This window comes from Fringilla coelebs, assembly GCF_963513975.1.
Source record: "Fringilla coelebs genome assembly, chromosome: 11".
Taxonomy (NCBI): Eukaryota; Metazoa; Chordata; class Aves; order Passeriformes; family Fringillidae; genus Fringilla; species Fringilla coelebs.
Window position 1 is genome coordinate 15,508,067 of NC_140037.1, and position 71,513 is coordinate 15,579,579.

General features: G+C 40.6%; 3 protein-coding genes across 5 annotated transcripts in view; 1 reads left to right on the plus strand and 2 right to left on the minus strand.

The window, feature by feature from the left end:
- The window catches only part of LONRF3 (LON peptidase N-terminal domain and ring finger 3), a 16,720-nt gene extending 2,753 nt beyond the window's left edge, over window positions 1–13,967 (minus strand). The window contains exons 1-10 of one of the 2 annotated variants that reach the window (XM_084212770.1): window positions 13,259–13,967; window positions 11,916–12,034; window positions 11,217–11,339; window positions 8,887–9,042; window positions 7,279–7,522; window positions 6,519–6,609; window positions 3,259–3,373; window positions 2,729–2,850; window positions 1,912–2,070; window positions 719–881 (exon numbers count right to left, since the gene is read on the minus strand). In XM_084212770.1, coding sequence (XP_084068896.1) covers window positions 719–881; window positions 1,912–2,070; window positions 2,729–2,850; window positions 3,259–3,373; window positions 6,519–6,609; window positions 7,279–7,522; window positions 8,887–9,042; window positions 11,217–11,339; window positions 11,916–12,034; window positions 13,259–13,880 — 1,914 coding nt within the window. In that variant the 5' untranslated portion in view covers window positions 13,881–13,967. The remainder of the gene's footprint in view (window positions 1–718; window positions 882–1,911; window positions 2,071–2,728; window positions 2,851–3,258; window positions 3,374–6,518; window positions 6,610–7,278; window positions 7,523–8,886; window positions 9,043–11,216; window positions 11,340–11,915; window positions 12,035–13,258) is intronic. The other variant, XM_084212771.1, reaches the window with a different exon arrangement.
- A 6,291-nt stretch (window positions 13,968–20,258) lies between these two features.
- Window positions 20,259–34,746, minus strand: COMMD5 (COMM domain containing 5). Of its 2 annotated transcripts, XM_084213253.1 has the most exons (7): window positions 34,602–34,746; window positions 32,404–32,564; window positions 31,284–31,312; window positions 29,135–29,185; window positions 25,014–25,109; window positions 23,255–23,330; window positions 20,259–20,772 (listed from the first exon to the last, which is right to left on the minus strand). In XM_084213253.1, exons 1-7 carry the CDS (start codon window positions 34,741–34,743, stop codon window positions 20,671–20,673), a joined length of 657 nt encoding a protein of 218 aa, XP_084069379.1. In that variant the 5' UTR covers window positions 34,744–34,746; the 3' UTR covers window positions 20,259–20,670. The 2 variants fall into 2 exon arrangements, with proteins under 2 accessions (XP_084069379.1, XP_084069380.1); XM_084213254.1 differs by lacking the exon at window positions 25,014–25,109.
- Window positions 34,747–34,872: 126 nt separating this feature from the next.
- On the plus strand, window positions 34,873–47,370 carry FAM199X (family with sequence similarity 199, X-linked). Its single transcript, XM_084213252.1, has 6 exons — window positions 34,873–35,127; window positions 37,892–38,111; window positions 40,218–40,367; window positions 40,688–40,849; window positions 41,938–42,198; window positions 43,030–47,370. Exons 1-6 carry the CDS (start codon window positions 34,940–34,942, stop codon window positions 43,198–43,200), a joined length of 1,152 nt encoding a protein of 383 aa, XP_084069378.1. The 5' UTR covers window positions 34,873–34,939; the 3' UTR covers window positions 43,201–47,370.
- Window positions 47,371–71,513: the final 24,143 nt, after the last annotated feature.

The window sequence follows — 71,513 nt, forward strand, 5'->3', positions numbered from 1 at the left end:
AGGCTGCATGTTGGGTAAGGCATAGCATTTTCAGGGTTGGGTAGGGGAAGGGAAAAGAAAAAAAAAAAAGGCATGCCAAAAGAGTTCTGGAATAAATAGTGAGAGCTCATTTGGTGTTTCCCCTTTTGATGACCCTCCACTATCCAAATTCTTCACTTTGCCTGTATTCTAAACCAAAAATATCTATTTGTAGAATTTGCAGTTTCTAGATTTTTGTATGAAAAAACCTTTAGACAAATAGTGCACAAAAACAGAAAAAAATTGTGCAAAGCTTTAAAAAAAAAAAATCAGTAGAGCCTCAGAGTAGACCTTTTATCTTCCCATTACATACCAAAAGCTCTTAAGAATTAATGCAAGCAATTTTGAAGGTTATGGTGCACCCAAATCCTACTGTTTCTTACCTGAATAGGGATTTTTTAACTGGCTTCCATACAAATGGAAACTTATAAACTGCAGTTATTCTGTCTAGAAGAAGAGTAAGATCTCATTCTGGATTCACTTAGTCTGGTCCTCTGATAAATACCCCCAGGAAACACTCTTCAGTACTTGGGCAGCGTGTGTGCATGCTTGTGCTAACTAGTATGTGTCCCACCTTAACCATGAGCAGTTATTAAATACCACAAATTTGTTTTATTGGAAACTTCTACCAAAAAAAGAACTCACTAAAACCATACATGCTTAGAATTTCACATGTAATAGGAAATATTTCTAAATCTACCTTTTGATCCTCAATGTACTCAATATCTGCTGTATTGTATCCATCACGCTGGCTGTGCTGGATCACCTTAAATCTCCTCTTGCCAATGCTGTCTACAACAGAGCGACCATCAGCAAAGAATTCAACATTTCTTATCTCCAGAATGCAGCCATAATCTGCAAACCTATTGAAATCAGAACAAAAGCAAGTAAACAAATCTTATTCTCTCCACCCTGAGTTCCACAGAGCTGCCATACAGCCAGTCCCTGCCACAAAGGTATTTACCAATGTCAGCTCATTTCTATTGTTCAGAGCACTGACCTGCTGTAGTTCAAATTATTCCACAATTGTTTGCAAAACTATCAGGAAGATTCAGACTGTCTAATCTGATTAATGCTAACTGGATGTTTTGGAATACAGGAAACATCTTATGAAACAGAAAGATACACAGATCAGAAGCAAACTTTCTCCATAATCCTAACACGTTCAGTCAGTTTGTACAGAAGGAGTAGTGTAATTCAGAATATTAGCATTATGGAAGGACTAGGAAATCTATGAGGAAAAAAGTTTTTGCACAATTTCAGCAGATTTTACTTTGCAGGTGGGTATTTTCTGCAAATCATACTTTTCACAGAGTATACATACCCAGTAAGTTTATAGCATAAAAAGAAGGAAGAAAAGCTAAATAGAGAGTCAAACATTGAAGTCAAATTACTTAAGACTGATTGTAAATGATTCAATGTAAATGCTCAGACAGCCTTTAGGAAGGTCCTGTTATACCTCTGCAGCCTCCACTATAAATATATAAAGGATATAAACATATCCTATAACTTAAGGAAATTTAGTCCAAGAACACACCTTACTGCCATTTCGATTTCTTGTGCCAAAACAGTCAGCAGATTTAAAAGCAGGAGAAAAATACACTTTTTTTCATGTATTACAGGAGGTTTGCAGCTCAGTCACATGTGACACACACTCAGTTCTGAGTGCTTTGAGAGAACAGACCATCATATTAGTCAGAATCCAAGTGCTCAAGAGAAAAACTTCTGTCTCCTCAACCTGCATGATTAGGAGGAAACTTTAACCTGCACTATTAGCAAGAAACTTTCCCTACTGGAAAACTCCCACAGCTATCACAGCCATGGACCTTTCTGCACCTCTCCACTGGCTCCAGACTAAGAGGGTGCCTCAGATGGTCCAAGCTCTTCACTCACCCCTTGACAGGGTCGCTGATGCACATCCCAAACTGCCTGGTGCCCGTCTCCATGCACCTGCGGATCATCAGCCGGTAGCAGGGCTCGAAGATGTGCAAAGGACAGGGCACTGTAGGATAGGCCATGGTGCACACAAATATGGGAACATTCTTATTTAGGCTGTAAGAAAGAAAGGAAAAATCAGATATGACGTTTCACCAAACTACTGACACATAAGGCTCATATTCTTTAAGATTATGACATCTTTAAATAGAAATTATAGCATCTTTAGAATAAAATTCTTAATGGAATAAAGAAAGCTAAAGTATTGGTAAAAGCTTAATTCCATTCTTAATGGAATGGTAAAACCTAAAATTATTTTCCCTTTAACTGACTAAATATTCCAGAAAACCATATACCACTTAATAGCAGACAATTTTTTCATTAAGCTTTCTGGATTTGTTTGTGAAAGCATTATTGGACCTCTAGTATTGCTTTTATTTATTTCCCTTAATCCCATTTCTTCCCTATCCAGTACATTCCAAACCCCATCCTGTCAGACTCTGTGCCTTTTATAGAGGTCCATTCAAAGCAGACACATTGCTCTGTACTTTGTTTATAAAGCAACTTCTGGATTTCTTCTACTTCTCTTTATTCTTTAGCACGGGTTTTATGCTCACTCATGCACAGTTTCCCCCAGACCCTGTTCTCTGAAATCACATGGTACAGAGAAAGAAGCTCCATCAGCATCTCAGCTCATGTTCCACAGCAGCCAGAGCCACTCCCAGCCAACAGCAGCAGAATTAGAGATGGGATTTTACATAAATGGATTACGTACTTGGAAAGCTCTGCTATTTCCTCTTCATAAATCTTTCTCCTTTCAGTGAGTTCTTCTGGAAGATATCTGGCTATTAGCTCCTCCATTAGCACAGTTTTACAGTATTTCCTCATAGCCAAGCACTGCAGTAAGAACACACACAAAGCAGTTAGAACATCCAGCACTTCACAGAGCATGGTGCCTGTGCAAAAGGCATCACCCACTACCCCCATTTCCTGATGTTTGTGATTCTATCCTCTGTCAAACTTGCCACTGAAGAGTTGTTTATTTAACTATTCCTTGAGTTACAGACATTCACTTAGGAAATCTGGAAAGCAAAAATCACCTACAGATTTTCTAAGTACAGGCCTGGTCCTAAGGTTTGAACAGAGACTAGCCATGCTTGGCAACTCACAAGAGCATTTTAAAATTCACATTCTTCCTGAGTTATGTAATATTTCTTTTGTGTTGGGAAATATCAAGGCTGTCTGAAGGTGAAGTGGTTCCCATCACTTGCACTTGAACTTATGCTGAAAAAATCCAAATATTACCTCTGAGAGCCCTTCCTTGCACAGGGGACATTTTGGGTTGTGATCCAGGCATCTCTCCAGACATTTGAGACAGAAGGTGTGTCCACAAGGTGTAGTGACAGGTTCATAGAAGAGCCTGGATCGGAAAATCCAAGAGCAAAAAGACAACAATATCGTGTACTAAAGCAAAAGAAAAAAGTTGCCACCAAAAAAAGCTGAATTTATTCACTAACTTAACTACTGACTACTACAGGGATAAAGTCACATCTTGCTTTTAATTTCTTCAATCAACTTTTGTATTTTTTCAGCCTACAGACTTTTTTTACTGCCACCCAACGTGAAAGGCAGCCCATGAACTCCGACTCCAGTGAATGTGAGGGACAATATTGTCAAAACTTCCAACAAGCCAGCATTTAATTTTCCTCTGTGTGAGCAATAAACAGACCCAAAAGTTGGACCATCTGACTTCACTAATGAAATTGAGCAATACTTCCACAGTGATTACTGAATTTGTGATTATTTGCATGTGTAGAGCTAAGCACAAAACACCTATTTGCAGTAATAGCCCACATGAGTAATTACAATAAACTGGGACTCTGCATGATTCTATTATTGCCAGCTCTAATGGGTATTTTTTTTTCAATAGAGTTTTTAACCTTCAAGGGACTGCTTTTTTAGAAAATAACTGACAGGAGCTTCATGTTTTATCTGGAAGAATATTTAAATATATAAGGCCAGGTATTCAAAGTATCATGGTATCAATTCTTTACCCATTTCAAAGACTTCTATGACACTTATTTTCATGTAAAGATTTTTTCCTTATTATGACTATGTAATACTGCAAAGTCATGTTTCCTTGCCAATAAAGACCTTAAGGAGATGTAAATAACACAAGTTTTTTTTAAAAATAGAAACAATTCAAATCTAGAAACTAAATTGTCTGGAATATATTGTATTTTTAACCTACTGTCTGAATATTTTAAGGTCTTAACTACTAGTCTCATAATTTAAGTGAATTAATAATTTTTCTTAAAGGTTTTAGTTTATCAAAACAGTACAGCATGTTCTGTTAAACATGTGGAAATTAAAATATGTAAACCCACGTTTATTAGCATCTTTGACAAGATGAGTGTATTTAAGAATGCAATTGGCTTTTAACAAGACTGCTATACAGGGCTCATTAAATGTCATTAGTTACTAAAAACATTGACATTTAAGCAATGGAACATATGAAATAGTATCTAAAATGCCACACCTATCTTATTGCAACTTGATGGTGCAATTAAAAACACTTGTTAACTGTTTCATGAGCAGAAACCTCACCTAAACTATGTGAAACACCGAATTCTACCCTGTGTTCCAGTAAGCACTGCATTGCATATGGAATTATTTGGAAGGGACTGACTTCATCTGAAACACAGCATTAAGAGAAAACACTCCTCTTAAGATTCCTGAGCCTGCCCTAGCTCTCACAAAAGCCAGCAGCAGTTTTTCCTAACAACTCTAAGAGGACCTGGACAAGCTCCATGACTTGCAGAAAGAAATACTACACACCAAGACTTGCCCTGACATTATTTTGAGCTACTGTAACACAGAAACTAAGATGCTGTGGAATAACACTCCTTTTCTCACTAGTACCTTGCTTTGACTACTTTGTATTTCCTGCTTGCTGCTGGAGAAAAGGTAGATCAATAACATTTTTGCCACTCCATCAGACAAACAGGTTAATAACAGCTCCTGCAGTTAATTGTGAGCAGGTCAGTAGGTTACTGGGTAATTAGTCCAAAGCACTCAGGAACCAAAACCCCAAAAGGCTTCTGAAGAACATGGCAGGAAGTAATTACAATGGGTCTGCATAAATAACCAGAAAGATCTGAGGAGAGCTTTCCTGAGCACAAGCCCTCCTTGTGCAGTGATGTTACAAAGCCAACATCCTTCTGAAGGCAAAGCTTGCATTTGGGACTGCAATTCCAGGCACAGCACCTATACCATCCTCTATTCTATAAGGGAAACAGTAATCCTTGGGCTAATTCCTTTGCAAATGTATTGTAGTCTGGCTGTTTCTGATTTAACATAGAGGATGAGAAAGAAGGATTAAATAATTTTACTTAAAACATCTGAAAAATGGTTTGTGGACATGATGATAAACAAGCAGAATCACCAAACCATTTTTAAGACTAATTGTGTGGCTTTCTGTTAGAGGAAAGTTTTGCTCTTTGCACTATTGAGTGTTTTGACAGCTGCACAAACTTTTGGAACATATTTCAGCTGTAGTCAGGCAGAGGGAGAGGGGGCAGATCTGATTTATTCCAAGCAGAAGCAAATCAGACAATACAGCAGTTGGCCCTCAAAGCTTTCAGTTTGTCTGAAACAAATTGAAGCCTCCTCCTCTGCATGCAAACAACAAAATCCAGATTTCTCAAAACACAAGCCTTCAGAAGTAAATCCCTAAAGAGGCTATCTGCTATTTAAGAATTTTAAAGTATTGTGCAAAACCAACCCCAACATGAATTATAGATAAATCTGGGAATTTAAAAAAACCAAACAACCTAAGCAACGCCCACTGCAGCAAGTGAAACACCTTCCCAATATTTCTAAGTCACTAAACCCCCCCCACATAATGTATTTGCCAAAGTGAAAATGTTTTGTACAAAACAAGTAGTAAAAGAGGTGCAGTTGACAACTCCTACTTGATTTACTAAGCCATTGCTGTGCCTAAGAATAACTGCTATTTTATTAATAACAATTTTCTTTACTGGAAGAAGAAATCTTCAAGCAAATGGAGTGACTGCCTCAGTAAAGTGAGGAACACATCTCTTAAGCAAGAGTTAAAGCACACTCTTGCTTACTCACAAGATCCTCCTATTGCAATAGCAGCAACACAGTACTTCACATGCAAGCTCAGAATATTCACTGGATGTGGTCCTTTTAGGTATTCTATGCTTTTCTGGCAAACAGCTCCACAAATTCCCAGGTGACAGCTGTGGGTTTGTGCACTGTGGCAGTGGCTGGGTGGGTGTCAGTGGTGAGAGCAAATCTTTCAGACACCTTCTCTAACATGCTTAACCCCCACGTGATTTTGTCTGCCCTTTCCAAAGCAATCACTAGCCCAGAGAAGATCAAAGAGTCTCCATTCATCAACAGTGCTCAGAACCAAAAGTCTAGAAATGCATCACTGGAGTAAAAATCACAAAGCTAATTTCATGTTAAGTACCAAACAAGCTAGAAAGGGAGGAAGATACAGCTGGAAAGCTAGAGATATCTGTGAGAAAAGAACACACCTCATACACAGGGAGCAGTCCAAATCTGATGGATCCACAACTTCAAATGGAATATGTTGTCCAGTACTATTTTCCCTAATATCAACTATGTCTATCAATAAGGAAAAAAAAAAAAAGACAGTTGAACAGAACCATGCAAGCACAATGCCATCTCATGTATTTACACCAGCATCTGATATTTAAATGTGTGTTGTATATACTTGCAACTTACTGAACCATGAAGCATCATTACAGTAATTTCTAGGCAAAGCCTCAAATTCAAAAGCCTTGGTACAAATCAGCACATCTCCCCTTATTTTTGGTCACATTATACCCACTTACAGAGGGATCAATCTGGCCTTGCATTGGCAATCAAAGTCAAAACACTTTGTTAGTGCTGAAAGTCTAAAGCGAGACAAATTCTTCTCTCATACCATTGTAAATACATCCTACAGCATGAAAACAAGGCCAGATACCAAGAACAAATAGAGTTTGTACTTTTAAGCTTTTAGAATTATTATACAAAGTGCTAAGACCATGTGCAACACTGATGTTCTTCAAAAGCCTCTGCTGAGAAAAGCACATGACCCAACCTTTTTTGCCCTTATTTAGACTGTTTTTCTCTACACACACTAAAGCTTCCACAACATGCATCCCTTGATTAGACAAAAGAGAAAATATAAAAGGCAAAGTGGAATTTGGTCCCTCTTTTTCTGAATCTTACAGAAGAAAAGATTCCATGGATGGCCTGCCATGGAACCTGTCCTGTAATTAAACATACCTTTCTTCATCAGTTTGCAGGGCACCTCAGCATTTCGCATCTCCTCTGAGCAGCACTTCCTTTTCAGGAGGCTGCATTTCTCAGAGAGGAGAAAAGTAGACTCTGGCATGGAGGTGAATTTTTTCTCCTCCTCTGAGCAGTCCTTTTTGCTCTCTGTAATTTGTATAGGTTTCCTCAAACTACCAGAAGTAGTTACATTTGGTTCCTCTTGAATGGAAAAACCCTTTTTCTGTTCCACATTGACCTGTGTGAAGAGAGGACTGACATTAGACCAATCTTCCAACAACTTGGTAAGGAAAAAACTCAACCTGTCAAAAATCTTTAATATTATAGATCACCAGGAAGGACTTTGTAATTCAAGAAGCAAGAGTTTGAGAATTGCTAATCCTAATTTAAAAAAATTAAACCCCAAAAAGCAAGCAACCAACAAACTTGATTTTCCCTCCCCACCACTGAGGGTTTTTAGCCCTTTTGTCTGGCTTTAAAGCTCAAAGGTTGTGAAACTGGATTCAGGCAGAAATGTGGTTAGATCTCATATTGAAATATATTGTTATCACTGAACCTATGGGAAAATGCATATTATTTATATCATGGTGATGGTATCAACCAACAGAAAAACCAAAACAATTCAGTTCATTTTAGAGAAGCAGTAAAAACACACAAAATTTATAAGAGAGAAAATGCCCAGAGCTCCCTCTTGCAAGGCAGATTCCTTTCTCAGAGGATAAACCATTCAGGGTTTATCCTGTTATGGCCACAGGACATCCAGTGAGCAGCCACGGCACAGGACATCACTTGCCAGCTTTGTAACATCACCTCCCTGGGTGGACCCAAAACCAGACACTGTGGACTGTGATGTGTAACATGCAGGAAGATGAGTGAACTGTCCTTGAATGGCTTTGTGAAAGTCATGCAAAAGGGTTTCTTGTCAGAATAGCCTAACAGCCTGTCCATGGGCAATGTCACCGAGTGTTTCTTATCAGTCTCAGCAAGGCAGCTGAAACCTACCTCTTCTGTCTGCAAGGACTAGCCAAGTTTTCTCCTAAATACACAATATATGCAAACCCCATTCCAAAGTTCAGGTCTCAGTGAAGCAGAAGTGATCCTTACAAACCTATGAATGTAAACTTCTGCAGCCATTTACAAAACTGCAGCTGAAAAGCCAAAGTTATGAAGTAGCTAACATAATCTTACAATAACCTTTAAGTATTGTAGAGACTGAGTATAGAATGACTTGATTACTGGCATCACCAGCTATAGCTCAAGTTGAAGCTCTAGATTTTAGCATTTCAAGTGAAAGCTCTAGATTTTAGCATTTCACAGCATTTGAGGGTATCTAAATCCAATCTACAGAGGCCCCTTTCCACAGGAGGAGAACCCACTCAATTCTGACACAAAATTTATCACAACAGAGGACTTCTATTAAAGAAAAAAAGTCAAATAAGGAGACTTCAGTAAGTTAACACTGTTTTGTATGTTCTGAAGCTCAGTAAAAATTTGAGGAAATGTATCCTCCTATCTCCCAGAGGCAAAAAGGAGACAAGGCTTCCCAATGTGAACACAAAACACACAACAAATTAAGAACCACACATCACACTTGATCTTTACCTTGAGCAACCTTTGTAGGTTATGGCTGGTGCCTCCAGATCCCACTGAATTTAGGAGATTCCCCTTTAATCTAGAGTGATGTGACAACAGCTGCAGGATATCGGGTAAGTGTTCCTGAGCATTTCCCGGGATGAGTGAAAACAAACTAAGTAGAAGCTGTGATATAAAACAGAACACTTCACTGCTTAGTTCCTTCCTTGCACCTCTAAATGAAAAAGCAAGTAAGGGAACAGCTGAAAGAAGCATCCAGGATTTTGTTAAAACCATTTAAAGAGCCCTTTAAACTAGGGTAGGAACAAAAAGTGCAAGAGCTAATGCAACACAGGCCAAACAGACAGCAAGAAACATTTTCAGAGTTAAACAAGCCCGCAGAGTTATTAACCATTCTCTGTGATGTGACACACACATGCCTTTGTCCTCTTTGTCCTGCAGTACAGGGCTCACCAGAAGCTGTTAACATCTTTCTTAAGTGTTTTTTGGGTTGTTGTTTTGGTTTGGTTTTTTTTTTGCTGCACATCATCTTTCAGTGGAGTTTACTAGTACAGAAAGCACTCATCTCACAGGCTTAATCCAAGATCAGTTGGGTAAATGTGTCTAATACTGTAAACTGTAGCTATTTTTAATTCACTTATGTGAGAATACAAAAAAGGTAGGCAGTAGAAAAATGCCATTTTTTCATTTTCTATAAGAAAATAAGTGAATCTGTTTCGAGTAGCAGCTTGAAGCCTCTTGTATGGCATAGATTATGAGATGAATATTTAAGGAAAGAAACAGACCTGAATAGAAGATTCACACTTCAAAAACTAATTTCAACATACTTCTGAGGTGATCCTGCTGATGCCTGAGGAAGCCACATGACAGCTGAGATTTCTATTTAAAGCCAAAAAGGATTTCACAGGATCACACTATGTCCAAACTAACACAGGCAGACAGTAATACAGGCAGAAAATCACAACTGCACCCAAAGAATTTGGTAAAATGTAGCATGTCACTGTTATGTGACCAGCCTTGGAAATGACCCAGTAAAATATTGCATCATGGATGAACTCTGTGTCTGATGAGTGCACAAGTAATTCTTTCAGTCATCAGAAGCCTAGTTTTTCTCAGAGCCCCACTGCTCAGAAATTAAATGTCTTGGAAACGGCTATTTGGAGTCAGAATTCAGGAACATATCTGTTTGTTTCTGGTCTTTTTGCTCTAGTGCACAGAAAGTCTTCCAGCATGACTGTGAGCACAAATCATGACATAATGACAATGAAAGACTGCATGGAAACCACTGGGGAAAAAAGCAAACAAAACCCTCAAACATCAATGACAAAAAATCCTCAGATGCTGAAATCTCAACCATATATAAAATGAGATAGAAATCTGATTTCACTACAACCATTCAGGTTATACTCTGTTACCTTTGTGAATAGAGTTTTACTGTAAGAATCCTACTGAGCTTAGAAAGTCCTTATGTGCTACAAAACATAGAATCCCTAGTGTTCCCATCCCACCAGTAATTGAGAATGGCACAAATACACTGCCATAAAAGAAAATAAAACTATTATATTTTTATTGCCATAAGTAATCACTGCAACACTGAGCCTTTTACCTACGACAACAACAAAAAAAAATTATCAAATGTCAAAATACTGATTTACAGGATATCAGAGATTTAAAGGGGTGGGCAAAACAGCAGTATTCAAAAGAGCCATACAAGAATTCACACACGCTGTAAATTGCATCTGGAAAAAAGCCTCACTGCAGATCCATTTTTTTCTTATTTAGCATTAATTATTAGCAACCCTAAAAAACTATCTTAAAACTGCTCTTCCTTTGTTGACTGCTTCCTCTTCCACACCTCTTGCACGCTCTGACACTGGGGCAGCATGACTGGCAGTAGGAAGAAAGCTGCTGCTCCCAAGTGGAGTTGGATGAGTGCTGCGTGTTGTGTTCTGCCAGTCACTGGCCTGATACATCATTCAGTAGCAACTCCCCCTCTTCTGCACTCCAGCATTGGGAATAGATTGCCAGGCTAGGAATCAATTAGAAATTTGAGAATCACAATAGTCTGTGGGTGGCAATTATTAATAATTCAGTTTTCCTTCAAATTTTTTGATGCTAGCACTGTAACTGCTTCCATGAATGGCTGCTGATTATATTTTCTTGCTACCTTCCTATCTTCAGATCAGCAATACACGACTTAAATGTGAACAACAGTCTGGATTTGTATCTCCATCCAGCTCTCTGCAGTAATGAGAGGGGGAAAAAAAAAATATTGTATCCTCCCTCATGAGAGGCTTCTGAAAACAATTGTGCAGATCCAGATGATTTAGGGAACTCACCTTTTGTGCCTCAGACTTGGCTGTCTTGTTCCCAGTATCTAGAGCAAGGCAGAATAGAAACTCCCTTAAAGCTTCTTCTGTTTTCCCCAGATTAGCTAATGCTTGTCCTTTCCTTAGGTGACCCTGCAAGGAAACAGATCCACAGCTGCAGCTTTTGTCAAGAGAATATGCAAAAAAACCACAGTGAAAGTACAGAAGATCTATCTGAAGAAGGAAAAGTTAGACAGGAAAAATCTCTAGAACCATGTCTTACACCTAGACACCACCAGTGCCTGGGATTCTAAACACAACAGTCCTGAAAACTATAAGCAGAAACAGGATATTCTTCCATGCATGTAAGTATGATTCTCACAGCACCTGAGCCTAACTGATATTGGAAACATCTACCTCCCCTACATCCATCATCTCAAATAGTCATTTTGTCCTTAGCATTCATTTTTTAGAGTTCACAAAATTGATATGCATCCAAGTCAAGGATAAGAGCCATGGCTCATTCTCCAGGACTAGCACTGTCTTTCTTCACCCCAGGAAGCTCAATAATATATTGGTTAAATTGCAGGAGTCCAATATATTGTAAATTGCAGGAGTCCAAGAAGTTACAGTACTTAAAGCCTCCCTCAGATTCTATTGTCTGACCATTCTAACTATTTCAGGGCACTATCAAGGTTTTCAAAAAGTACAACTGGAGTCAGAACTTACTTTCAACCAGTATGGCTGGAGCCTGCACGCTGTTTCTGCATCATGCAATGCATCTTCACAAGCTTTCAAAGTGGAGTTAATCTGGGACCGGTTGCTATACAATAAGTGGTCATTTGGAGCTGTAGGAAATAGAAAAAGTGATTGATTAGGTAAAAAGAAAATAGTTACATAAGCTTTATTCCTTAATTGTTAATTTTTTTTAAACACATGTTGTTACTTCCAAGTTACACAAACCCGCAAAACATCCATGTACTAAATTAAATCTGGAAACCTCTTTGGGCAACTCCAGACAAAATGCCAGCTCTGTCTTATATAACTGCAGAGAACATTGCATAAATAAATGCTGAGACACTCACACAATAAATTACCAGCACTGACTGAGGATCAGATGGTTGGTAGAGACACACAGGAGACATTTAAGACAGCAGGAGGGATGCTGTCATACTGTAGGGAGGAGCTTCAAAATTGGTAGCATCAAAGTTTTTAAGTGAGAAATTAGGGTCTTTTCATGCCAGAGCTCAAAACACAGGAAAATAAGAATCAGGCAGGGTTACAATGATCACCGAGTTACACCCACTGCAGCATCGAGTCACACACAGCCTGTGCTGGGGGAAGGCTTGGCACTTTTCTTGGGAACATTCTCATTTAAGTGAAACGCTTCCCTATAATACGTTGCCTTTAACTTCTACTTAGTACCTGCAGCGTGAGTCACTTTTTCTCAGTAAAAACTGCATGAAAAGGACCGCATCAAAAGTTCTCCCTGCGCAGCCCCGCAGGCGCTTCCCGGCGCTGGGGAGGGAGCGCGGGGCCGGGCGGGCCGGGGTGCGGGACACGCCCGCCGCCCGGACACGCATCCCCGGCGCTGCCTCGGCGCTCGGCTGCGAGCGGCTGCTCCGCGCACGGAGGTGCTCGGTGGGATCCCCGCGCCCGGAGCCCTTCCCGGGGCGCGGCGGGATGCCCAGGACGCGGCGCTCCGCTCCCCCCGGCTCCGCCGGTTACACAACGGCGCCGGCCGGGGGGAGCCCAGCCGGACCGCAGGCTCGGGCTTACGCAACCGCTGCTCTCCTGACCCAGTTTCACCGCGGGCCGAAGAGCCGAGACCCCTCCCTGGGGCTCCCCTCCAGGGCCCTCCGGACACTCGCCCCAGGACCCGGCCCGGGGAGCCGGCGGCGAGCGGGAGTGCGTGCCCAGCACGCTCCCGGACACGGGGTATCCCCGGCCGAGCCCGGGGCTCGGCGGGACGAGAGGCGCCGGAGAGGCTGCCAGCGAGCCCCGGCCGGTGGAAAGTTATCACTCCCCCGGCGCGGAGCCGGGGACCGGCACCGGAGGGAGGGAGCCCTTACCTAGGCTGACCGCTTCGTTGTACTTCTGCAGGGCGGCTTGGAGCTTCTTCTCCTTGTAGAGGAGGTTCCCTTCGTGCCGGAGCTGGGAAGCCTTCACTTGGCAGGGGAACCACTTGGTCAGCAGGTTGCTGAGGATGACATTGACCCGCAGGAGCTGCCCGGCCGCCGCACCGCCCTCCTCCTTGCACAGGACGCAGCGGGGCTCGGGCGCCCGGTCCCTCTCCAGGCACTTTTTGCAGAACGTGTGTCCGCAAGGCAAGGAAACGGGCTCGAAGAGGAAGCCCTGGCATTTGCGGCACCTGAAGACGTCCCACTCGCGGGGTGCCGCGGGCTGCCCGGCGGCGGGCAGTCCCTCTTTCATCCGGACGCTCTGCGCCAGGCACTCCACCAGCTTCTCCAGCTGCTCGGCGCGCAGCTGCTGGTGGCGGGACGCCAGCTGGTACAGCGGCAGCGCCTCGTGCAGCCGCCCGCCGAAGGCCAGCGCGTCCGCCCGCCCGAGCAGCACCTGCCACTCGGGCCCCAGGCCGCCGCCGGGCGCCTCCAAGTTCTGCGCCTGCAGAGCCCCGGCCGCCAGCTGCAGCACCAGCTGGGGCTCGGGGCGCGGCGGCAGGTGCGAGCCCATGGCGGCGGCTCTAGCGCGGCGGGCGGCGCGGGACGCCGGGAGGCGCGGGCGCGGCGCGGCCCCGCCGGCCCATGGTGCTGCTGCTGCCGCCCCGCGCCGGGAGCGCCCCGCGCCGCCGCCGCCGCTTATATAAACCCGGGCACGTGACGGCGGCGGCGGCGCTCATTGGGCAGCGCCCGCAGGTTGTTACAAAACCAGGCGGTTTTGTAACGCGCCGGGCCCGGCCCGCACCGGGAGGGGCCGCTCCGGGCCGGCCCCGGCGCTCGCCGCCCCCTCCGGGAGGGCTCCTCCGCCCCCTCGGACACCCCGTCCCGGCGGCGCTTCCCCCGGCGCGGGGGCTCTGAGCCGTGCGGAGAGCTGGGGCGCCCGGTTGCGGAGCGCTGCCCGCCGGGCACACCGGGCGCGGAGTTCGGTTTGACCCGCTGGTCTGCACCGGTGCCTCGGTGAGACACAGAATTCGCTCCAGGGTCCGGTGTTTTGGTACCTCCGGTAATGTGAAAGAAACATCGGCTCGAAGTGGTTTTGAAAAGCGAGAGTGCCGTTTCCTGCTAGAAGCTTTGTAGCTACACAGTTAATAATTCCCTTGAAGGGAATCTACGGAGTAGTGAAGCTATTTTAATGTCAGGTACTCCTGGTTTTAGAACAACTAAGGAAAACATTGTTGTGTTTATTTAGTTTTGCAGTGTGGCGTGTTGCATAGCTTTACCTGCCCGTGCCAGATTCTCGATGAAAAGCACATGCCTTCAGATATATCTTTGTTTTATTTAAGAGCAGCTCTGTTGACCGTTTCAATCTGCATGTTCCCACCAATTCTTGTTAGATGAGACAGTTGCACTAGTTGTGTAACTGTCTGTGCTAAATGTAGTCTAGGCAGAAAATCACCTGTGCTATTACAGAAAAGAAGCTGTTCTAAAATAAGTTGTGTAATGCTTTTTGTTTGCAGCTTTATGCATATTTACAGTTACCAGAAATGTCCATGTTATGTATACATACACTTACGCTCTAAAAATATAGAGCACTTTTTACACTGTCTTAAAATCCACTGCAGAATTTGAAATTTCTGATGATATCCTATTACTGATATAATCAGCCTCCTCATGAAGCTCAAGAGAAGGGATGAAGAAATGAATTTCCATTTTCTTTCTTGCAGAAGTGTCTGGACTCCCCAGTTTAGACTGTGTGAGCTAAGTAGGTATTGAGGGACAAGCCCTGCCTGTGGAGCTTGAATGGACAGGAGAAAAGACAGAAGAAAGGATGGGCAACCTGAGTTTTGCAAGACCTTATTTAGGGAGGATACTTGAGAAAATTTAGATTACCTTAAATTTAAAGAGAAAAATAAGTTTAAAGCTGCTTAAAACCAGGATTTTAACTTTTAACGATACACACTAATTCTGTGATGTTTGTGTCCATGTGTAGGCAATATTATGCTTATACAGAAAATAAGGTCTGTACCTGGGAACAGAAGCCAGCCATCAGACCCTTCAATTGTCTTTTGACTCTTGGGATGTGAGGACATTTTGCATCTACCAAAAACTTGGCCCTTGTCTCTAGGGTTCTTGAATCTTTAAAAAAAAAGAAAGAAAAATTTTAACATCTAACTGCTGTTCTCAAGCAAGTCCTTTAATTAGAAAAAGAATTGAATAAGCACTGGATTCAGTAAATCTTTCTGCCATCATTTAAATCAGACAATAATCCAAAGTATGGCACAGGCTGCCAGCAAGCAAACCAAACATGTGAAGCACTTAAAATTTCAGTTAAGCAGTGCTTCAGAAGAGTTAGAAAGAATGAGCATTTGTGCTCAGGAGTGTGGGGTTTTCCCTCCAGGCTCCGGCTTGCTAACATAGACTTCTTGTTTTTCAACCTTCCATGCAAGAAAATCTCATGCTATTAAGGAACAAAACCCTTAAGGAAAAGAAGAAAAATGCTTTCTTGTAGCCTTGAGGTCGACAGTTGTCTCTATTGCAAAACTATAGTCTCGGCAACCCCTGAGTGTGTTATTTTATAACCATTGTCCTGAAAACCACTATGAGTCAAAGCCTATTCAAGCGAGGGAAAGTGACATAACCACTGGTTACCAGTAGCAATGCAGTGACAATCTCTATCAGAGATACGCCACCAGTATTTACATAGTTACATAGCAGACACTTAAAGAGATAAATCATGGTGTAAAGGGAGGGTTTCTAGCAGAACATGAATTCAAGCTAGGGAAGGGGAATAGATTTATCATAGGAAATGCAATCAGCATTTGTGCTCTGCAAGGAACTTCCACAGTTCCTATTCTCAATGTATGAAAGCATCTGCAGAGCTGGCTGGCAGTCTGAGCACTCTGGACTGAAAGGAGTCTCAAAAAGGCACTGGGAAATGCACTTCTGGGAATTCTCTTCTACCAGCAGGACATGGCTGAAACATTTCAAGGGAAAAGAGCAGCTGTGCTTATGAACTACTTCCCGTGGTGGGAGCTGTGTGCTAAGGAGGGTTCAGAACACAGAGCTTTATCCCAAGCCTGCAGACAGTTGAGACCTTATGACAGATGGCCTATGGGCAGCAACTCTGTGACCCTCTTTTTCAGGGGAGAAACCAGCTGGCTGTGCCTCTCCTAGTTCCTGGTATGTGTGGTGTTTGGTAAATGTTAGTACTTGGTGGGGTGTGACAGGTACAGAGTGAGCTGTACAGTCACTAACAGCAAAATACTTTAAAGCCAAGATACTAATTTACTGTTCACTACAAGTCAAACAACTACTAAATATTTGATTCTGATTATCAGGCCTGGCTCTGCAGAGACTTTTTTAGCAAAAACAGCTGTGTGAATTGATCATACATAATCTAGATATGCTGGGGTGTTTTTATATAACATCCTGAAAGCACAGAGTTTTCATACATTCATACATATATTCATGGACTTGGAGCAGCAGTAGGTCATGAGGTGTACTTGATTAGAAGGCAAAAGAAAAAAAAGAAAGAGGCAAAAAAGCACCCTCCTGCCTACCTGCATTGTTCATGAGATCAAGAACGGATTTATCCTTTACTTAAACAGAAAAAGTTAAAGTGAGGAGGTGACTCACTCTGCAAAAGCACATCTCCCTTGTATGATTTTTCTGCAAAGGGAGTTTTAATTTCTTCCTTTTAATGACAACGAGCACAATACTGATCTTCTTCCAGCAGTTAATGGCTGGCATAACAAGCAGCATGAGAGCATGACTGCATTCTTCAGCCTTCTTCTGAATCCATAAACTCCATCAGGCTTTGAGTCCACAAAAGCCACCAATAAACCTGCATTGCTCCTCTCTCAAGCACAACTAACCCAAGTGTGAAATTCCAAACACCAGTCACACTGACTGAGCTCCTTCTCTAGTGGAAGAAGGGATGTGAAAAGTCACATCACAAATACAGCCACAGATGGCTTTTTATTTCCATGTGCTCTGCACGTGCTGTAATAGTCCATAGCAAGAACAGATTTTGACTGATGGCCCATGCAGTTGAGTAAATTTCAAAAAAAGTACCAAGCAAGAAGCCTGAGCATTATGTCAGGAAGCTGCACTAACATATGCATAGGGAACAAGAGGAGAAGATATGTGTGTTCTTCTGTGTTATTTTGCCACTGAACCTCTGAATGACTTTTGGCAACTATCTTTACCTCTTATTTTGCATTCTGCCTATTTTGACTACTCCTTCATGTACTGGACATCCTTGCTATCATACACACATGATTTACATTGAGAAACTATCAAGTCCAAGTTTTACTTTAAAGCTGTTTAAAATTAATTAATCTTGAAAGAAAAGGCATAATGTTCTGTCCTCTATAAAGAAAATTAAAGAACAGGCTTAATAGAGAAGTTTATGTTCATATGCCATGGTTAGAAAATCACTACAATTAAGACACAAATACATGATCCAGTTTAAATAAATGCAAGGCACCCATAGAGAGAGCAATGCTATCACAGGGTGTTGTTTCTCAAGGAAAAATACCAACAGAGCCTGCAAAAGGTTCTTGCTACCTACTGGTCCATGAACTGTGGAATAAGAAAAAACCCCAGTGCCCTTCCCACATAAACCCCTGCCTGCCTAATTGATGACTGGCTGGTGATCAGCTTGACAAGACCTCAGGACTGACAAAGCAAGCATCCCACTTGGGCTGTGTCTCTCACTGCTTGATACTGAAAGGGGATTCACAATGTGCCCTTGAAGAATAACCAAACCTAGAGTGACTTGGATAAAATGATTTTTGTTCAGACATACCCAGATTCTTAGAAGGTTACTTTTGTTCTGCATTGGAATGAAAGGGCTACAGCCAGAAATTCAGTGAAATTTAAATTCCAGGGTATTTCAGTTGTGAAGAAAGAAGTTATTTCAGCATTGAACAAATATTTAACAAGTAATTCATTATGAATTCTGAAAAACCTAACAATATTTTGAAGACTCTCATTTTAGCAAAACTGAGGAACTATCTGCTATGCACTCCCACTAGTCATTTTGGTAACAACTTCTGCTTTACTAATCCCTCAGGAGGAAAGGCCAAATTAATTCTTAAATACAGAGGAGTGAACACCCCAAGTTTTCAAGAACCCATCAGCATACATGGTAACTCTCCAATGACAGTAAACTGCTGTTTAATGTGCAGCAAGGCAAATTCAAGACTAAGTGGTCCAGAGAACACGACAAATCCAGTCAAGAAGCCTTTCCAGTTCTGGAGAACATGAGCAATTGTTGTTACAGAACCACCAAAGGAATATATTCTGTCTTGAAGGTATTCATGGATTCCTCTGCTCTGAGCAGTAAGAAATAACTGTGCAAATGCCTTGAGCAACAGGTCATTTTACCTCCATGCAGCAGAATTCCCTTTGTCTGAACTGACTGCACTTAGCTCAGCTGAGATACATTTTCAGTTTGAAACAATGGAAGTCTAAGCAGCCAGAAGGGAAATGTTGTAACAAGGAACACAAAGATGTATGTTTTGTTTCACAGCCTGTGGTAAGATACAAGGAAGATGAACAAGCTTCATAGAGGAATTAATGCAGTCTGCAGTCCACCTGGAAGTTTAAAGACTAAGATGCAGTATGGATCAAAGCTGGAAGTTATTGATGAGTCCACTACAAAGCAAATGGAACAGGAAGCTTCTGAACAATTGGAAATCCTGCTGATGGTTTATTTGAAACTACAGGACACATTCTTGCACAGGTTTTAAAAGCTTCCTGGACCAAAGCTATTCAGCTATCTTTAGATTGGTATGGACTGCTGTCAAAGAAGTCTCCTCTTTAGAAGTATGACAAATAAGTCTTACTATGCTTGTTGTGATTTTTTAAATCCAAAAGGCAAGTCATCCTTTCCTACACAAACATCTGTGGGAGTGTAAAAGGCCTCCTTAACCCACAATTTTAATTTCAGTAATTTTCTGCAGGGAGCAAGGAAGATAAAGGCAAGTTCTACAACCATAAAACAAGAAAGAGACAAATATGGGTGGTATTTCTGTGATAGAAACCCTGCAATTAGCTGGAATAAGCCAATGCTTAATAGCAGCAGGGGCATGTGCTTTCCAAAGTACATCTGACTTCTGACAAACTGAGTTCCAGAGCCACAGCCTGCTGTCTTTGGGCAATTGCTCACAGCCTTCCTGTCTTTGCTGCTGGGGAAAATTCATTCAGGCAAGGAGTGAGGAATTCATACGTTTTTTTGGCAAAGCTCTTAGGGACATACATGTGGTCACACAGCATTTAAATGGGACTTGAAACGTGTTTCCCATTAAGGAAGTCCTTCCAAGGTAAATTCACCAAAGGAGTACCCCAGAACAGACTACTCCAGTACAAAGGGAGGGACCAACAATGACCATCCAGTCCAAGTGCCTGAGCAGCTCAGGAAACCTCAGCCAGTGCTTAACTGCTGCCTCAGCCTGGGGGCTTGGATATCCTCCTGCCTGTGACTTCCATCTCAGTTGTGGGCAGCCCCTTCATCCTGGGGTCTGGCCTCCATGACTGATGAACTGGAGTGTGTCACAAGATCACTGCCTCTTGCTGCTCACCACCACTGCAGGGCCAGAGGTTTCTGCCAGTCATGTCAGCTGATTTCATGGAATCAAACACACAGGCAACACACGAAAAAAGAGGCAGGCATTTCCAGTCACAAAACTAGGAGATTACAGCTATTTAGCCCATTCTGGTCAATGAGTTAAAGAAATAGATTTCACCTTCCTACTGCTCTAATTTCATGGAATTAGTCCTGGAAGCCCAGATGATACTTCTTTCTTGATCTGCAGTCTTCCACTTTTCTTCCAAATTAGCCTTTAACCATCCATAGCTAAACCACAGTCACTTAGTAAGAAATGAAGCACCAATTGTATGCAAAACTCAAGATCACATTTATCATACTAGAAGGCAGGAGTGGGTTTGTTATTTTATTTTTTATTTGAAATATTGCAGAGCTTTCTTATGATCCATACACATCGATAGGGCTTCCGGTAGCACACTTTCAAAAAAAATTAGAGTTATGAATCATAATCAGAAATAAATGACTCTAACATCTATTAAGATGGTTATTTAAAAAATGTTTTGATGAATCATGCAAAAATGTTCACAAAGAGCATTATACTTTTTCATAGATAAATGTTTCATTTTTCCTAAATCTTACAAAAACAGCTTGTGCTTTAAACACTTGAATTGAAAAAAAAATATTTACAGCAGACATCATAAATGCCACATTGAAGTTCATAGAGGCAAAGTGGTGATGGTCCCCTGTTTTGCATTCACCAAACATGCTGAGGGCTTCAGATCTCTTCCATAAACTCCCAATTTAAAAGTGTTCAGTCTTGGATCTTCAGTATGCTCCTCTTCTCCAAATCATTCATTTCCTTCAGTATAAGGGCAACATTGTATCTCAGTTCTTGAAACTTTGCAACTGGCACCTAAAACAGAATGCTCAGGTTAAAAAGCACAAGACATCTCAGGAACTTGACTAGGGCACGCCTATGGCTATGGAACATTCTGCAGTGCAAGGCCAATCTCTCTTAAAATACTTACTTTTTCCAGACTTAAGACAAAGGATTTAAGGTTAATAAAATTCAGATAATTCAACTAAATCTGCATGGAAAAGGAGAGTGGGGAAAAACCAGAAATAACACCTAGATTGCACATTTTCTGTACTGCCTGATGAGAGAAAGGAAATACTCAAGGATGTAAACTAAGAGCTGCTTGGGTGATATACAAGTCATGAACTGGAAAGAAAGACATCTGGAAGGTCGTGGAGACTACGGAATTCTCTAGCAACAAATTCAAGATATTCTACTTTTCCAAACTTGCAAGACAAAGGAATTGAGACTCGAGGCCAGACACTTGGCAGCAACCTCAAGAGCAAATGGCACTTCCATGTGTGGAAAGCAAAAGATTTAGGGTTAAACATAAAAGCATTTTCAACTGTGCAGGAGACTCATGGGCTCCTTTACCATTTCAAGCCTGAGAACCCCAATGGATGGAAATGTTATCTATGTAGACAGAGACCCCCAGCCGAGTGCAGGCACAGCCTGGTGGCACCAGTGCAGTGCACAAACACATGCTCACACGAGGGCCCAGTGCAGTCTGGCTGGTCCCACACAGTCTGCACAGCACTGCCTAATTTACTCCTTTGGCTGCACTGAAGACAGCAGTTCTTTTGGCAGAGCCCCTTGTCATCCTCCTGCCCACTCTGGCACAGATACCAATTTTATGAGAGGAATCCAACACCTGATTTGCATTTTCCACATATATCAGAAATGCATAAAAAGGCACCATGTCCTTTTCACTTTTGACATACATACAAGACACAAAATGCTGCAATTCCCACTGCTTAAAAAAAAAAAACAACTTCAGTCAGAAGCCACACTGTGATTAAAATACCAAATGGAGACCAAAGAGTGTAACTTCTCCCTGTGCTATACACATTTTAAAACTGTTCACAACAGAATTATTTTCTGGATTTACCATCTTACATAAGCCCTGTGAGCACGACATTCTGAATGTGTTCAAATAAAGGAAAACTGAACATCTGAGGACTATGTTTACTTGCATAAACTTACTTACTGGAATCAAAACAAAAGTTTATTTCACACAAGATCTAACTGGGGGAAGACCTCTCATCAGATCTAGAAATCCTTCTGAAGCCACACCCTTGGCATTCAGATCCAAGTAGCAGCAACAGCAGAGAGCTCATTCTAAGAGAAGCACACTGTTTGTTATCAGATATTTGCACTCCTGCATGTGCTGGACAAACACATCTTCACTGCAGAATAACTAAAAGTCTTCCACAGACTCACAGTGAGGAAAAAACCCACAAAAACCAAACCCTAAAATCAAACCAAAACAGTAAGAAACAGTGGCACCAAGACCAACACTGGACATGATATGCCAGTAAATAAAGTGGGAATAAACTAATTTTATCCTCACAAGTGAAACTTACCCTTTTGTAAAGGGTTAACATGAAATCCATGGCATCATTTAAGTTCCATGGAAGTCCTCAAATACAGTGTATGGGATGCTCTGAGCTGGACTGTTCAGAGGGTTAAATTTGATCTCCTGTGAAGTGACACCCTCAACAGTTTGCAATGTAGCACAGAATTTATGCCTTTCTCTACAGATGCTTTCTTGCAAAACAATTGAACAGTAAAATCAGTCCACCTCTTTCAACCCACAGGGCTTTGGTGCTTCTTCCAGACTACTACTAATGTGAGAACTGAAGCCAAAATCTGTACAGAGTTCAAATGTAACAATGCCTGCTGTGCATTGAATTCCTGTACGCACCACCATGCTATTTATAGAACAAATAGCATTCCTTTTCAAAGGTTAAAATTATGGAAGAGTTTATGCCATCTTCTGGCAAGCCTTTAGGTACAGTGACATAAATACTGCCACTGACTAATCCTGTAACAAGCAAAGAGGGTTTTTTTTGCTTTCTAGCAGCCAGAACAGTTCTGAAGAAAAAGAATAAAACTACCTCTGCCACAGAAAGAATGTTACCATTCTCTGCCAAATGCAGAAGGTTTAGAAGTGTATCATACATTATATAAACTACCCCAGTAATTTTTCTGCCCTCAAGAGACATCAGGTCTGAAGGTTGTTACAACCCCAGAACTTTTAATCAAAGCAGATATTATGTAATAGTGCTTTCCAGCAATTAATATTCTTCTAATAAATTGCAGTTCAGCACAATATGTGTAGGAACAAGGTATGAAATTATTTTGATTGGTATTTTATTAAATATTTTATATGGCTACACTGAACATGAAGGATTCCAAGGCAAAGCAACCAATGGTAACACACCATTTACAAAAGCTTTAGTATTTTAGGTAATAATTCAACTTTCTAAATAAAACTAGAAGTGTTTTCCTTACTATTTATTATGGCAATCAGACTTACTTCAAAGCGATGAGCTGTCCCATCTGAAAGCTTCATCATCATCAGAATGGATGGCTGGAGTGCACGGGCCAGTGAACTGAAATTATTTACATCATTAGGATTACAGCAGTACAGATCAGCACTGTGATGAGTACAGCATTGCACATTAACAATTTTAGATGTTCATGTAGGCTTTACACAGAACATGAGTAATTTCAGTCGCAGAATCTGGCTGGAAACTCATGAACACAGCAGCTCTGTCCAATTTACCTCAGTATTGAGACTTAACATTTCATTAATAGTTTAGTAACTGCAAGTTTAGGGGCATTTTCATTTTTACATAATTGGTTTAGTGGAACTATGATAGGGATAAGAGCTGACCAAGTACTGCTAATAATAATGCACAGTTATGCAGTTTACCATGCTGCATTCATCATTTCCATCCCTTCATACGTTCAACTGCCACCTCATTCGGGGAATCAACCTCTTCCAGGCTTCATCCTAAATTTGTGTGTTATTTTATTTGATGACCCAAAGAAGGGAAGTGAGTCATTCTTGTGCAGCTTCCATCAACTGACACTGCCAAAGCCTGCTCAGGTACAGACAGGCACTACAGCCCAAAGCTGCCATACCTCCCTGCAGAGGCTGTTGCTGGATGATAAACAAGAAATCCCAGGGGGAAGATTAACAGAAAACAAAATTAAAAGGAAGGAAAACAAAAACCGGTAATGTATTGCTCCCGTGTTGTTTGGAAAACAAATCATAGGATTTGCTTTCAGCTTGCAAGCACTGCACCTGAGGATGTTTACCTGGACATTTTGCTCTCCTATCAGTATAGATTCTTTTTCTATAGAGTGATATCTGTGTGGTGCTTACAGCACTGCTCATCAGAAAGTCACTTGAACTAGTAGCTTGTGGCCATGCCAATTTTCTCTTAGGAGCCTTTTTTCTTGATTTCAGGAAGACAATCCCTGATCAGCCATGGGCCTCCCTGGCAGCAAAGAGACAGCACTCTCTCCCAGATGTAGGTATTCAGACATCCAACATGAAGTCACTCATGCTAACAAACTACACTACTAACAAAGACTGGATCATCTAATTTCTTTCAGCTTGGTTTGTCCTGGTTAGGACTAGACAGAGACCAAACAACACAGACAACAGGTTTCTGTTTCCTTCTGGGTCTAGCCAAAGATCCATCCCCCACATGCCTCCGTTGTGGCAGATGGTAAGAAGCTGTTCGCTGCAGGCACAGGCAGGATGATCTCAAAGGTTTTTACTCCTGCTGTGAAAGAAACTAGGAGGTAGTTCAATGACCAGTTACATAACTATGGCAGTGTAAAGGTGCTGTCCTGAAGCTTCTCTTTGTAGAAGCAGAGTACAAGAGGTGGAAATTCATTTAACAAGTGCAAAAAATGATGGTCTGCTTCAGAAGATGAATAGATTAATACCCTCCCCTGTTCCAATAAAAGTAAGAGCTTGCCTAGCTGCTTGAAGCTCAATCTGACTAATTTATCAGGACCTTATCAGCTATCAGTGGATTTTATCAGCTTTGTTAAGTTTTAAAATAAGAGACTTAAACTTTGAAATGTTACCAGCAGTAAAGTCTATATACACTGATTTCTACACTGTTCAGAAAATTCCACCCCTATCTTACTATTTAAGGCTCCCTGCCAATCCCTAATAGCAAGGCACATTTTGACCCCATTAAAATGTTTAAACAGCACAAGAAATCAGTTTAATCTTAGGTAATTCCAGGGATGTGCATGATTCTCTTTTATACCTTGTGGATATAGCTACATCCACTCTCCACTTGAAGTCCTGGATACTTGGCAGCCGACTTCTTTGTATCAGAGCTGTGCCCTCGGAAGGGGGACGCCTGAAGAGTGAATCAGAAACAAGAGGCTGCAATGCAAATCCATAAAAGAACAAACAACCTAAAAAGAAAATAGAATTCCTCAGCACAAACCTGTCTGGAATTTATTTATCTCCTACATCTATCCTCACTTAAAGAGGTCTGAATAAGCAGAGATTTTGTGGATCTAAGACAGTTGTGCTCAGATTATCCCCTTTTTCTATCCTTAACTAATGGTCCATGTTGAAAAAAGAGACCAAGTGACTGTATAATTCTAGTAAACTGATGTCACTATAAAGTATAGTAAGAGTCATTGTGGTGGCTGGCATACCTATTATTTCTATTATATGCAACTGTGAGGCGTAAAAAGGGACCTGCAAACATTCATCATTCATTCATCCTTACCTTCATGCAAATCCAACAGGAACAAGCAAGCAGAGACAAGACAGATGACTTAGGCAAAACAGTTGCATAAGGTCACTGTTCTTCTTCAGCAAAAACCATCTAATATTGGCAAGCAGCAATGTTTTAAAATATCATATTAGTGTATTGAGAGTATTTTGAAGCATATTTAAAAAACCCTACAGTAGTTCTTGTTGATCCAACATAATTTACAAACTTTAAGTTCCTTACATAATGTTCACTGCCAACCCCAGCTCAGCCTTCAAGATTTTTGCCTAGTCTAATGTGTAAGAAGCCAAGCATTTCATTTTGTTTCTCATTTTGCAGGAAGAATCAGGCTGACCAAGCCATAGTTTATTTCTGTGTGGGAATACAGTTAACAGCAATTAAACTTTAGAAGGTCGGCAACTTTAAAAATTTTAGCAACATGTTAAGTTCTGGATAACTAAATGGCTAATCTGATACAAATACATAATAACCATTCACTCTTAGATATACATGCAGAAATAATTTCAGAATGGGGTCACTGTGCTGGTCCATTCAGGAGGTGGATTCTGGACTTTGTGTTACTCTTTTTTTTTTTTTTTTCTCTAAGCATCCTGTGTCCCTGGAATTTATTTACTGTACATTTCAAGGCTACTCCAGTACTTCTACTAAGGGCAGGATAAGAAACATTACATCCTTTATCCATGGTGCTAGACTTAATCTAATTACAGACTTTGCATCAGAAGGGAATCTTCTCTGAACAAATCAAGCACCGTAGGAATGGCAGTCTCACATCACTACTGAGATTCTTGTGTGCAAGTTAGCTGGGCCTTTAGAAACTGCCCAGAAAGATTCATGATCTGATAAGGACTCACAGGCTGAGATCCTCCAAGTGTTCTGCATTTTGCAAAGGTGATATAAGAAAGAATTTATCTCTTTGGTGAGGGGAGGTTGGGTGGTGTCAGAAGTGAGACACATTCCTAATAGCATGGTAAAGAAATGAGCAAAAAAAGTAGATCAGCTGGTTCTTACTCATTGTCAGCTCCTGGATAGGAAGTAGGTCACCACAGCTGGGTGCAGCCATGAGGAGCTGGAGTCCAGAACAGTCATTAGCAGGATTAAACAGTAAGAACAGGCCTTTCCCTCAGTGGAGAGCTGCTGCCAGAGTATTGCTTAAGTTGGGACTCCCTAAAAATAGCCACACTGCTACCGTTTCCTTAAGACATGTTAACTCCCATCAATGGAAGTCAGTGCAGTCCATTCAGTGCAGCACCAGCACCCTGGGGGAAGAAGGGAGTTTTAAAAACAGAAAGATAGTCTACTTAGGAGTGGTGGGAAAGATCAGAAATTGTGACCTCCAAAACAGAGGGGAAGCTTTGAATACTGTTGAGAGATGGCATTTCTGTGGTCAAACACAAAGCTTTATTTCTGGTCAGGACTGCACTTCTGTACCATTCTCCTAGGAAGAGTCACAGCTTCTATAGCTTAGTTTAAGCTTCTGTCAGGACCTTCCCAGCTTGGACAAGACCACAATGGGAACTGCAAGAATCCTGTAAAGATGACAGAATGTGCATAGTGGCCAACATGCATACAGAAATTGCACAAGCTGCTAATCAAGCCATTGATTTCTGAGAGGAATAGCAAAATGGAGCAGAAAAGACTCAATGAATCTTACATCCAAAACCTATAGCCTATAATTATATTTTGTAAACACTCTGTGCCAGCAGCTACAATATACTGTCAGCACATTGTGCAGAAGGCAGAAGTCAGAACAAGCAAAAGACCACAGATCAGGTAGAGACCATCCTAGAGATCATACAAGCTATGGTGAAAAGGATGATACACCTGGTGACAAGAACATCACCTGCTAAAGGATGCAACTCGAAAATGAAAGATTAGAGAACTTGGAGCAGCAGCTGATCTACCAGTACCAAAACTAGAGACAAGTTCTGGATGGTTCCCTATGCACATAACAAGACATGCCTAGCAGGCCACTGAGTTGGAAAGCTGAACAAACTTGTATGTGTGAAATGCTGACAAACAGCACACAGAATGCATCCTCCTGGTAGAAACTAAAGCTACACCATTAGAAAAAAAAACAACCCAGTGAGTTTATTATATATATTCTGAGCAGGTGAAGTTAGTGTTATCCTTTCCCTTAAAAGACAGTTTTAATTTCATGTAGTTATTTGATGTGGCAAGTTTTTCTTTCAGTCTACATAGCTTGGTGGAACTGTTGGGACACAAATACAAATGCCAAATACTTCAGAGCTGTTGTTTAGTGAAAAGAACTCCAAAAATAAGATAAGATGCTAGGAAAAGTATTAAAAATGGATTTTTCTGGGTTATCTAGCTCATACTGAATTACTGAATTTTTGATCACATGCTAATGCACCTCTTATCATCACAAACATATATATTTACACCTCAATAAGCATATGTATGATTCAGTGTTACATTTAAGATTGTAGAAGCAGATCTGTCTAAAAATCAAACCTGAGGTGTTCTTCTCTGGTCTCAAAACACAGAGCAAGATTACACTGGATAATCACAGCTTTCAAAATGAGAAAAAGCTAAATTTTCCAGCATCGTGATTTCACAGTAGAAAACAGACAATCATGCATGCTTCAAATTACATCTAAATTTATCTTCCTTCCCTACTGCAAGCAGTATTTCTACTTTGCAACCATGAATTTTGCATTCTTAACACCTATAATTCAAACAGAAGAGCAAAGAAAAGACGACATGACTGAATTTATTTTTACTCCAAGAACCTTCATCTGTAAGCCAAGATCTTAATCAAAGAAATGAAAAATATTTTTAGCATTGGTAGCAGCATTCAGAACCTTGAGGGTAACTGAAAAACCACACCTATGATTATTGGGATTCCATGCAGACAATCTGGAGCAGCATTGGGTTAGTGATGTCACGTGCTGAGTGGCCTCAAGTTTCAAGAAGGAAAGTTGGCCCACAATGATCATCAGAGTCCAACTCCTCGCCCTGTACAAGTTTGCATATTCAAAATGTTCAAGATTTTGAATTTCCAGATGTAGAATAGACTAAACATGGTTGAGCAAAGAACTTCTAGAAAGAGGGAATCCCAAGAAGGGACAAAAGAGACAGGCTGTTCAAAAAGCTCTCAATTTAGAACTTTAGAGTTACTGAAGAATGTTGCTTAAAAAGTGAATTACAGTAGGCAGAGCACTTGATGTCTCATATGTGTTGTCATCAAGTCACTCAGTGTGAATTCCCAACTGATCTGTACATTAAAAGACTTGAGAAATGCTATCTGAAAAAGCTGCCATGAACCAGAGCAGGTAGAGGGCTTATGTAGCCTGCCTCTTTTGCTATAACTTGTAATGATAATGATGGCAAAAAGGAATAATTCTGCACTGCATTTTTCTTTTGTAGGTATTGATTGACCTCACAGTCTATAGAACATTATAAAAACTGATGAACACAAAAAACCTGAAAATTGGCAAGAAAGCTACTTAATGCATGTATTGCCATGCATGATGGATATCACACTGTGCTGAATCAAACTAATGGGACAAGTCTTGTTCTCATTAATTTGGAAAATATTGCTATTCCTTCAATACACCAAGGATTTGTGTCAGCAGAGCTCTGTGCACCCCTGCTGTCTGCACAATGAAGACACTAACCTGTTACCAAAGACTACACTGGAAAAGTCCAAAATGAAATCTTCTGGTATTCTGAAAGAGAAGAGCAAGACAAAACAGTTAGGGATTTTTTGTAACCACAGCTATATGAACTTACCTGAAAAAACCCTAAATCTATTACAGAACACATGATGTGTCAACCTTTTCCATCTTCCATTGCTTAAAATTGCCAGCTTTTATGTAAGCACTTCAGTATTGATTCAGTCAGGACTCTCAAAAGGACAACCTATGTTTATATATCAAGAGCCCTAAATTCTGCTACATCTTCCCATCCTACCTTGTTTGGCAATGGTATATTTCAAAAGAACCCAGTATTGGCTTAACTTCTCTCAGTAAAGTCAAGAAAAATTTTACTGATGGCTCTGACAAGTGCAGAAGGCAGGCCACCAATGCATGCTTTCAAAAATCCCAAACTTACACCTTTCATTTCACTTTCACCTCCAGTGTAATGAACACAGAAGGAATTGCCCCCTCAAAATTCAGAGGCCCTTGTAGCCAAGGCTGCTTACAAAAGGAGCATATGTGGGGACTGCTTGAAGAGACTAACACACCCATCTGCCCCACACCTTTCCACTCCTTCACCATTCCTCTGACACTGCTGTTGCCTTACAAACTGTTGATTTTCCAGTTCAATAGATCAGGCTGTGAATTGCAAAGACCACAGAGCAAACACTATCCACTAGCTGCCTTTGCCAGAGGGACAGTAACCTCCTACAGAGAGGCAGGTTGGACAAGTGAGAGAAGTCACTACCGCTGCTGCCACAGTTAAATCCAGCACTCACCATGAATCAGTGCCCAGCGACATTGCTCACCAGTGGCTTGAGACACACAGCAGTATATCAGAGAAAAATCAAAGCAAACAAGGAAGTTATATGTCCTAAAGAGCTTACAGTGCCTAATGACCAGAGAAAAAACAACTCATCAACTCACACAGTGGGATGATGAAACAGCAGTTACTTCAGCTGGAATTCAGAAAGGGAGAAGGGGGTTTAAACTGCATTTTTAAATAGTGCTTGGATAAAAAGAAATTCATTTCAGCAAGCACTAGAACAGTGTTTTTTGGCTGCAAGAGTCTGACTTTCAGAAGAGACAAGACTATTTCTGCAAGCATGACTTATGCTTTCATGCAAGTGTATCATTAGCCCATGCTGACACTGACTGGATACCCTGACTATGTAGTGGAATAGCTGGAGACAGAGGGCTGTAATATGATGATGATGATACCTACCACAACACTTGCTTGACTCAAGAGCATTACTAAAACAGAAGCATTAACACTACCTTTGAGTTTGCATTATTTTTGCTGTGCAGTCAATGATGTCACTGAAAATTCTGTTCCTGGCTCAAGCAGCACACATGAGGTCAGCCACACATGACACAGATAAGATAGAACACGGCACAGTTCAGTCTGAACTACAGATAGCAATCACTTGTCATTGGAACATTCTGAGGAAGGGACTCAAAGGGCAAGAAATGTGTGAAGATGTCTCATCCCCATGTTATTCACCTGAGTCATAAAGTTATGAAATAATCTGTGAGGGGTAGGGAAAAAAAAGGGAAAACCTATCAATATTACTAGCATCTGACCTCTAGCTTTTAGGATATGATCCCTTCAGATATACTCATGGAAGACTGATATAGATTTTGTCAAAGGCTGTAACAAAGGTCATGATTTCTTGGGTAATGGCATGAGAAATCATAGCTGAACATGGTGGTAGGGTTTCATGAACGTTATATCATTGACCTTTCAAAGAAGGAAAGAAGTAGGCCAGTTCTTAGCTTCTGAAATGCTACCACTGTCTTACCAAACACTTAAAAAAATATTGCAGGGCAAGGTGGAGATGACAGAGAGAAGGTCACTCATATTTGCATAACCTACATTACAGAATAAATCAGACCATTCTCCCTAGCAGGTGAAATAAAACTGCTCATGCTCAGTGCTAAATGAAGTCTTACACAACAGTTGTTTTTTTCCTCTGGCTTTACATGATGTTTGGCAACAGATGAATTAAGAGGTATTTACAGGTAATTTTTATACCAACTTTTTTGTGTAAAAAGTTAATTTGGGGAAGCAGTTACATAAAAGCCATGAAAAAACAAACATTAAACGAACTGGCATATACAGGCATACCTGAGCTCCTTCAGGTCTTCTTTAAAAACCTAAAAAGACAAGGAAGATTAAATTTTACATGATATAGCCTTAAATGATAATTTCTTACCTACTGACACAATAGTTGGTATCTCTCCTCAAAAATTTTAGACTTGAATGCCAGTAGTTTTGAAACGATTGCTAATATTTTGAAAAGAATTTTCAGAAGTGTCCAAGTTGTGATTTAAAGACATAAATACCTGGGAAGCCTTTATTTTTCAAAACAACGTCTCTGACACTTCTTTTATGTAGTCATTCAGAAACATTTTTCTTTTAGACTGACTATATGCCCTTATTCTCAAATACATTTTGCAGTAACTTGTTTAAACCATGGCAAGAAAAAGGAAATGGCAGAAGATAAGGTCTGAATATTAAAAGCATACTTCCACTACATTTCCTGCAACATGGGAGCTTTCCCAGTATGCCTGGGTAAATATGAAGCTTATATTAAATAAGAGGTACTGGAAACTCTGAACTGGCTCACTCACATAAAAATGAGAAAAGAAAATTGTAAGGTAAAGGAACATGAAAAATTAAGAAAATAACCATGAAGAAGGGATAGGGATTGGGAACATGGCAGGTGTGAGCATATTCACACCAAACATTCACAGCGTAAGTGGAAATTGCACTTTCTTCCAAATTCCACTATATTGTTCTGGCCTTAATACCTTCCTTCCTCTATAGAAGAAATGTGAACAAAGGAGACAAACAAATATGAGAAATTATAAGCATGGACAAAAATGAGTGGTATGTGTGAGCACCCAGTAAGAATAAGAGAGAGTGTTGATGCCTGTGAAATAACATTTTGCTATGATTTCTTTGGTGGTTTTAATTTACGAATGAAAACAAACATGCACAATGAACAAGATGCTGAAGCAGAAATAGGAATCTTTTCCCTAAAGCTTAAATATTTTTCAAAAAGCACACTCTAAATCTACCCAACAAGTGAAATAATAAGTTCCAGATTTTTAACAATTTCTTCCAACAACCTAAACTTGGAGAACAATTTTTATGTGCAGTTTCCCACCCAGGCAAATGAGATTTAGATGGTATCTGATGCAGCTTTTACCTTATCAAGGTTCCAAGTACTCCCAGAACTTACTTCTTGTTTGAAAGTTGATAAGGGGAGTCTCAATGCTTCTCGGAGGAGGGTGTACATGCCAGAAATGAGGAAAGCAAGTTGCTCTTCTGAGAGGTTAGCACTTTCTGCAATTAGCCTGACAGATTCCTTGCAGTCCTTTCCTTCCAATGCATTAACAGTGACTGTGAATAAGAAAGCAAAGCAAGATCCTTAATTTACTCAACTGTGTAGCTCTTGGCTTTGATGGTCAAAGGTGCATTGAGAAAACTCTCACCACAGGGAGACGCCTCACAGACAAAAATTAAATCAATTATTGAGACAGTGTAGCAGAGCCTGCAACACCACTGGCTGGATAACCTTCAGATACTGTTACATGCAGTTTTTACATCATGAACAGACCAGGTATATGAAACTGCACCTAATTTTTTACATTAGTCTTTGTTTAGCAATAGAGTAACAGCAACAGCCTCAAAAAACAAACCTGGTGCAAGTGCAAGAGCGATATGGATAAACCGTGCTGAAATCCATCACATCTTCAAAGATTACAAAACCTTCAGAGGAAAAACTGCAGCCCTGCAAACTGTGAGTCACAGGCCAGCAAGAGCAGACAGTGATGGGAGATTTGTGCCAGCCCTGCATAACCAGAGGGAATCTGTGCCCACCCACTGCAGGGGAATCTGCACTGGGGTCACTGCCCCAGCTCCAGGCAGTTGGTTTTGAAGGACTGCCTCCCCCTGCTATGGTAGGAAGCATTTACTGCACAGCTGAAAGCAGGTGATAACTCACACCAAAATTAAACCCATACAGTCAGGCTTCCTGGCACTGAAAAGGCTTTTCAGTCTCTATGTCCCTGCACTAGACAGCAAATGTATGTGTACTTACTTCTGTCCCAAATGCCTCTGCCTATACACTGCTTTATTATTTCAAGTATTACAAGGAACCCCTGAATATATTGCTTGTTTCTACTACTGTGCAGAAACACTTTTAGAGACCAACCAGCTACCAGATGTTTTGAGTCCTTCATATTGAAAAGGAAATCCTGAAAAGATGTTAGCTGAGAGAACATGCCAGGGTCACACCATGCTGGGCAGCAGCTACCCTCCAGCAAGCTGTGCTTTCACTCCACTAATCAACTCTTCCATTATTCTATGATTGTTTTACATACCTTAATTTACTCAAAGTGTAACTCTTGATTTTGATGGTCAAAGGTGCCTTGAGAAAATTCTCACTAGAGGGAGAAGCCTCACAGACAAAAATGAAATCAGTCATTGCAAATCTTACAGCCTCAACCTCAACAGGACACCTGCACCTTGGGGTTGCTGTATTGTCTCCTGTACATTCTGTAGATGCCCACGGGGTCTCTGACTGCCACACACAACCTGGGCTGCTGGCTCTGGGACACAGGGATGAGAGAGGAATGACTTAAACAGCACTCAGCTGACTTTGGGGCCATCCACAGAGGCAGAACTCTGTTCCTCATTATCACAGATTTCACAGAGTTGTAGAATACAATGAATCAAGCCTCTCATTTTATTTAAAGCTAAGCTCTATCTTCCTGTTGGGAAAAGCAATGGGAAGTGCTCCAGGAAGCTGCAGCCTTGCATCTGCAGCCCTCCAGCTGTCACGTAATCGCAGAATGTTCTGAGTTGTAATGGACCCAGAAAGATCATTGAGTCCAACTCAGCACTGTACACGATACCCCAAGAATCCCACCATGTGCATGAGAGAATTGTCCCAACACCCCTTGAAGTCTGTCAGGCTGTGACCACTTTCTTGGGGAACCTGTTCCTGTACCCAGCACCTGCTAGGGAAAGAATCTTTTCCTCATAGCTAAGCTGAAGTGCCCTGACACAGCATTGTGCTGTTCCCTCGTGTCCTGTCACTGGTCACCAGAGAGGGCACCAGTGTCCGTCTGTCCGCAGCCTCTCGAGATGAAGTTGTAGCCGGCTTTGAGGTGTCCCTTCAGTCCCCTCCAGGCCGAACGGACCAGGCGACCTCAGTCCGCCCGGTTTCCCCGCTATGGCCTTTCACCATACCCTTGGCTCTCCATTGGAAGCTCTCTAATAGCTGTGCTTGCCTTCCCGAGAGGATCCACGGCTTCCTCGGGGAGCGCGGCTCCTGCCCACGGGCTCCGCCCGGGAACCCCGCACGTCCCTGCGCGGGGCAGCGCGGCCCTTCCGCGCCGGGGCAGCGCCCCGCGGGCCCCGCACGGGCCCTACCTTTCAGGAGCCGCCGGAAGGTCTCCTTGCCCACGTCCTGCACGCCCCTGGCCATGGCCTCCACCTCGGCCGGCACTCTTGGGCCCAGGAACCCGCGGCCGCCGCCGCCCTCGCCGAGCCCCTGCGCCGCCCCGGCCGCCATGGCCGCGCCTCCCGCCCGCCCGCCGCGCGCCCTCCCCGCGGCAGGGGGCGCTGTGGGGGCGCGGCGCCGGAAGGAGCCGCCGCGACAGCGCGGCGCGTCCCGGGACCGGCCGCTGATGGCGGCGCCGCCGACGCCGTGTGCCCGAGGCGCTCCCGCCGCCGCCTGAGGCGCTCCCGCCGCCCCCGCGCCCGCCGCCATGACCGAAGAGCCGTACGAGAAGTTCCTGACCCCCGAGGAGCCGTGCCCGCTGCTCTCGCACCAGCACCCGCCGCGGGGCGGCAGCTTGAGCCTGAGCGAGGAGGGCTGCCTGGACGTCAGCGATTTCGGCTGCCAGCTCTCCTCCTGCCACCGCACCGACCCTCTGCACCGCTTCCACTCCAACAGGTCCGCTCGGCGGCTCGGGGCGGCCGGGCCGGGTGATGCTGAGGGCCGGGGCGGGGTGCGGGGGTCGCGGCGGGGTTGGGGCCGCCCCTGACAGGGCCGCGCATCCTTCCCCTGCGCCTGCCCGGGGCGAGCCGGGCATGGCCGGGCTGCGGGTGCCCCCCGTGTCCGCCGCACGCCCTGCGGGGTTGCCCTTCCCTTTGGCTGAGCTGGGGTTCGGCTCATCACGTTCCGGTTGACAGTGTGAGCTGGGTCGGTTTTTTAAGATGTGCTTTTTCATAGAATCACAGAATGGTTTCGGTTGGAAGGGACCCTAAAGGTCATCTAGTTCCAACTCCCCTGCCCTGGCGGGGAGACCGTCCACTTGGATCAGGATGCTCCTACCCTCAGTCTGAGTTTCTTAATTTTCGAGATTTTGAACTTTTGAGGGCTGTAGGCAGCTACAGAATGGTGTGTTTCTAAGACTTAAAGGCAGGCCTTGCATGGTCACCAGCCAGACCTTTAGAGATTCAGAATGAGTTAGGCGGCTTGGTGACTCCACTGACTCCTGCAGAAACATTTCCACCCCATGCTGCTAATTAAGGGCCAATTATTCTGCCTGTAATTTGTAGAAGTGCGAATACAGCTCTGCAAAGAAATTCCAGTTGTGTTCATAAAATCAAAATCACAGTCCTGCTTTCCTAAGAACCTAATTCTGCTAATACGTAGTATTAAGCTTGAATATAGCAATAGCTTTCTTTGAGAATACTCGATGAGATTTTAGTCTCCAACATACACGTCTCCAACATTCCTGCTCCAGTCTTGCAAGATTCTTTTATGGGTTATTAGTATTTCTGTGGCAAAATTATGAAGAGTGAATTTGTATCAAGTCATGAAAATTGCACTTTAAAAGTGTCATTCACAAGGGCAAACTTTTAATTATACATTCTTAAATGATTCAGCATCAAGAGCCTTGATCAAACATGATACACTCTCATAGTATAGTTCTTGAGTCATAAGACATGAGCAGTAAGATATATTCTTAGAATATCTGTAAATAAATATGTGATAGGCACCAAATTTGCATTTAATTAATTTTGTACATTTCTCTCTGTTGCCTTCCCAAGTGTGTTGCTCAGGTTTGCTCTGTTTACAAGCCCAGTTTTGTAACCCAGGCATCTCGAAGGGTTGTTTGACTTCTCTGGAAAAGGACATGCTCTGTCTTGCACTGATTAAGCCATTGCAGATGTGCAGCTCAATCCATGGTGTTCACACAAGGCTTTCTGTTTTTTGAAGTTAGGAGTAATTTTAATGTAGTTCCCCTTTGTTGTTAATCCAGTTCACCCCAGGGAGCACAGCAGCCCCCCCAGCCATGAGAAGACGAGGCTGACTGCCTGTACCTGGAGTATCTGTGTAGTTTGTTGGTGCTAGAGCCCCTGTGCCTCATCCTTTGTTTTGATATGTCTGGGAACTTTGTCCACTCTATCTCTCATTTCATTTTTATTTCACGGATTCTGAAACTGTGTTCATGTTTAGTAATGTTCTGTGTCACCACAGTTTTGTTCTGCTCATTACCAATGGGTGGCCTTGCCCACAAGAGTCTGTACCAGCAAGGCTTTGCACATCTATTGGGGATGCAGAAAGGGAGGCAGGGCAAGAACTCCTGAATCTGCTGCAAGGAAGGTTTTGGAAACGTCTTTAACATTGGATAAATTCACATCTGGCCAAGTAGATGTGGGAGTGAATCCATCACAAACATATTTAGCCAGCCTGGTATGCAGTTTAATGAGATTGAGGACCAACCATTCTGGTGATAGGATTGCTCAGTTGGATAGGAGAGTGTTTTCTAGTTAGCCAGGCTGAAGTGGACAGGCTGATGGAACAGGAGTTGATTGTGTGGGTTTGTGTGGTGCATTTTAGAAGCCCTTTTCAAATTGTTTTGGCCATATTGCAGTGCTGTGCTGACTCATATTTGTCTCGACCTACTTTTCTCCAATATGTAAAATAAGTTCCAGATATGGAGACTGATTTCATGAGCTTGTTATATTCTGGCTTACTCTCATTAGAGTAAAAAATCTGTTCTGTGAAAATTGAGTTCTCAATAGCTTTCCTTTAGCAACAACTTCAGCTAGCTTTGTAATGAGGCAAAAAAAGTGTTTCGTTTTGGCATGGGATCATTTTCACACAGGTCACTTCCCTATCCTGCACTGTGCCATGTCCAATGTTTTTGACATTCAGAGTTGTGAATAATAGATCCATAATGTGTTTCCTTATTAAGCCTTAATTTTGTGGGGGACAATCAACCTGGAATTTCTTCTTGACTTCTATTTGTCTTGAAGTCAAATTGATTAATTACTTAGTTCTGTTTATTCCAGTTTATATGGAAGTTTAAATATCCCAATACATGGAAAAATATTTTTTTTTAGATCAGCGTGTTTTAAAAACCCAACCAGCAGCAAAACAGGGTCAATTTCCATACTACAGGAGCCATAATTCTGGGGTAGAAACTGATAATATATGAAAATAAAGGTGTAATTATACCAACTGCATATGGATTTTTGCCTTGATATTTGTAACACTGTGTTCCCTTTGGTGTTGTTGATGTACTTTTAAAAATATTTAAAAATAGGATACTTCAATTTACACAATTATGACTTATTTCAGTAAAATCAATGTATGGTATCACTGACTAGCAAAGTGGAGATAGTTTTGCAAGGCTTAAAGATATTTTTTAGGACACATGATGCCAAGGTTTGCTGCTCTCTAATTGTGTTGTCCTGTTTTGCAGGTGGAACTTGACATCTTGTGGGACGAGCGTGGCCAGCTCGGAGTGCAGTGAGGAGCTGTTCTCATCCGTGTCCGTGGGGGATCAGGATGATTGCTACTCTCTGCTGGATGACCAGGAGTTCACCTCTTTTGATCTGTTCCCCGAAGGCAGTGTCTGCAGTGATGTCTCCTCTTCTATCAGCACTTACTGGGATTGGTCAGACAGTGAGTTTGAGTGGCAGGTAAACTGGTTCCACTGGAAATGTAAAATTTTGTGTAGACTATTGCATGCTGGATTTAGCTGTAGTTGAAAAGTGATAGAATAGAATATCCTGAGTTGGAAGGGACCCACAAAGATCACTGAAGTCCAGCTCCTGGTCCTGCACAGGACAAGCCCAGGAGTTACACCCTGTGTCTGAGAGTGTTGCCCAAACACTCCTTGAACTCTGTCAGGCTTGGTGCTGTGACCACTGCCCTGGGGAGCCTGTTCCACTTCCCCACCAGCTCTGGGGGAAGAACCTTTTCCTAATACCTGACTTTAACTTCCCCTCACCTGGCATCCTGCTGTTCCCTTGTGTCCTGTCACTGATCACCAGAGAGGAAAGATTGCTGCCTCCCACTCCTCTTCCCCTCTTGAGGATGCTGTAGACACCTATGAAGTCTCCCCTCAGTCTCCTCTTCTGAAGAAACCAAGAGACCTCAGCACTTGTTTCTTTGTAACTACTGAACATAGGAGCACATATCTGAATCTTGAATGATAGAAAAAATGTTTTGTTTCATTTTATTCCAACCTCCTTAATCAGGAGGGGAGACTGAAGGTCAGCTCTCCAAAGAAGGTTGCTTACATACTATGGTCATTTGGTTTTAGAGACCAGTGTGTGTTTCTTATAGCCATGAGCTTAGACCCTTTGTACTGAGGATCTGCCCTGCTAATGAAATCTGGTTATAGATATCTGGTCCTACTGATACTTTCTAGGTAAAATGTACAAACTCTTGCCATAGTTTATTTCTATAGTATTTTTTCTATGCCAGTAAGAGTACAGAGCTCATTTTGTCTCACCAGAATGGGAAGGTGAATCACATCCTTTTCCCAAGTCTGTGCGGGATGCAGTCCTCGTTGGGTATTTCTAGTTTGTGATAATCTTCCCCATTCAGCAGTTTTTCAAATGTGATATGCATTTTTAATGTATTATAGACCTAAATTGACTTTTTGTATTGAAGACTTAAATAAGCTGTGAATGTATACATGACTTTGAAATAGGCATCATAGGGCTTCAGAATTTATTGGGGAATACTTGAAAATTTTGTCATAAAGCTTATTGAGAGCATGTAGAGAGTCTTGTAAGGACAGTACAGGAACTGAAAACTGATTTCAAGAAAGCTCAAATCCTGTTCCAGAAGACGCAAGTGAACTTGAGACCTGTACTGAGATCAGCTTTGAATTTCTGACTGGTTTAGTCCAGCTGCTGGTCTCAACAGTGTATGTTATATTACTGAAGTTACAAGTGTGTGTGTATAATGCAGTCTGTAGGAACAGCTCAGATTGGATCCCAAAGATTCAGAGCTTTTTTGAGTTGTGAGATTTCAATTGCCTGACAAACTTGGCAATTGTTTTGAAAAGAAGCCATTTCCTATGCCTTAGCTAGCTGACAGTATGTTTGATTGGTAATCAGCTTTTTTATTACTCTTTGTTTTTTAAAACAAGCTTTTCTTAAGACACTTACTTGACTGGATTTGTAGCATTTTGGAAAGACTTTTTAGTAACTCTTTATGTTGTTATCTGGCAGAATCCGAGCACAAATAATTCAGCTGTCCCACTTTACCTGGAAGTGCATTCAGAAATCACGTTTCAGTTGTATAAATGAAGCGAGATGAAGTTCTCAGTTGCTTCCAGGCAAATGGCAGTGATTTTAATTGAATTTTCTTGTGTAATTATGAAGTTTGGTAGGAATTACAGACCTACTTCAAAATTATCTTCCATAATCTAGACTTATGCTCCAAAATGGGAGGTTTAGATTTAGATTTGGATTGTAATGGACAGTTTCCACTGATGGAGAAGGGAAACAGTTGAAATGTAACTTCAGTCTGTGTTTTCTTAAACACAAATTTTTAGAGAGGATTGATTAGTACAGAACAGTGTGAATTGAGTTTGCTGCACTTGTTGTTTACGGGAAGATTCAAGGGAGTATTGCAGGTTTATGAGTAATGAGAAAGAGTTTGTTAAAATACAGAGATAATCAATGTTTTGCTAATTTGATGGTATGTTTCAAATTGTTAATACTGTTAGAATAATTTACAATCTGCCTACTCCATTCTAAAGCTTTGTTCTTCCTTTTGCATGTTACAAGTTGCCTGGCAGCGACATTGCAAGTGGGAGTGATGTGCTTTCTGATGTTATACCGAGTATTCCAAGCTCTCCCTGTCTGCTTCCCAAAAAGAAAAACAAGCACAGGAATCTTGATGAGCTTCCATGGAGTGCAATGACAAATGATGAACAGGTGACTTTTTTCCTATGTGAGAACTGCAATGTACAGAAGAACTTCCAATTAAAAGACACAACTTAAAGGCCATCCTGTTTGCTGTAGGTGTAAATGCAGACCTGTGCAGTACTATTTGATTCTTAAAACTAAACCTTGTCCTTTGGATCTGTAGGAGGCAGTTTAATGCCTACTCAAGTTTTCACCCTAAGTTTTTAAGGATACCCAAGGCTAGAACCATGATATTTGAGTATGTTTTATTCTGTCAGTTCTTTCTTTTTTCTGTTTCTCATTTAGAATCAGTAATACTTCAAAATAACCTGCCTTTCTTTGGGTCCTAGGTTGAATATATTGAATATTTGAGTCGCAAAGTCAGTACAGAGATGGGCCTTCGAGAGCAACTCGATATTATTAAAATTATTGATCCTACTGCTCAGATCTCACCTACAGATAGTGAATTCATTATTGAATTGAACTGTCTCACAGATGAAAAGCTGAAACAGGTGAGTTAAGGTTTGTACATTTGACTTCAGAGTTTCAGCATCTGATTATATCTTGCAAAATCTTATGAACTTGTGATCAATTTTTATGCATAATCATTAGATGTTGAGAGAGACACTAGAGCACAATACTGTCAGTGACAGAAAATAGAGTTAAAAAGCATATTTGTATGTATTAAACCTTGATATAAGACTGGTTGTATATTCTCACTGTGTGTTAAGCCAGAGCTGGTGAGTGTGTAATGGGTCATGTTGAGGACCTGGTGCTGCTTATGGCACTGTACTCCACTTCATGACCATCAGCTATCTGAGAGTCTGCATTTGCTCACTGTATGTAAACTAGCATTTAAAACTCCAAAAGATTGGAATTCATTGGGGAAGACCATAAATTTCATGTAGAAAGGGATAGAGAATAATGCATTTTAAAGGTGTTGTAAGATGCAAATTATAACCAAGAAGGGTGCCTGGTTTGATAGGGTAGATACATTCTACTGTTTTCTCAGTCCTTGAATTATTGAGATGTGTTGTTGGGAAGAGATTAAGTGTCCATACAAGCTGAACTCCTCAGTGTCGCACTGAAAATGATGAAGATAAAGTTGAAAATGGAAAACATTCACTGCTTTTATGGGCTTGGTCCATTTCATATTTCAAACATTTTGTAAGTGTCATCTTAAAGTAGAAAAGTGCTTCTTTATTTACACACACTTTTGTTTGAGTGTACCTTGCAAAATAAAGGGGTTTGATAAACAACTCAGTTCAGTTGAAACTGACTGATAGTCATGTTTGTTGTTAAAATAATAACATATTGTTACATAGTCACAAACCTGACAGGCAGAAGAGAAAAGAAGCCCACAGCCCTTGCGACATATTTTTCTTCCTTCCATAGTGAAATGTCACAAATGTTAACATAGTTAAGTTCTCTGGGTGACTAGATTGCTTGTGATTTAAGCAGCCACAAGAAAATGTTTTAAAAGCCTAACTGAACTGACCCAATAACTTCATGATTATTAGACAGCGTTTTTTCCATGAAAAGGAGTATCTCAGTGCAGCATTTATCAAACTACAGTAATTTTGCTGCCTCTGTTCTAAAGGTGAGAAACTATATCAAGGAACACGGACCTCGCCAGCGGTCTGCAAGGGAGAGCTGGAAAAGGAGCAGCTACAGCTGTGCGAGTACCAGCGGTGTGAGTGGTGCCAGTGCCAGCAGCAGCAGTGCCAGCATGGTCAGCTCAGCCAGCAGCAGCGGCTCCAGCGTTGCCAACTCCGCCTCAAACTCCAGTGCCAACATGAGTCGAGCGCACAGCGACAGCAATTTGTCCACAAGCGCTGCAGAAAGAATCCGGGATTCAAAAGTAAAGTTTCTAGTTATGTGTAGCTGTATTAATTAACCCATCTTAACTCCTGAAGCTTGCTCATGGGATCTTACCTGGGATGTTTGTCCTGAAGGAGCAGAGTAACTGAGTTATCTGTCTAAGCCAATGATCATAAGGAGTTTAAACTTGTGCTCTTCCCATCACTTCTAACCAAAAGCATGGTGTTTGTATGTAGTAGATATTCTAATTCCTTTTGTTTAGGATAAATTGAGTGGGCTTGAATAAGGGCTTATGAATCTAACTTAAGGAAAAAACTGTTTAAGAATGATCACCATAATCTAGGCATAATTTCTGGACAGTAGAGGCACCCGTGATGGTTTTTGGTTTTTTTCTCAACTAGAAGTTTCATCGGGCTTTTTCTTTATTTTTTGAGTGTGTCTCATGAGATTCCTTGGTGAGAAGGGACCCTGTGAAGCATGTTTCATTTAAAGTAGAACCGTGGCACTCCTTCTGTCCCCATAATTTAAATTTCAAGTGTGAAAGAGAGGAGCAGTTCTTTCTTGGTCTTCAGTATCTTGGGTTTGTTAATGTAGGACTGTAACATTTCTCCAGCAATAAAGAGTCCTCCAATCAAAGACTTGACCATGCAACATAATGTTGTGCCTCAAAATTCAGTTTTGGTAAATGGTCTTGATATTTTAATATTAGGTATGATTTTGGATGAATGTTTACACCACTGCTGAGAATTCGTATTTATTTTTCAGAGCAGATGTTATTTTAGAGGTTACTTTATATTTGCCAGCTTTAGAGGTGTTTTTTTCTAATTTACAGAACAAAATCTTATGTTTTGTCTCTTCTGTATTTGGACAGAAACGTTCCAAGCAAAGGAAACTCCAGCAAAAGGCCTTACGGAAGAGACAGCTGAAAGAGCAAAGACAAGCTCGTAAGGAAAGACTGAGTGGATTATTTCTTAACGAGGAAGTGCTGTCTTTAAAAGTGACTGAGGAGGACCATGAAGGAGATGTGGATGTTTTAATGTGACAGGGGTGAATTTATCAGTGTTCTTTCTAAGCCTTAAATGTATTATCCTTATTGTTTACATATATTTCTTGACCAAATTTTGATTAGTATTAACAATACAAACCAGATCTTTTCTCAAATGTAATTTTGCTAAGAAGGTCTAAGTATTGAGTAACTTCAGCTTTTTGAGACTAATTTTGCAACAAAGAATTCAGAAACTTACCAGTCTTCTGAAAAGCTGCTGAATAGATGTGATTTTAAGGAAATTTGAACTTGGCAAACATGCTAACTTACTTACATGTAAGTCTAGGGATGCTTTTGGATGACACAAAGCATGCATTACTATGCTTCAGCTTTTTTAGTTTTTTTCCAGCTTTGAGTTAGTATTACACTTGACTTTTTCTGTCCTCCTTTCCCATTATGAGGGAGATTGTTTAGCATGAGGAAAAATCTTTTGCTTTATGGGGCTTTCTTCAGCCTTGCTCTTGGTTTGTACAAAATCAAAGTACTGTTGATACTTTTCTAAACGTTGTGATTTAAATTAAACTACACAGAAAACAAGAAGCAGGACATCTAATGCAGAGAATCTGTAATACAAATACTGCCTAATAATGTAGTTCTTAGGAACCAACTAAAAATTTAAAAAAACCCTCAAAATCATTGCAGACTTAGTCTTCAGAAGGTTATTTGTTGCTCAGTATCTTATGATGGTTACTAGTGGTTCACCAGTACATCCCTAGTATTTCTGTGAGAAGATTCCAATAAAAACACATTTATGCATTGAAAATACACTAACCTGCAATTAAGTTGTCTCGGACACTACTTGAAATAGTTAAAAACACTACTGGAAACAGAAGTGCAAACAAGTGGCACACAACTTCAGTGGTTTTCTTCCCCAGAAGCATATCTAAATATATTTGATTCATATTGTTGACAGGAGAACTTAATTAATGCAGCTGTACTTTTTAAATTGTATGTTTAGCTGAGGTTGTCTTCTGTGTGGGTCGTTACACCATGACATGTATCAGAATTCTCCTTTTGTTGTCTATCAGCTTTGGAAATTTCTCATGATAAGAAAATTAGGTAAAATTGTGGCTTTCAGGTAGGGAAGTAGTAGTACTTTCAACCTTTTTCTTAATTCTGACAATCTTTAAGCTGATTTTAGTTTTTATCTTGGAACTCCTTTTATAGAACTCCGTCCCCCATGGCTGAGACAAAAATGATAGTCCTAATTTTAATGTGAAATTTAACTGTATAAAAGTATTTTTGAGTTCTGAGTTTAGGAAATAATTTTTTATTATGTTGATGCTTTATTACTTTAATTTTGCTCTTGAATTAAGGAGTTTGACAGTTTAGTGTGGCCACAGGTGTCTGTAACTGTAGGATGTAGCCCAATCCTGCAGAATGCATGGTCAGCTTTAGGACTACTGACATTAATGTTCCATGTCCTGCACAGACTTATTAGCCCTGACAGCTGAAATATTTTTCTTTCAGAAGTGGCATTCCTTTTAGCCTCAAAATAAACTGACCAGTAAATTATCTGAATAATGGCCTCTGAAAGGGTTTTGATAAGGAATAAATGGGGTCCATAGTCAAACTAATATGTTTGAACTTAGTGCTGCTCTACAACAGGTCCCCAGGCTTGGCCTCTGACTGATTAAAAGCAGTAATGTCATTTTAAGCTCAAGTTAGCTATCCCATATGGCCAGGTATCTGTCCACTAACCACAAGTGTCTGTGACCTGTCAGTATTTGCTTGTACTGTGCTGTTGCTGATTGATGCCTCCCTCTTGTATAATCAATACTGCAAACTTCTTAACAGTATACACTTTATTGAGAATTTAGATTGACTTAAATCTGGAGCTTCTTTTAAATATCTTATATGGAAGATAAAGTTCAATTGCTATCAATTTGGCTAATTTCAGGGTGTGGTTGTTAAACTCTTCCATGGTAATGGATGAATTCATCATGAAATACTTCACCATGTGTACACTGTCACAGTTCAGTACAACCTTTATTTTCTGCAGTGACTCTGAAATGTGATTGAATTTTTTTTCTGAAGAAAAATGCACACTTTGGACTGTAGAGAATTGAAACTCTGAAGTGAATTGTAAGGAAGGTGCAATATCTCAGTGTGGTGGAGCATGAAAGTGTGTTCACTTTATCCTGTTTCAGCAGTTATTCAGAGTTTAAAATACCTCAGGGTTTTGTTGAGAGAAGACCCCATCATTTTGATGAGGTACAGTTCATTCTGGGCAGCTCTCTACTAGCTTCCAGAGAAGTGAGGGAGGATAGTATTTCCATCATGGTGTGAGCATGTAAGTATAAATTATTCTAAGTGATTAGATGGGTCCAGTTGCTCATCTGTTACATTGGACAAAAAGGTCCTGGGTGCCAGAATAGCTGATTGTGCTGTGTTGTCTCCAGCAGGTACGTCAGTCATGTGTGTGACAGTTAAAATGATAGAATAGAGTGGATTTCCAGGGATTCCATGCTAATAATTTATAGCTCTGTGATCTCATAGATCCAGGATGCTCATAAGAATACAAAGAATACAAAGCTCTGAATGTTCTGTAAGAATGCAGAATAACATCTTGCTTACCTTGAATGTTCTTTGGCAAGTACTCAGAGATATGATGTTGTCTTTCTCTGATCTCAGAGAATCAGGCCTGAAGTGACTGTGGGATTCAGGAATTCTCATGTACTTCTACACATTTGAGTTTTTTTTCCTTTTGCTTTCTCATCCTCTGTAGTTCCAGTGACACACTCATTTTGTGGTGGGGGAAGGTTTTTTGTCAGATTCATGTTTTTCCCTGCAGCATGCTCAACGCTTACTCAGGAAGACCCCGTCCATAGTGGTTTTAAAATACATATAAATGTGGCACTTAGACACGGTTTAGTGGTGGGCTTGGCAATGTTAGATTTAGGGTTTATGATCCTAAAAGGACTTTCCCAATGTAAAATTTCTGTGAAATACCCATGGTAGTAGTCAAGAAGTTGGAATGTCAGTGAAATCTGGTCTTGCTGATACAAGTTATGGCCTTTGTGGCTATAGGTGTAACTACTGGGTTCTGATGAAGAATAGTAACAGACTGCTAAAATAATGCATCCTTATTGAGTTTTTTTTTTTCCTTAAAAAAATAAATCAAAACCCTGCTTTTTATTAATACAGAAAAAAATTTAAGCTTAAAAGCAACACAGAGACACACAAGAAAACCTCATAGTTACATGGCTTCATGGTACTGAAACTGTGTCTGTAGGAACTTTGTACCCACTGCAACGTGGATATAAACAATTTACACTCTGTAATGATAACAGTTTGCTTCCATGGTAACTTTTTCTCTAAAAAGGCTTAGAAGGAGCACTGAAAGTCTGATTGCAATAGGACTGTAAACAAGAGAGAACATTATTTTCTAATATGATTTTAAATATGAGGAAGAAAGCTGCCTGACAAACTTGGCTGATTTCTTTGTATCTAATGTCATCTTTTGTTAAAATAACTTTTTTTTTTTTTAATCTGGGAAGCTGATAAAAAGATGGTTACAATGTGCTCAGTATGGGGTGCTTACTTGGAAGAGCAGGAAAAGTCTTTACAAGACTTTTCTGGGCTCAAATTTTAGTTCTCATATTGTGGTTTGAAACCTGTGAACATCATTCTCTGGGGAGAAAACAAACCAACCAACCTGCTTGAACTTACATGCATTTACATCAGAGTGCATATACAATACAGAAAAATAAAAATGGCAATATTTACTGTTTATCTATGCTGAATGGCCTGAAGCCATTTCTTTTCTCCTAACACTCTTTCAACTTTGAAATCAGTTGATGCATTGGTCTATAAATATTAATAAACCTGACTGTTTTGGGAGCTTTTAAAATTCATTAATATAAGCCAGATTTTCATGGCAAATGTTGTTAGATTTGTTGTTTAATTTTCTTAAGCTTACTGATCTTGCATTTATTGGACACAGAAAAGTCAACAGTTGTCCATTTAAGGATTGCAAAGATTAGTTTATTAATCTATCAAGAGCAAATCTATGTAATATTCAAAGTTTGTCTATTTTGACTGTTAACTCTGATGAATCATATTTACATTGTCTCTCATCTGGCTAACTTTAAAACATTTCCAAATTACAAATAAATTGTCCAGTGTAAAAAAAAAAAATTGTAATATGGAAGCCTTGAATATAGTTAATAACCAAAGCAAGGGGAAGGTGGGGGGGGGGGTTGATTTTTTTTTTTCTTTTTGGGGGGGCAGAGAGGAGGGTATAGATTAGAGTATATGGTATTGCTTAAATTGAGGGTTTTTTCCCAGGTTCTCTGCTAATTGTATTGCTAAAATGCACTTTTGTATAGAAAACCGTTCTCTGTACATTCTGTATCTACTTTACACAATGTTTATAGAGATTTTTCTGAAGTTGTGAAGGATTTACTGAAAGCTCTGATGCTGTTGAATTTAAGTTTTCATTGTATTTGAAAATAGTTATGTGCATATTGAAGTACAGGTTGGAATTAAAATTAATGATATAGCAAAGATATTCTTATGAAACGATGTGGTGTCTTCTTCAGAGCCAAGGGATTCATATACAGGACCTGTGAAGTCACTCTTCAGGCAGAAGATACAAATAAAGTGGCACATATTAATTGTTCTTGATGGCAGAAAGCAAACTGCTCCCCCCTTAGCTAAAGGGGTTTGTTTACTGCAAAATGTGATGAGAATGGTTTCATAGTGAAGCAATTAATTGTTGTGAATTGTATAACCCAAGGTCATGTATTTAAAGCTGTCTGTCCTTTGTTTTGATTCCTGTGCCAGAAGTATTTTCTATATATATGCTCAGCACCTGCAAGAACATGGCAGTCTTTGAACAGGCAAGCATGAGGACACTTGCCAGCTTGTAGAAGTTGTGTCCCTGAACAAAATTTGCCTTCTGCAATACTGAAGTTTGAAGTGTAATATTGCAAAACCTCCTTTTCCCCTTTGGAATCCAGTAAAAAATCCTGAAAACCTGAGAAGAGGATAGCTAGCATAGGGATGTATTCCTCAGCATGCAGAAAGTTTCCTGCAGCAGCTCAGGGACCTAAAACTGCCTTCTTTGTCTTGACTGGCTCATCAAACACTTTTGGGAGTTGATTCTCATCAAACACTGACTGAAGTTAAAACTGACCAAGTGTTGCTATCCCAGTTTCTTTAGATGTCAGGGGATGGAGAAGGACAGGGTGAAAATGCTGCATATCACAGCAAGCCTTGTCAAACTGTGAGAGAGCTTTACTTGTTGGGAACAGAACTGTGCAAGCTCTTGTGCTGCTGTGCCTCCACCTGAGCAGCCTGCTTGTGTGCTTTTTCTGTTTTCACCCAAAGGTGAGTGACAGTGTGGAATGTTTTGCAACAAAAACCAAACTGAAATGCTTCCAAGGACCTTGACCCACTGGGATGCTGGCTTCTTGTGAGGGCTGACATTTCCTTGGATAGCACCCGGGAGCTGCAGGGAAGCTGATGCTCACACTCTGACTCCCAGAACCTTCCCAGTCTGTCCTGTTGCAGCAGTTCATTATCAGGTGCCAGCTGATCTGGCAAACAGCTGCCTGTCACCAGGGTTACATGGGCACAGCCAACGATGTTATGAATCTCTTATCAGCCATCCTTTAGCATTTCTTCATTTCTCTCTTGAGTGTAGCCAGTTTCACTGCATTGAGAAAGTCTCATTTGATGGCCAAACACTATTCAGGCACAAGCTGAATGAAGCAAAACCAGGTGATAAGCTTGCTTTACTTAATTGACAGGGAAAGGTGTTATTGGCTATGGGCTTGCTGTCCTCGCCCATTCCTACGATACTGGCCTGAACTGTGCACTTCACCCAAACATTTTCCAGTACAAAGCTAGTTACAGTTTGGTGTATGTGTTCCTAAAGATCCCATGCCCTGCTGGGTAGAAAACCTCCTTTTTTCACCTCCTGGAACATTCATCCATTGCAAATTGTTACTCTAGAGTTGAAATGAAATATAAATATAAATCCAAATCCACATTTCTGTTCTGAATTCTGTTCTCATTTTATGCCCTTTCCTTCACGCTGCAGTGACTTACACCTGGCAGCATCACTGGTGTAAGAACTTATTTCTGATAATGTAGAACACATTCCGTAAGCTAAAGCATGATAATTCATGAGAGTCTTTCTGGTCCTACTTCGGTGGAAGCAACTGCACTATTGCTGTTAAGTTTCTCGGAGGAGGAGGATTTATTGCAGAGGCTGATTCTCACGGCAGGTACCTCGGCCCGTCTGTTGTCACCAGGGGGAGCACCGCGGTCATTTACTGGATTTTAAACTATACAGCCAACGTTGCTTTGCTACAAACGCTTTCCTTTATTCTGTTACTTCCTGGTGAAAGATGTTAGGGGGATTTGCTTCTCCTCTTATGCTGTTTTTGAAGTAGGGATCTGTCTGTTAAGGGTCAGTTTTACAACAATAACATTTCCAGTGACTAAGGGAAAAGTTAGCTTTTTCTATTCATGATGATTGCTAATTCTTGTCTGATCCTGCTTATTGCACCTGAAAGGTGGAAGTACACTCCTGTTTAGTGTTATGTATGCACTGCTTTGCTGTTTAAATTCCCTGATTTCTGTTCTGAGTTCAGACTTCCTCACTGGGGGCTGAGAATTTTGCAGTTGAAAATATTTGGTGATGATAGAAAACAAGCAGCCAGCTTGTAATGTGCTGAGTCTCATAATGTACATAGCTGTCTGTCCCTGGGAGGCACTGCAGAAAAGATGTACCTTGACTACCTTTATTTTTTAAAAATAATAACCTCTGAATTGGGCTTCCTTTGGAGCAAAGGAAAGAACTGCTTCAAAGGGAGCTTTTCTGTAGTGTTTATTTTCCTCTTTGCTCATCTGACAGTTATTGCTACGTTTCAAAAAGCTTACTAACACATATAACTGCAGAGAACATGTGAGGAGTTCTCCCTGGTATCTTGGGTTCATTCTTTTAATGGTTCTGTGCAGAACTAGGAGGGCTTTGAGCACTTCTGTGTGATTGCACAGCCATCCTCTGTTGTGTCATTAGCTGTCATAAAAACAGTAGCAGATTCTAAAGTCTCCAACTGTAGGATATTTCCCCTAGGGAAGATGTGTGCCCAAATAATCTTGAAAGGAGGGAATAAAGTTTTAAATCATAATCACAGAGTAAAGAGATTTAAAATGTGGCAGATAGCTGATTATATCTACATAGTTTTTTTCCTTGACACTTAGTTCCTGTCTATACCTCCTGAGAACAGTAAGCTGTGAGTACAACATGGCAGTTCATTGCAGGAGTTGCTGAAAACATAGTTTTAATTCATTATAGACCATCCTTGTTATTTAGATAATTCTCATTTCATAGTATTTGTTTACTTTCTTAGTAGTTTAAAAGTTGATTTAGTCCTTGCTTTCTTTGTTCAGTGTAGAAATAAATAATTAGTCACGAGGTTTTGTTTTACTTTCCCTTGTGCCTAGTAGAAACAAAGGAAGAAATTAGTTCACTTTAATAGCTGGTCAATTTTCAGGTATGAACAGCACCTAAACATAGTTTAGATCATTTTGTAGGTTTCATGTCTCCTGTGTTGCAGATGTATTTAAAGATGCAGTGCAGCAGTTATGATCTCGAGGAGCACTGGAAGTATAGAACTGTGATTATGGGCTCATGCTTTGAGCAATAAATGCTCCTCATGCAGGGCAGGTTTGTGCATGTCCAGAGATTTTGTTCTTGATCTTGTTCCAAAGCCAAGCACAGTGGTGTGTTCACTACCTGGCTGGTACTTTCTGGCAAGAGCAGTGTCAGCTGCTTAGCAGTTACTGTAAATTCTTTTTGCTTAGGATCTCACAACTCCTGGGTGATTCCACTTGGCAACTCCTCTCTGCTCTCCTAGAACACAGATCACCTCTGTATCCCATCTTTTTGTTACTGCTGAACAAAGCAAAACCATTGTGTGTTAGGAGGGTCTAAAAACTTGAGATTATGGTGCTAAGTGACTTTCACCACACACTCAGAAGTATATTTATTATATTCAACTGATTACTCCCTGCTGCAAGTATAATTGAAAATTAAAGTTCATCAGATTGTCATGTATTTATTTCATGATCTTTAAAACATGTTTGATATTCAGCCAGCTCTGCTTTGGAATAGTCCCTCTCTAGGGTAGTTCAGAGGACCAGGGCCTATCATGTCTAGGACTGGTACAACCTTTTACTCTTGGTAGATGGAAATGATCACTTCAGTGACAATTTGTATTGACTAATTTGGTAGGCAGATAAAAAAATACATGGGTTTATGTGAGTGTTTAATTTTATTCAATTCAAGGTGAGGGAAAAAGCACCATGGTGCTAGCAAGCCTTTATGAAGTTGGAAAGAATATTTTTTTTCTGCCTAATTTTAAAATAAGGTGAGTTTATTTACCAAATAGAAAGTATTCACAGTGTGTGTTTGACTTATAAACATGTTGTTCCACAAATGCATGCACTTCCTCCTGAAACAATTTAGATCATAAAACTGTTTGTAGAAGTTACAAATGTTAGCCAAGCAAAAATGAAGCAGTCTGAAATCTTAGCACAAGCCCATTTGTGGACTGATAAACCCATTTGTAGACTGATAAAATGAGTATAATTTATGGTCGAGATACCTTACTGGCATATGTATTAAAGTTTGGGGATATGTCTATTTTTCTTAGTATTGCATTAGCTGTAATTTCTATGTAATGCTTCAATTCATTTATATATTTGCACAACAGACTGTCAGATAAAAAAGTGCCAAAATGTGTATAAGGAGGTCATCACTTTAGCTTAATTGCACACAAATTTCCTGCAGACTCTGATGCTTAAGACCAATAATGAGGCTGCTACAGCTAGAATAAATGCATTAGCCTATAAATTTAGAGCTTCTACCTGCTTTGTGAAGGGAGAATCATCTCTAAATGAGCCTAGTAACATGGATTTGTGATTAATCATTTTACTTGGTGACTCATCTATGATCACAGTACAACAAAAATGTCATGTTTGCTTAGTGGCATTAGCACAATTTATCTTCTCTACATTCAGAGAATTGTCTTGTTGTCAATGTGGGACTGAGAATACAGCCAAGGAGTACTTTTGTTAAAGGACTTCTGATGTCACTTTATCTAAAGCAGAGTATAAACAAACAAACAAAAATTGTACAACTGCTCCTTTCCTTGAAATGTGTTTATTCTACTTGGTCAGGCCAAACCATTTCCAGTAATTATCTTGAATCTGTAAAATAAAACTAATTTAACCTTGAAAACTGGTATTCAAGTTGTCTCTGATTTTTTCTTTTTAAGGCCATCCCTTCAAGTTAACTCCATTTTTGAGACAATTTTGCTTTCTTTGTTGCAGAGTAAACCCTGCTCATTACTAGAATGCTCAGGGCCTGTGGATTTGTGGATGTCAGGTTTGTACAGGTGTTCTCTAACCCAGTCTTTCTTGACCAAGGGAAAGTCTTCCTTCCAACATTCCTCCACCCTGGTTTCCTGAGTCAGAGATTCCTGAGGGTTGGTCTTGTCAGGGAAGACAATGCAAAGGCGATAAAATGATTCACTGTGAGTGTCAAAACTGAGAAAGAGAAAAGCCAACCCAACACTCTCAAAGAAAACTTTGGTTTAAAGAGGAAAATGTACAACCAGAAGCTTTGGTGAGAATGAAGAATTCACACCTGCCCTGTATTGCCTACTCAGTGTCCAAAACATCCAAGTTAAATCTCTGCACTAGGAATTAGGTTAAAAAAAAAAATCATTAATACTTGCATGTATGCATAAATATAGCTGGTCTCTGGTTATGCATTTACAGCTTCAGAGTTTCTTGTGACCATGGAAGCTGAAAGTTGTCTTTAAAGGAAGAGACACAGTCCTGCAATTTCATAATGGCATCGGTGAAGCTTTAATAAAACCAGTACCTACAGTGAATGCTTGCAAGCTTGGAAAATACATCTGGAGAAGGGCATATCTGTGTGATAAAATCTGAATTTAAAGAGGAGCCAGGGCCTTGTTGCTGCTCCCATTACAGTGTTGGTTTTTTCCCTCACCTTTACAACTGAGCCTGCTTCCTCTGTGCCGTTCAGTGGTGATCAATGTGAACATGCTGGAACTGTTTGCATGGAGTGATCTGAATCATTCAACCCAATATTCATTTGTTTGACTAAAGCCTCTTTAGAGCCACTTGTGATCTGATGACTAACGTGGCACAAAGATGCTAATGCTCAGTGTATACATAGATCATTAACTACTTAATTTGGATTTGGAAACCTGAGGCTACAGAATGCTCCATGGAGAAACAGCTATATTTATCTCTCCATCCTGAACCACCTGTCTCCAGAGACCTGGAATGCATTAGAAAAATGAATGTAGTGACTGAACTAAATCTAGATCCTCTGTTCCAGAGGAAAGCAGCATTTTTTGCAACTAGAAAAGCATGGAAATCTAGGATCTGTTCTGCTGAGGCAACAAAAATTAACTTGAGCAGTACTGCCAGAAAAAAAGTAAGAATTGAGAAGAATCTGAGCCCAGCTATAATTTTTTAAAAAGTATTTTTGGAGGTGGTCTAGGTAAGAGTGTTTGTGTAAGAGAAAAAGGAGTTTTGGCCCCTCTTTAATTCCACAGAATAGAATTTAAAGTCTTACTTTAAAGTGAGACCTGAAAACCCCACTTCAGCAGTATTTTAGCCCATTCCTGAAGGCATATTTAACTACATTTCTTTGGTGAAGTGGTTTGGCACTGATGGGGAAAGCGTGTCTTCCAAACTGATAAACTCACATGCTGGATTCAAGTGATGTGAACAATTTTCTGCCATTGAGGTTCCTCTTCTTGTCACTCTTGTCTTGCTCCTTCCCCCTGGTTAGTTAATGAGCTGTGTCCCCCTGACTAAAATATCATAAAGAATATTATTGATAATGGAGCATAATGGAGCAAGGCACGAAGCTCCAAACTTCATAGAGGGAAATTTGGAGACTAGTTATATTTTTAGACATAAATTGCCAGTGAGAGACATTTCATAATATCAGTGAAAGAATTCCATTCTCTGAAGCTTTTGTTTATCTTGGGTCATTTAAACAGGTTAGAGACTTGTATGCATAGAGCAGCAAAACTGCTTCTATACCAAAGCAAGTTGATCCTGGTTCATTCCTATAGGTCCAAGACGTGTTACTGCCCAGTTCTTAGAGAGGAAAACACAATGTTTTGAGCTAATCTGGATTCTGACACATGTTGAAAGGGAAGCAGGACCTTCCAACATTCTTCCTGACTTAATAATTTTGCTCCTTTAGAAGGAGCTCCTTCTGCTCCTTCTTTTGTACTACACTGCTACCAGATTGGACCTGTTTTCTTCATTCGAGTTAATTTGATCCTCTTGATCCTCCTTTTTGTGTAAAAGTATGGTAAATGAGAATCTACTGGCATGTTGGTTTTTTATGAATTTGAGCCATATTGTCACTCTGTTTTGTTAATGCTGAATGTGTTTTCAGAAGCAAGGATTTTGTTTGCTATTTCAATAGAATGTTTTTTACCTGAGTGGAAAGCTCAGCCCCCCCAAATCTGAATGTTAGACACATTTTTTATTTAGTAAAGCAGATATTAAAATAATTATTTAGTTTTTTAACATCAGGTGGCCTGCCTTATTCCTAGAGAATCATTACTTAAATATTTAAGGCAGATTCTCTCACAGGGTTTGATATGCCCTAGATAAAATGTTTGCCTCAACTTTAACTATATAACATCTAAACTCTGCTCCTCTAGAACTTAATGGTACTATAAATTTGGAAAAGTGATATGTAAATAAAAAAAGTGTTGGAGGGCAAACAGGAATTATTACATGCTTTAGAGAAATCAAAATCCCTTCAATATAAGGATTTTAACAATATGCTTTTATTTAGCTCAAAATCTGGAAAGTCAACCTTAAGGGGCAAGTCAATGTTCTCACAAGGATTTGTTTTAATTTATGGTATAAAACTTGGAGATTACTTGTCAGCTACATTAGTTTATAATGTCTGTTTTTACAGTGAATGATATATACACTTTAGAAGAAATAGTTCTTTTCCAGGGATAGTATTTTAATTCTATTTCAAATATTGAGTGAAGAAAGCTCCAAAGAATATAGCGCAATAAACCTTTGATATGTTGAAAACTGTAATATAAGGGTTGTTTTTTTTTGTTTTTTTAGAGTTGCTAATAGCAACTTATGTGGCGAACATAAGTACAGCAATTTAAAAGGACACTGTGGTAACGTGAATTTCTTCAAGTAGTTAAATACTAATGTCTTTCACCACATCAATGTCAGCTCTGCTCCCAGTCAAAAAGCTAAGGACAAATGAACTTACCATTTCCATTTGCTATTTTGAATTGAAAGGTTTTCAGAAAGCTGACAATAGCCAGTCTAGTCTGTAATTTTAACTTGATTTATTTGAATTAGTGAAATCTCCAGTAAATACATCTGGGTACACTTCTTAAATATTTCCCCAGAGAGATTAAACATCTATTTACTTTAACTCCACAAGTGCTCACAGACTTTTAATTGCAGTGCCTGACAAACTCCTCAAGAAAGGAAAAGTGAAGAAAGAGGAAGAGAAGGTCACTCCTGTGGAGAGCTGCTGCCCTGAGTGGGAGCACTGGCTGCCATGCTCCACCTGCTCATCTGAATGCCAGGCAAGTGTGTTTGTGTGGTGGGAATAATTTACACTACAGGTTTCTTTTGTACCTATTGATCAGGAGGAGTATTTGTGTTCTTCTGAAGAATTTGCCTTTCTCTGTGGTGATCCTAGCCAGTTGCTGCATCTCTGTGCACCTAAGGGTGGCTGCACTCATGTCCTCCACCTTAATCTGTATTTGAGATGACTGGTTAATAGAAAAATGCTTAAAGCAAAATATTAAATGGGAGTCCCATGTGTCGTGTCAACGCAGATCAGACCTGTCAGAAGAGCTTGGCAATAAAATTGAGTAATTGCAATGTACATCCTTGAGGTGGAGTTCTACCCATGTTAAAATCAATGTCAACAGTTTAGTTGATTTTAGCCTTGGGTTTATTTGCTCTTTGCTGCTGGTAACCATGGTATGGCATGCATGGTTCTTAAAGAAGAATATGTGCTGTTGTCCTAGCTTGAGGCCTTATTGCAAAGGCTGTGGAAGTTGACAACAGGATTTTTCCTACCCACAGCAAGGTCTGGACTTGGTGATGTTGAAATGGAAATAAAAGGCCTGTGCTCTGTCCTCCTTCACCTCTGTAGAATCCCCCACTAGCTCTCTCTAAGCCATCCTGCTTGAAATCCCAGAGACAAATTCAAGTTATCTCCCCCACCATTGGCACTGCTGCCCTCTCAAAGATAATTCCACAGACCAAATGTCTTGGATTGACCCAGAAGTATTTTCCAGAGTCCACCTTTCATTCTCTGTTTCCTTCCATTGCTGTTTCTGTAGTCCCAGGAATTCTCCCTTTAAAGAAGTGGTATCCTGTCTGCCTGTTCCCTGGTAAACTCAGCAACACAAGTAAAGAAAGTGAGACGCACAAAAGACGCCTTTTGAAACAGAAACAAATGCTTAAGAAAGAATCCTTGCAGACTGGAGGCTTCTCTATCAATGCCTCTCGTGCAATGCTCTCTCCCTGGTTTTTGGAGGCACATTTACAGGCTGGATTCAAGGAGTGAGGAGCTGGGCTTGCTGATGCAGTGCACCAGTGTAATTGTCCTTGAGACATTGCTTGGCTGCCGTAGGCTCAGAATTGCCTTCGTGCACCCTTTCAGTGTTTCTAAACAAATCTGAGCTTAATTGAGAATATCATCCCCTACCCTGGTAAAGTATCTGGGAACTTTACAAAGGAAAAGGTATGGTCAGTATTTTAAAATATATATGAATTTTCTGCTATAATTAGGTGGAATATGGATATAGCATTAGAAGTTCAATTAAAACCATGTCGATAAAAGGCAGTTGTGTGCTACATAAAAGATTCTTTTGTTGAAAACTGGCCTGAGTTACGACTGTTTTATACACATTAATTTGCTTTGTACATACAGAATGGAGCTGATTGAACAGCATGATTGTCTGATGAGAGCTGAAAAGCAGCACTTGCTGTAGGTAATTTAAATTGAGCCCTATTATCATTTACGGATTTATTCTGCTTAGAATCAATAAGATGAAAAAGGGTCTGAAAGCTTTACACTAATGCTAATCACTTCTGGGTCAGTAACTCCTTGTGTTTAAGTTATGCATTTCTTCCCTGTATTCACAGAGCTACTTGGAAAGTGAAATATTTAAAATATCTTCCACTGAAGAGAATATCCTCACTTCTACTTCACAGAGCATTCAGCATTGATAAATATTTTGTTGTACTGAAAAAGTTCCCTGAAAGGGAAGTGACACCAGCCAAATGAACAAAAGAGATGGTCTGGTAAAAAGCTCAGCACAGAATGCCCTGAAAAATTTGTTATAAAGCAGCATTCTTAGTGTCTGGAGATTCAACTTGACCCTAGGATGCAGAGCAAAGCTGGGTTTGGGTAGCTGCAGTCATTTCACTTTCTGTTACAGGAACAATTTTATTCCTGGGTAATTTATCTTTTCGTTTTAGAGAGGTATCACCAGGCCCAAGGCAAAAGAGAAAAGCCAAGAGAGGCCAGAACCATGAGTCTCTCCCATGGGCAAACAGTCCTCCCAAAACTGCCATGGCACAGGTCATTTTAGTTCATGGGTGTACTCTTTCAAGGATAAGCTGCTTTAGTTTGGAATCAAGAGCTCTCTTTCTCTGTCTCTGGAAGAAGGGGTCTTCTCTCTCTGATCAAGTTTCCCACTAGATTGCAGCTTTCCAGCATCCACCCACTCCAGTGTGAGCAGCTTTTCTCACAGGTGGTGAGTGGGTCTCTGCATCCCCCCATGGACTTCGTGGATTACAGGGACAGTTTGTTGTATTATATCTTATAGCAGAATCTCAGCTCCAACGTCAGGAGCACCTCCTCCCCTCCTTCCTTTCACTGACCTTAGTGTTGCCATGTTGTTCTCCTCACATGTCCTCACCTTTTCCTTTTCTCTGACTCAGAAGAAAATTGTTGTCCATAGGTTCTTTTGTTCTCAAGTTCTATCAGTTGGAAAGTTCTTAAAGGTTTTGCAGCACTGAAAGGTTGATTTCGTTTGGGCTCCGTATCGGCGAACTGCTGGCCACGCTGTGACACGGCCCTGGCCCCTCCATACCCCTTGGAAGAGCTGGGTGTGATTGTTTTCCTCTCTTAAATTTGTCCTCATGGAGGTGTGACCAGCTTCTCTAATTGGGCCAGCAGCATGTCCATCTTCAGAGCCATCAGGTATTGGCTCTGCAGGACACAGTAGGACTTAGAGGTGCTTCTCTCAGAAGCCGCCTCTGTTAAACCAAGGCCACAGCTTGTTTTTAGGTTATGGAACTTGTTTTCTACTATCCTGTTAGCAATAGGACAAACCTTTCCCAGAGTTCTTCTTGATGAGCAAAAGTGACAGAAAGGAGCAGAAGTGATCAGAGGCCCATAAGGCCCTTATTCCATAAGATTTTTCTTATCCACTACAGGAGCTGATTGCCAAATCTTTGTTGTTTCACCAACCAAGTGGTTTTCCCTCCTTCCACTCAGTTTCTCCAAATACCTGAGTACTACTTTATAGGCTTAACTTTTTTTTTTTTAAGTGTTTTAAAAAACACATGGTAAACTTTCCTCATATTAAAATGGGCTGGAGCAGCTAATACAATCTCTTGTAGTAAATAGCTATAAAAACATCAAAGGTTTTGGTAACTGTTCGCTATATATTTTGTAATGCCTATTGTATTTCCATTTTGTTAGTTCCATTTAAAGAGCAGTATTATCATGCCCCATTTCCTGTAAGATAGTTCTATTTGTCTGCTCTACAGGAGGTAGGAGATTTTAGGTCCAAAAGAAATTATCTCTCAGTAAATTACTCCTAACTCCATTACGGAATACTAAGTACTTTCCCCTTACTGTGTGAGCAGCTTGAAGAGATAACACTGCAATTTATTTATTTGTTTTGTCCCACATATATAGGTGACACACGAACTCATCTGAGCGGAGACAGTGATAACTGACAGGTACATTAGATCAGACACATATAGCAAAGTTTACTTTGATTATGTAGTAAGTGTCAAGATGTACAGTAGCTGATGTCAGTTTGATCTCCCTTATAGCATATAATGGCTTGTCTTTTTCATGGTTGAATGGACACTAATTTTTGTCTAATAAGTAAGCTATCAGTTGAGTGTTTTAGAGAGTAGACTGAGTTTTTTATCCTTCTGAAAGGGAAACCATTCGTGAAATTATTTCAAAATTTGTTTGGATTGCTTGTTGTATTCATTTCTCTTCTTCCAAAGTCGCCTGTTTACTCAAAGGTACTAAAGGTACAATATTTTCTAAAGACCTGCTGTGAATCCGTTGCATTGTGTATGAGACCTTTCCATATTGAAATAGTAGCAGAGAACAGAATATTTTCTGTCTGTTTTGCTGTATAGCTGCCAAACTGCAAAGTCTGCATGTAACACCTTCTAAATTTTAAAGGGAGACAAACAACAATATCCTGACATTACAATCCCCAGGATAATGCAGGACTTATCTAAGACTGTAATTTTGTAGGTTTGTTTTATTGTTATCATGCAGCCATGATTTCAGTTGAGTTGTGTTTATGAAAATAACTTTAAAAATGTGTTTTGCAAGGCATATTAACTCATTAATTATAGACTTACACAAACCTGAAAAAACCAGACCCTCAAAATAGCACTGGCAAGCTCTGGAAGTGAAGGGTAAATTCTGAGGTGTCTAACATGGCTTAGCATCCTGGCACAAGGCCAGTTCCAGGAGAAAAAGATATTTAAAGCAAAAAGTCATTTCTAAATTTCGGGGAAAATGCCACTTAAAACTCCAACTTTCTGGCTACTAAAAGTATGACAGAAATTTTTAGCATCTCTAAACCCTGTCTGTTCACAGTATACATCAGTGGGATCAGAAAGTCCCAGTTCAGCATGGTTAGATCTCATTGAGCTGGTTTAGCTCTAACTCAGGTGATGTATGGCTCTCATTCCACAGGCTGCTGAGGCCTTTGTTGCCCTGTATGCATGGAGCTAAGTATTTTCTTGTTCTTCTTGTTCATTTGTTTGTTTTTCAGTCTAGAAGTAGATATCTTTTTGAAGACATTCCTAATGAACAGGATGATTTTGTAAGAAATGCTGGAGTGGATGCTAGGGAGATATAACAGTGAACAGAGACCACCTAGTCAAAAGCAGTGTATGAATAACTAGTTTTTAAGTAGTAACAGTGGGGATTTTGAAGGTGCTTTTAGATTTGCTACAATTATCCAAATTTCTTTCACTGTCAGGTATGTTTTCCCTAGATATGCATGTCTAAGAAACAGACTGGGGTTTTTGAATGGCCTTCCCTGCATTTTATTTCTCTGACCAAAGTGCTCTTCCACAAGCAAAATTGCTGAACACTTCAGTGTTAAGGCTGTGGATAATTTCAAATATTGGCTGCAGCACAGCCATGTATTTTTGTCTTAAGAAGAGTTAGTTTTGAAAATATTTGAAATGGCACCTTCATAAGGTAGAATTCTGTAAGAGTCAATAGTAATGGCCATGCTTGTGCTGGAAATAATAAATGAGGTTCTCTGCTGCCTTCTCTTAGACTCAGGATGAGAAATTGAAATGCAGATTGGGTGCTTTTTAAACTGAGAATTTTGTGAATGCTCTAGTAATGCTTGGTGCTGCTTTTTTTTTTGTCTTCAAGGCTGTGTCTTGGCAGTCCTTAGCACTTGCCATCCACCCTGCTTGGGGAAGGTTATTTGTTTTATAGCCAGGGCTGAGCTTAGAGCTCATCACAGTCCCAAAGCAGAAACCCTGCTCTTGAGCTGGGAAGCAAGTAAGAATCTTGCTCCCATTTGCTCCTGTGTTCTCCAAACATAGCCCCCTCACTGCTTCACTTTCTCTTTGCTCAGCTCTGTACAAAGAAGCTGAATGTACACAGTGCCAAACATCACCTGAAAACTTTATTGCTGCTGTCAGCAACTTCTCTACCAGTTCAGTTTGAGAGAGCACAAACAGAGGTAAGACTGAGATGTTCTGATAACTTACTGATGAGAGTGTCTCCACGCTCTTCTCATACATTAACATTTCAGCCTGCTTCACTTCTTTTCCTATATTCACTTTGGGATATATAGAAAATAAGGCTATAATAATGCTGTCCTTTCTTGTCTTCTTTCACAAACATTAATCCCGTGATTTTTTATCAGTACAAAATAACCCTGGAGATAGGGCAGTCTGTGGATCAGCTTCTATGAAACTAGAAAACCGAAATTATTGTGTTTAATTGCGTGTGAAAGTCAACTTTTGTCAAAATCTCTAGCTGTGACTGGGTACTTACAAAATGCAATGTATTCTTTTCTTTAGCAGATCCCTTAAATACATTTCACTAGCAACCCTTTTGAACCAGATGAAACTGTAATTCAAGCTGTCTTGTCTGCTTCTGCTTTAGTTCACAATAATGTCACTATGCTGCTCACACCAAAGGCTGAAGTTTTTATCTGTAACATCAGATATTTTGTCCTAGTTCTTCAGCAGGTCATTTCTGATGAGATAGTTTTTATAAAATGAAGAAACCCAACCCACAGCCCAACCAAACCAAACCAACAACCCCCCATTCAGTTATATTTTTAATGTAAAAGTTTTGTTACTCAACCAGCGTGACTTTGCAAGATCATCCCAATTTTCCAGTTGCTCATCACCAGACAGCACAGACCAATTCTTCAGTTGAAATATGGGAAACATTGCTGCAGCCAACAAAGGAAGTTAATAAAGTTAATAAAAATATGATGTTATTTCCAAGTTTTCCTCCCATTTTCTGGTAAACTCAGTAGTTAATTGGTAAGGGCAGTGTGACCAGAGGCTGAGGAGAAGACAAGCAGCTGCTGGGAAGTTATGCCTGAGCTGCCTTGTGCTGTGACTCCTCCACCTGCAGCAAGGACAGCCCTGTTCTCAGGCCTGGATGGGGCAGGAGGGATATCCAAAATCAGGGCAGACTGTGACACAACCCACTGGCTCAATTTCTGAAGAGTCCATGTGTAGAACTGCTTGACTATAAGGTCTGCAGAAGTGCCCTGTCCTTAGCTGCCTTTTGTGTCTTTTGGGTGGCAGAGCAGCTGCAGGGAGTGAAGTACAGGTGTGTGTGGATTATCACAGGCATCTCCCACGTGTGCTCTTGTACAGATTCCTGGCAAGCCATAGCTCAGACATTTGCTGTTATATTGCTAGGGACACACTGTGTGCAATCTCTTCCTCCCTCCCTGCTTTTTCTTTTCTTTTGGCAGTGTAGGTTTTATCTGGTGATCCATGGTGTTTTATGACAATAATATCAAAAAGGGGAAAAAAAGGTTCTACTTTGAGGAAAAACATCTGAAGTCTGGGGATGTTTCTCCCTTATGTTCCTTTTTCTTTGATTTCAGGCATCTTTTGCAGGATGAACAAGCAGAGCAAAACTACTACCTGGCTGGAGGAGAGAAATCCTTATTTACCTGGTTTAGCTTAAATTCAGCAGGTCTCTGTTTCCAAATGGCAGTGCATTGTACTTATTGCTCAAACTAAGGAAAAAAGTAACATCCCACTCCATGGTTGGCAAATTTGCAGCAAGGACCCCATTGAAAGCTGGTGGCTTACATCTCATATAACCTGAAATAAAGGAGTCACTCACACATTCATAATCAATACAATTACTTCTACTTTACATGAATTAAGTAATTTGTATGGCATTACTGTTTGGGGCATTTGTATCCCTATTCAGAGCACTTCTTCAGTATTTCAGTCCCACTGATGGTAAAGGCAGGTGCATGCCAGTTACCCACAAAACCAAGGCAAAGCTCTATGGGGAAGTCTTTTATGTCCATCTAGATTTGAATTTGTAGTCCCTTTCCAATTACTGTGCTAATTGTTTAAGAGATTGCTAGACTAAAAAAGTTTTTAATCACTAATCTGTTTTTGAAAGGAACTTATGGGCTCAAAACCTGAACTACATACTTCTTAAATTAATTTTCTTCATGAATACTTCTTTCTCAATACAGATTTGTGAGTCAGAACACCCTACTGTGCTTGTTTCTTTGTCTTTTCTTCAAACACCTGGCCTATTATTCTCCTTTTTTTTTACCCCAACAAAATCAGTCACTCTTTGTAGGCAAGGTTCTGATGATATAATGTCACTGGAAATAAGGAAATTTATCCAACATCCTATGGCACCAGAACTGAACTTGAACCAGAGAACAAACTGAAAAAATTTGACAATTTAGCCAAACGTGAGTCCTCCAATAGAAATATTTATCAATGTTTTCTGAAGAGATACTAATATGCTTGCAGGATCTTCCAGCAGAACACCTCAAAATGTGATGTGGAGAGGAAAGTCAAGAGGTTTAATTTGAAGAGAAAAGTTTTTTCCTCAGTAGTTGTAGAAGATGGCTGGGGTAGGATTGTGTTCAAATTTCTCTGTGGCTTTGGAAATCCTCCCATATATTTTTGCTTTCAGGAAAATCAGATAAACCCAATAAAAAAAACAGGGCTTCAGGCCTGCTTCAGTTGAAATCTGTGCCAGGAATGATCTTGATGTCATCCAGAGAAGATTTAGGCTGCAACCTTTCTTTATTCAGAAGAGAGGCACTGGGACATATCCTGCAGTCTCAATCCAGGTCAGTGCAGGCTTTGCCTAAATTAGGACTAAATAATTTCTTGCACAAGGCAAGATAAAATGTCAGGAAATAATTGCAATGTTTAGTGTGAGACATGCTCTGAAAAATGGCTGACTTGTTCAGGATATGGGAGGCTGCAGACCCCATTGCCCTGAGAAAGACTAGGAAAGCAAATGTCCCTGCTTGATTAATAGCAAATAGTTGACCCCATGTGCAGCTATGAAACTAGACTGAAGGGTTTTCAGTTAATAGCTCTCCAAAATTTTTTGAAATGTAATTTTAGTACTATATCCATAAACCTGGTAATTAAGCCTCTTTATTTAAAATTTAAAGAAATTGAATAAATAAGCCTTCTTCCCTTGGTGTGATATTTCATTTTAAGGTAGTAATAATTAACGCATAAAACTTTCTGAGTTTTGGTTATGAGCACTCTGTGGTTCCTAAGCTGATTTCAAGTGTTGCCCTGCATGTTTATTTTCATAATACCATTAGCTCTCACAGCTGGATTTCCAGTCACATGGAAGAATGGACATTTCTTGGAAGGACTCGTTAAAACAGAAAAAATGAAATCACCTTAAAGAAAAACTCTTAGTTTCAAAGTAAACCCAGATGAAACATCAGGAAGCTGTGCTCTCTACCTGTATCCATTGGGAACTGCTGATGATTGCAGACAGTGGCTTCTGCCCAGATGGCACAGGCCTGACAGCTTCTCCTTGACCAGGGACTCAACTGGCAATGCACTTACCTTTGCTGTCTGCCACCTGTCACATTGGTCACAGGAGCTCGAAGCTGCAGAGCCATGCAGAAGTGTACACCAAAGGAGAAGTCCTGGCCTCAGGGTGACCCTGGGAAGAGCTCACAGCTGGCAGGGGAGTGGTACCCAGCTGGTGCTTGGCTGTGGTCTCAGCAGGAGAGGAGGATGTCTTGGAGAAGCGTGCCCTCTTGTAAGGAGAATGGGAACAGAGCAGCACCCAGGCTGGCAAGGCTTGGGAGCCAGCCCTGCTGTCCAGCCCTGCAGTTCCCACGCTGGTGCTGAAATAGCTTGGTGTGCTGGGTGGAGGTGGCAGCTCCCAGCTCTGGCAGGAGCTGTCATGCACATGAGTGAAGTTGCTTGCCTCTGTGTGTTTAATTGCTGTCCCTGAAATGATTTCTGACCATAACTGTTGGGAAAGCTTTGTTGATAGATAAATGTTATCTCTGATGTAACTGCTGAAATTTAGCTTGTGAATTTGATTCCCCCAAACCTGAGCGAGATAGGCCCTCTGGTCAGAGATGAAGATTTTGTTAATAACACAGAACCTACTATTTCATGCAATGTATTACAGCAGCCTTCAGCTTTCACATGCTTCTTCTGGTGAACTTTTCTATGAATATAATTTGGCGAAAATACCCAGGTTTTATTATTATTGCAGAGTTCTTTTCTTGATGACTTATGGCAAATGCAGGACAGTTTCTGTTACTTTAAATGAAACAGTGAGTCTCCTTTCCTGCAGAACCTCTCTGCATTGCAAGAGAGAGACACTTGTGGCAAGGAACGATACCACAGAAGCTTGTAGAGAACAGGAGTTGTGTAATGACAGTTTTCAAGCCTTAACCTACTTAAAAGGTTTATTTGGAACAAACTCAACACTTGAGTGGATACCGTGTTGTGCTGCCAGTTGGCAGCCTGGGCCATGAGGTTGGACTGGTGGAAGCAAATAGCTGTTGTGGAAGAAACACACTTTAAACTTTGTGTGAGAGGTCCTGCTTGCTTCCCTCCCGCAGCCTCCTGCTGCCTGACACACAGCACAGCCCTGCTGTAACTCCAGTAGGGAGCTGGCTCTTCCCAACAGCTGAAATACCCCCACCTTCTCCTGCCTGTGCTGCCACTGAGGTCTATGAACCCAACAGAAATAACTCCACTCCTGTGGAAAGTGATGAGTATTTGTCTTTGACCCAGCAAACTTCCTTCTCTGTCCTGGAGCTAAGTACAAGCTCAGTGCAGGCTCCAGAAGCAGCAGTGATGTAGCTGGAGCTCTGCACCTCAAACTCTAGCTGAGAACTCAACTGTGTACTCTTAAGAGTAGGCCTAGAGCTGCCTTGAGAAAGTTCTGAAATGCACAAAATCTTTTCAGTGTAAATGTGTTTGAGGACAGTTTTGAGAAAACAGGCAGCATCACTGGAGGAGTTCCGTGCTGTCCCATCAACCACAGGAACAGATTTTGCTTGGACCTCTGCTGCAGGTGTGGGAAAGGTGATCTCCATGTGCAGCCAACAATTGGCCTTCCTTTTGTTGCTGTGAAGCAAAAATTAGCACTTGTATAACTCTGCCATTTGCACAGTGTCGTGTTTGTTTAATGAGTCCTCACAACAGCCCTGTGAGGTAGGCGAGTGAGCTGTAGGATGACCTGTCCTCACTTGTCACTACAGCACCAGGAGGATACTACCTATCCTCACTTTACACTAAAGCATCAGACCTGTGGAAAGTTGTTCTCAGTCCCATGTTCTGGATGGGGAAGTTCAGCAAAGAGTTTAAAATGAGCTGTCATGGAGTCCAGGACTGTGATGGACTGCAGACTCCTGCTTGGTAAGGCCTCTGTTTTCACTCATTTCAACATCGGTCTAAGGAAGAATTTAACACTTCACACTGAGTACTCATTTACATTCTGAAACTACTCAAGGCATGAAATATCTCAAAATATGCAAGTAATCTGTTAACTTACTGGTCTGGTAATGTGTGCCAGAAATCTTGCTAAAAGTATTCAGCAACCTCATATTTACAGCTATAAACTATGGATTGACACGTATGTACATACACAGAGACCTACAGACAATTTACTGCACGCTGCTAACCTACTTTCACAGGATACACAGTTCATGTACAGAGGTTAAGCTTTCCTAGTTAAGACATTGACACCCTGAACATAAAGGAAACTTTTTTAAAATTTGAAACAAGGTACTCTTTACACTAACCTAGTTCTGAATCAAAAGCCCATACTGAAAATAGTCCCCATCTTGTTCCTGCTAAGTCTGTCTAGAATGCAATATTTCACTGGCATTTGCACTTCAACATGAAGCATGGTCTCCAAGTTAATAACTGTGTACTGATTCTCAAGTACTGCATGCAAGAGTTCCTCCTGAGAAGTTAAGAATTGCTTAGAAAAGTGGTTATTCCTACAAAGAATTTCGAGTCTTTGGACTAGCTTCTGGTGAGTTCGGCGATTTCAAAGCTTCAGAGACATGTTAGCCTGATTTACACAGATGAGATAGTTCCTGCTTCTGTTTCTGCAGTGCAAGAAATGATACAAGCCAATTTACTGCCTGATTTCATGTTGTAATGAGGGAAAACAATATTTAGCAGGTTTATTTCCTTTCAGTCTCTTACTGAAGCTGCAGGAAATACAGCTCTGTGTGTGTGTGTTTTCTTTTTTTAAATGTGTCTCTCTAATGAGAGCTACTTATTGGAGAAGGCATTCACTTTCCCCTCCGTGGCTGTAGTCTGTGGGAGAGCTCCTAACAAAGTTCTTTGTTAGTGTTTGTAAGACTGGAGATGAGGTTTAATTGAGGGATTTGTGCTGAATGTTCTTTCGCTTTGAGTCTTAGTGCTGCAATGCTTGACGTTTTCCTTTCAACTGCTGCTGGATCAGTGAAGGCAGTGAGAACAGGGTCTGACGGGGGTCCAGGAGCTTTCATTAGTACTGAAGCTGTTGTCACGAGAGGATTTAAAGCATTGAGAAACCTGTATTTGAAAGAAGTCAATATTACCCAAATGAAGAATTGTTTTGGAGAACAAATACTGAGTTGCAGATTCCCCCCAACAAAGTATTAGGAAAAAAAGTTCCAAAATTTCCAATTTTTTCCAAATGTACATTTGTTTAGCTTTATTTTGCAGTCTAGTGTCTTACCCTTAAAAAAAAAAAAAAAGCAGAAAATCCCACCCTAAATAAAAATCCAAAACACTTTTAAATAAAATGAGCAAGAGATGATCAGGCATGGCATGCAGATTTCTAAACTAGCAACCATTTGCTGAACCCCTCATGCTAAATCCTTTCTAAACAAACCTTGGATGCTGTAGATCAGCCTGTTCTCTGAAAGCAATAAACCACCTCATAAAAAGGACGGTTTATATAGCTGTTTATGCAGGCAATTTGTTCAGATCAATTGATTCCATGTGAAAAGCATTTGTTTGTCTGTTAATGTAGCACTAAGATACAAGCTCTAATTTCAGCGAGTGCTATCTTCTATTTTTTTATATATTTGTATATACCCACATACAATATATAATGTATTTACGTATTTTATATATAATGTATTTATACTTGAGAGTGAGAGAGAAGGATGGAGCTGCAGCCACACAGGTCACAGCAGTCTGTATGAAAACTAGAGTTCAGTGAGACCAAAACTGCAGTAAGTATGCACAATTTGTCTTCAAAAAGCAATTACATATTAAGATTTTATTAGCATGACTTAAACCCAAATCTAGCTGTTCCTAATCAAGTGATCCTACACAGGAACTAACCCATTTTATTAAGTTTATTGAGAACATGCGAGTAGCAAAATAATAGAAAAGCAGCATTTTTAACAGTTTTGAGATTTAGAAAAAAAGAAAATTATTCTATACCTTCCAAAATGTGGATTTAATATAGGATTTCTGAAGAGAGAAGTCCAGGTAAGACTGCTGAGGCCAAATGGCCCTAAGGTTGAAGGACTAAAAGCTGGGGACATGGACGGCACAGCCAAGGTGGAAAGAGGCATTGACCTCCATGTGTGATCTAGGAGGGGAGAATGACTCAGTGGAACATCCAAAATTAGACCAAGTGGGTGCGTTAAGGAGATTCCCGGAACAGTCCCCAGAATTTCATTTTTTTCACGTTTCCTCCACTTTGCCCTTCTGTTTTGGAACCAGACCTTCAACAAGAAATTATAAAGGCATTAGCTGAACTTACTCTGCAGTTTGTCTTACCAGATACTACAGCACGTACTGATATGGATGGCAAAATAATTACTGTTAAACCAAACCTCACTTCTTTAATATAAAAGAGCTTTTCATAAAGGCTTTAGTGGGTTTATTACAAAATAAATCACTTTTCAATACTGTAAATTTGACTACTCTTTGACTGAAGAGTCACGAATGTTTTAAAGCCATTGTCATATATTAAACTATCACCTGAGATGCAAGAGCAATTATTAAAAATTATCATTCTTCCTTTCATAACCTATTTATTAAAAGTTACATTTCAACAAAGCCATTCAAGAGGTGGCAATTACAATACAGTACAAAAATTGTTTTCCAGAAGTTTTAAATAGCATCTACAGTATTTTAAAAACAGGTTTTCAGGGACCCAGCCTGCTTTACCTCAGCCATACCCTATGACCATTTCCAGCAGTGTAACTTACCTTCAGGTGCTTGAATGCCATGAAGTGTGTTTGGGAGAAAAGCCCTGCACGCCCCGGGGCGCTGATCCCCAAACAAGGCTGCGGCACGCCCCAGCCTCGCTGCCCCAAGCCTGATGTTGTTTCCCTCTGTCAATTGACAGAGACACAATTGACTCTTTCAAAGCACTTGCTCTGGGTTCTCAGGGTCCAGCTGAAGAAGTATGTGCTAGTCCTTCCATTGCATGCAGGATATTTACACTGGAAAGCTGCTGTTCTCCTGGCAGAGGGATTTACACCCCCAGGCTGAGTGGGTAACACAGAGCAGTCGGCAGAGGGAGGTGTGCTCGTCAGAAAATCAGAATATCAAAATTTTGAAGTTGGTACCTGAAATTCTTGAGTTGGCTAGACTCATTCTTTGCTTTTTCCTCCAGCAACCATCAGCTTTCAATAGTCTGATGTCTTACAAGGGGATATCTGAACCCGTGAAATGCCAGGCAGCTATGCCTGCATGGCAGTGAGGACTAGATACTCCATCAGTATTAGTCCAAGACAGGGGTCTGGTAAGGAAAACTAAATTACTGGGATCAGATTAATTGAAATCCCTGTTAACCAGTAATCCCAAATATTTGTAAGTGGAGCTTATCTAAGATCTCACAGGAGAAGACCACCTACTCAAAGGTATTAGTGTTTCCTATGAGAAATATCCAGTTGAAAAGGCACTAACTGTCTCACACTGAGATATGCAGATACAGCCTTTCCTAAAAAGGATAATTGCTGCAAGGGTGTTCATGTCCTTACTAAATCTTAGCACTGTTCTTCAATCTGTTTTTCATAAAGAAGCCTAACACAATATTAAATGTCTGCTTTTCTGCTTTCTCCATCCTAAAGCAAATCCATTTGATCACTCAGACATGCACTTTGACTAGAAAATAATTTTTTTTAATGCTACAGGTAATTTTGGGCTTTACTCCAAAATGTAATTATCTCTCAGATTTTATATTTGTCAAACTGGAAGGAAATACCAGCATAGATATTTAATAATTACCTTCAGAAAAAAGCTGGCTTTCCATTCCTTATTGATACAAACCCATCAGTTCAAGGGGAAACAGGAGTAGACCAATGCCTCATACCTTAGACTGACATGACAAACAGCTTTCAAAATTTACTGCACACACTATAGTCACTAGCATTCAGATTAGTCATCTTGAACCATTTGTTAAGTAGTTTTCCTTTGCTTCCAATAAAAGCCTTAACTTGCCTTTATTCTATTTTCAGACACTTCTGAAGTGACAAACAAACTATAACAGGAACTGCTATACCAGTCTTAAGATTTTTATGACTGTAATATCAATGGCAAAATACTCTAGAAAAATGTAGTACTTAATACTCAAGAACAAGTTTTAAACTGTCAAATTTTGAACTGCATGCTAAATTTTACCCAGATTATATTTGCAATAGTAGCATCATGCATATCTGACAGGAGATTCAGGTCTTTTATAAAGGAAACTGTGAGCATGTAAAATTTGATTGCTTTCTTGCTGTAGTTTTCTGTAAAAATGTATCCTATTTAATTGATGTAATACCTAACGATGCTAGAAAGATACATAGATGTGCATAACTGTATCGTGCTTCTGCTGTAAGTGAATAAGAGGATTGTAATGAGAGAATATGACAAGGATTTCTTGATCAGTTATATCTGTAAACCAATGTTTTAAAACTGATGCAGTTTATGGCAATGAAATACCCATGAAACCTTTTACCCCTCATGTTAAACAAAATAAAAGATTCCTTTAACTTTTTTCTTATTTTTTTTCTTTCTTAACTTTTTCTTATTTTCTTTCTAACTATAAGAATAATGAGAAACATGAATGGCAACAACAGAGGCAAATGCTATTGAAGAGCAATCCCAACGTGGCACCAGGTTATGAAAAGGTTTTGCAGACTCTCTGATTACTTCTTTCCCAAGGTAAGGAATCTTACTGGGAAGGAATTCTCCCTTATTCTATGAAAGTAAATAAGGGGGTTGTTGGATGAGGAAGATCTCTTTGAAATGATGATGGAATGAGCATATATCCATGCCATTTTTTTTCTTATTTGTTCATTTTCATGTAAGACTAAAAAGGAGGAACAATGCACTGGCTGGTACCCATTTCAGCTGGGTTCTCCCCAGAGAAGAAAACCTCCATTTGTAAAAGACACTGAGGTGAAGAAATGGTCTGACTGCATTGGGTAAGAATAATTTTCTGAGTTTATGCTCGACTAAGTAAAGTGATGCCCCTT

Excerpts from the sequence above, each read along its gene's own strand:
- COMMD5 (XM_084213253.1), bottom strand. The coding sequence starts at position 34,743 with ATGGCGGCCGGGGCGGCGCAGGGGCTCGGCGAGGGCGGCGGCGGCCGC. Across the intron at positions 31,313-32,403 it reads TATCAACTTTCAAACAAGAA|GTTTTTAAAGAAGACCTGAA; the intron begins GTAAGTTCTGGG and ends TTGTCTTTTTAG. Across the intron at positions 29,186-31,283 it reads GAAGACCTGAAGGAGCTCAG|AATACCAGAAGATTTCATTT; the intron begins GTATGCCTGTAT and ends CTTCTCTTTCAG.
- FAM199X (XM_084213252.1), top strand. The coding sequence starts at position 34,940 with ATGACCGAAGAGCCGTACGAGAAGTTCCTGACCCCCGAGGAGCCGTGC. Across the intron at positions 38,112-40,217 it reads ACAGTGAGTTTGAGTGGCAG|TTGCCTGGCAGCGACATTGC; the intron begins GTAAACTGGTTC and ends GCATGTTACAAG. Across the intron at positions 40,850-41,937 it reads CAGATGAAAAGCTGAAACAG|GTGAGAAACTATATCAAGGA; the intron begins GTGAGTTAAGGT and ends TCTGTTCTAAAG.